At 54.2% G+C, this 69,538-nt stretch overlaps 2 protein-coding genes across 2 annotated transcripts in view; one reads left to right on the top strand and one right to left on the bottom strand.

Annotated features, from left to right (window-relative positions):
- Nucleotides 1-33,670: 33,670 nt before the first annotated feature.
- Nucleotides 33,671-63,812, top strand: LOC122548316 (ras-related protein Rab-11A-like). Its single transcript, XM_087985173.1, has 5 exons — nucleotides 33,671-33,823; nucleotides 54,136-54,331; nucleotides 58,674-58,867; nucleotides 59,839-59,919; nucleotides 62,624-63,812. Exons 1-5 carry the CDS (start codon nucleotides 33,784-33,786, stop codon nucleotides 62,758-62,760), a joined length of 648 nt encoding a protein of 215 aa, XP_087841299.1. The 5' UTR covers nucleotides 33,671-33,783; the 3' UTR covers nucleotides 62,761-63,812.
- Nucleotides 63,813-68,551: 4,739 nt separating this feature from the next.
- The window catches only part of LOC122548314 (uncharacterized), a 92,955-nt gene continuing 91,968 nt past the window's right edge, over nucleotides 68,552-69,538 (bottom strand). The window contains exon 21 of the mRNA XM_087985120.1: nucleotides 68,552-68,727. Within this exon, the coding sequence (XP_087841246.1) occupies nucleotides 68,552-68,727 (176 nt within the window). The remainder of the gene's footprint in view (nucleotides 68,728-69,538) is intronic.

Raw genomic sequence — 69,538 nt, 5'->3', positions numbered from 1 at the left:
TGAGCAGTGACCAGGCAAGGTGTGAAAAGGTGAGCAGTGTCCAGGCGAGGTGTGTCCAAGCGAGCAGTGTCCAGGTGAGGCGTGTACAGGTGAGCAGTGTCCAAGCGAGATGTGTCCAGGTGAGCAGTGCCCAGTACTGGGGAGTACAGGTGATCAGTGTCCAGGCAAGGTGTGAACAGATGAGCAGTGTCCAAGCGAGGTGTGTCCAGGTGAGCAGTGCCCAGTAGAGGGGTGTACAGGTGAGCAGTGTCCAGGTTAGCTGTGTCCAGGTGAGCAGTGTGCAGGTGGGTGGAGTACAGGTGAGTAGTGTCCACGCGAGGTGTGTCCAGGCGAGCAGTGTCCAGGTGAGGGGAGTACAGGTGAGGGGAGTACAGGTGAGCAGTGTCCAGGCAGGGGATGTACAGGTGAGCAGTGCCTAGGTGAGGGTGTACAGGTGAGCAGTGCCCAGGGGAGGGGAGTACAGGTGAGCAGTGTTGAGTTGAGGGGTGAAGAGGTGAACAGCACCCAGGCGAGGGGTGTACAGGTGAGCAGTGCCTGGGTGAGGGGAGTACAGGTGAGCAGTGTCTTGGAGAGGGACGAACAGGTGAGTTGTGTGCAGGTGAGGGGAGTACAGGTGAGCAGTGTCCAGCCGAGGTGTGTACAAGGGAGCAGAATTCAGGTGTGGGGTGTACATGTGAGCAGTGTCCAGGTGGGGGATGTACAGGTGAGCAGTGCCCAGACGAGGTGTGTACAGTGAGCAGGGCCCAGGCGAGGGAGGTACAGATGAGCAGTGTCCAGGTGAGGGGAGTACAGGTGAGCAGTGCACAAGCCGGGGGAGTATAGGTGAGGAGTGCCCAAGCGGGAGCCAGGCGAGGGGTGTACAGGTGAGCAGTGCCCGGGTGAGGGGAGTACAGGTGAGCAGTGTCTGGGTGAGGGGAGTACAGGTGAGCAGAGTCTTGGAGAGGGACGAACAGGTGAGTTGTGTCCAGGTGAGGGGAGTACAGGTGAGCAGTGTGCAGCCGAGGTGTGGACAAGGGAGCAGAATTCAGGTGAGGGGTGTACATGTGAGCAGTGACCAGGCAAGGGGTGTACAGGTGAGCTGTGTCTGGGTGAGAGGTTTATAGGTGAGCAGTGTCCAGGCGGGGGATGTACAGGTGAGCAGGGCCCAGGCGAGGGAGGTACAGGTGAGCAGTGTCCAGGTGAGGGGAGTACAGATGAGCAGTGCACAGGCCGGGGGAGTACAGGTGAGGAGTGCCCAGGTGAGGAGTGTACAGGTGTGCAGTGCCCAGGTGAGGGGAGTAAAGGTGAGCAGTGTCCAGGTAAGGGGAGCACAATTGAGCAGTGCCCAGGTGAGGTGTGTACAGGTGAGCAGTGCCCAGGTGAGGGGAGTACAGTGAGCAATGCCCAGGTTGGGTGAGTACAGGTGTGCAGTGTCCAGACAGGGGGGAGTACAGGAGAGCAGTTTCCAGGCGAGGTGTATACAAGCGAGCAGTGTCCAGGCAGGGGGTGTACAGGTGAGCAATGTCCAGGCGAGGTGTGTCCAGGCGAGCAGTGTCCAGGTGGGGGGAGTACAGATGAGCAGTGACCAGGCAAGGTGTGAAAAGGTGAGCAGTGTCCAGGCGAGGTGTGTCCAAGCGAGCAGTGTCCAGGTGAGGCGTGTACAGGTGAGCAGTGTCCAAGCGAGATGTGTCCAGGTGAGCAGTGCCCAGTACTGGGGAGTACAGGTGATCAGTGTCCAGGCAAGGTGTGAACAGATGAGCAGTGTCCAAGCGAGGTGTGTCCAGGTGAGCAGTGCCCAGTAGAGGGGTGTACAGGTGAGCAGTGTCCAGGTTAGCTGTGTCCAGGTGAGCAGTGTGCAGGTGGGTGGAGTACAGGTGAGCAGTGTCCAGGCGAGGTGTGTCCAGGCGAGCAGTGTCCAGGCGAGGTGTGTCCAGGCGAGCAGTGTCCAGGCGAGCAGTGTCCAAGCGAGGGGAGTACAGGTGAGCAGTGTCCAGGCGAGGGGAGTACAGGTGAGCAGTGTCCAGGCGAGGTGTGTCCAGGCGAGCAGTGTCCAGGCGAGGGGAGTACAGGTGAGGGGAGTACAGGTGAGCAGTGTCCAGGCAGGGGATGTACAGGTGAACAGTGCCTAGGTGAGGGTGTACAGGTGAGCAGTGCCCAGGTGAGGGGAGTACAGGTGAGGGGAGTACAGGTGAGCAGTGTCCAGGCAGGGGATGTACAGGTGAACAGTGCCTAGGTGAGGGTGTACAGGTGAGCAGTGCCCAGGGGATGGGAGTACAGGTGAGCAGTGTTGAGTTGAGGGGTGAAGAGGTGAACAGCACCCAGGCGAGGGGTGTACAGGTGAGCAGTGCCCGGGTGAGGGGAGTACAGGTGAGCAGTGTCCGGGTGAGGGGAGTACAGGTGAGCAGTGTCTTGGAGAGGGACGAACAGGTGAGTTGTGTCCAGGTGAGGGGAGTACAGGTGAGCAGTGTCCAGCCGAGGTGTGTACAAGGGAGCAGAATTCAGGTGAGGGGTGTACATGTGAGCAGTGACCAGGCAAGGGGTGTACAGGTGAGCTGTGTCTGGGTGAGAGGTTTTTAGGTGAGCAGTGTCCAGGCGGGGGATGTACAGGTGAGCAGTGCCCAGACGAGGTGTGTACAGTGAGCAGGGCCCAGGCGAGGGAGGTACAGGTGAGCAGTGTCCAGGTGAGGGGAGTACAGGTGAGCAGTGCACAGGCCGGGGGAGGACAGGTGAGGAGTGCCCAAGCGGGGAGTGTACAGGTGTGCAGTGCCCAGGTGAGGGGAGTAAAGGTGAACAGTGTCCAGGTAAGGGGAGCACAATTGAGCAGTGCCCAGGTGAGGTGTGTACAGGTGAGCAGTGCCCAGGTGAGGGGAGTACAGGTGAGCAATGCCCAGGTTGGGTGAGTACAGGTGTGCAGTGTCCAGACAGGGGGGAGTACAGGAGAGCAGTTTCCAGGCGAGGTGTATACAAGCGAGCAGTGTCCAGGCAGGGGGAGTACAGGTGAGCAATGTCCAGGCGAGGTGTGTCCAGGCGAGCAGTGTCCAGGTGGGGGGAGTACAGATGAGCAGTGACCAGGCAAGGTGTGAAAAGGTGAGCAGTGTCCAGGTGAGGTGTGTCCAAGCGAGCAGTGTCCAGGTGAGGCGTGTACAGGTGAGCAGTGTCTAAGCGAGGTGTGTCCAGGTGAGCAGTGCCCAGTAGTGGGGAGTACAGGTGATCAGTGTCCAGGCAAGGTGTGAACAGATGAGCAGTGTCCAAGCGAGGTGTGTCCAGGTGAGCAGTGCCCAGTAGAGGGGTGTACAGGTGAATAGTGCTCAGGTGAGCTGTGTCCAGGTGAGCAGTGTGCAGGTGGGTGGAGTACAGGTGAGCAGTGTCCAGGCAGGGGATGTACAGGTGAGCAGTGCCTAGGGGAGGGTGTACATGTGAGCAGTGCCCAGGGGAGGGGAGTACAGGTGAGCACTGTTGAGTTGAGGGGTGGAGAGGTGAACAGCACCCAGGCGAGGGGTGTACAGGTGAGCAGTGCACGGGTGAGGGGAGTACAGGTGAGCAGTGTCTGGGTGAGGGGAGTACAGGTGAGCAGTGTCCAGCCGAGGTGTGTACAAGGGAGCAGAATTCAGGTGAGGGGTGTACAGGTGAGCAGTGCCCAGGTGAGGGGAGTACAGGTGAGCAATGCCCAGGTTGGGTGAGTACAGGTGTGCAGTGTCCAGACAGGGGGGAGTACAGGAGAGCAGTTTCCAGGCGAGGTGTATACAAGCGAGCAGTGTCCAGGCAGGGGGTGTACAGGTGAGCAATGTCCAGGCAAGGTGTGAACAGATGAGCAGTGTCCAAGCGCGGTGTGTCCAGGTGAGCAGTGCCCAGTAGAGGGGTGTACAGGTGAACAGTGCCCAGGTGAGCTGTGTCCAGGTGAGCAGTGTGCAGGTGGGTGGAGTACAGGTGAGCAGTGTCCAGGCAGGGGATGTACAGGTGAGCAGTGCCTAGGGGAGGGTGTACATGTGAGCAGTGCACAGGGGAGGGGAGTACAGGTGAGCACTGTTGAGTTGAGGGGTGGAGAGGTGAACAGCACCCAGGCGAGGGGTGTACGGGTGAGCAGTGTCTGGGTGAGGGGTGTACAGGTGAACAGTGCCCAGGTAAGCTGTGTCCAGGTGAGCAGTGTGCAGGTGGGTGGAGTACAGGTGAGCAGTGTCCAGGCGAGGTGTGTCCAGGCGAGCAGTGTCCAGGTGAGGGGAGTACAGGTGAGCAGTGTCCAGGCAGGGGATGTACAGGTGAGCAGTGCCTAGGTGAGGGTGTACAGGTGAGCAGTGCCCAGGGGAGGGGACTACAGGTGAGCAGTGTTGAGTTGAGGGGTGGAGAGGTGAACAGCACCCAGGCGAGGGGTGTACAGGTGAGCAGTGCCCGGGTGAGGGGAGGACAGATGAGCAGTGTCTGGGTGAGGGGAGTACAGGTGAGCAGTGTCTTAGAGAGGGATGAACAGGTGAGTTGTGTCCAGGTGAGGGGAGTACAGGTGAGCAGTGTCCAGCCGAGGTGTGTACAAGGGAGCAGAATTCAGGTGAGGGGTGTACATGTGAGCAGTGACCAGGCAAGGGGTGTACAGGTGAGCTGTGTCTGGGTGAGAGGTTTATAGGTGAGCAGTGTCCAGGCGGGGGATGTACAGGTGAGCAGTGCCCAGACGAGGTGTGTACAGTGAGCAGGGCCCAGGCGAGGGAGGTACAGATGAGCAGTGTCCAGGTGAGGGGAGTACAGGTGAACAGTGTCCAGGTAAGGGGAGCATAATTGAGCAGTGCCCAGGTGAGGGGTGTACAGGTGAGCAGTGCCCAGGTGAGGGGAGTACAGGTGAGCAATGCCCAGGTTGGGTGAGTACAGGTGTGCAGTGTCCAGACAGGGGGGAGTACAGGAGAGCAGTTTCCAGGCGAGGTGTATACAAGCGAGCAGTGTCCAGGCAGGGGGAGTACAGGTGAGCAATGTCCAGGCGAGGTGTGTCCAGGCGAGCAGTGTCCAGGTGGGGGGAGTACAGATGAGCAGTGACCAGGCAAGGTGTGAAAAGGTGAGCAGTGTCCAGGCGAGGTGTGTCCAAGCGAGCAGTGTCCAGGTGAGGCGTGTACAGGTGAGCAGTGTCCAAGCGAGATGTGTCCAGGTGAGCAGTGCCCAGTACTGGGGAGTACAGGTGATCAGTGTCCAGGCAAGGTGTGAACAGATGAGCAGTGTCCAAGCGAGGTGTGTCCAGGTGAGCAGTGCCCAGTAGAGGGGTGTACAGGTGAGCAGTGTCCAGGTTAGCTGTGTCCAGGTGAGCAGTGTGCAGGTGGGTGGAGTACAGGTGAGCAGTGTCCAGGCGAGGTGTGTCCAGGCGAGCAGTGTCCAGGCGAGCAGTGTCCAAGCGAGGGGAGTACAGGTGAGGGGAGTACAGGTGAGCAGTGTCCAGGCAGGGGATGTACAGGTGAACAGTGCCTAGGTGAGGGTGTACAGGTGAGCAGTGCCCAGGTGAGGGGAGTACAGGTGAGGGGAGTACAGGTGAGCAGTGTCCAGGCAGGGGATGTACAGGTGAACAGTGCCTAGGTGAGGGTGTACAGGTGAGCAGTGCCCAGGGGATGGGAGTACAGGTGAGCAGTGTTGAGTTGAGGGGTGAAGAGGTGAACAGCACCCAGGCGAGGGGTGTACAGGTGAGCAGTGCCCGGGTGAGGGGAGTACAGGTGAGCAGTGTCCGGGTGAGGGGAGTACAGGTGAGCAGTGTCTTGGAGAGGGACGAACAGGTGAGTTGTGTCCAGGTGAGGGGAGTACAGGTGAGCAGTGTCCAGCCGAGGTGTGTACAAGGGAGCAGAATTCAGGTGTGGGGTGTACAAGTGAGCAGTGACCAGGCAAGGGGTGTACAGGTGAGCTGTGTCTGGGTGAGAGGTTTTTAGGTGAGCAATGTCCAGGCGGGGGATGTACAGGTGAGCAGTGCCCAGACGAGGTGTGTACAGTGAGCAGGGCCCAGGCGAGGGAGGTACAGGTGAGCAGTGCCCAGTAGTGGGGAGTACAGGTGATCAGTGTCCAGGCAAGGTGTGAACAGATGAGCAGTGTCCAAGTGAGGTGTGTCCAGGTGAGCAGTGCCCAGTAGAGGGGTGTACAGGTGAACAGTGCCCAGGTGAGCTGTGTCCAGGTGAGCAGTGTGCAGGTGGGTGGAGTACAGGTGAATAGTGCTCAGGTGAGCTGTGTCCAGGTGAGCAGTGTGCAGGTGTGTGGAGTACAGGTGAGCAGTGTCCAGGCAGGGGATGTACAGGTGAGCAGTGCCTAGGTGAGGGTGTACAGGTGAGCAGTGCCCAGGGGAGGGGACTACAGGTGAGCAGTGTTGAGTTGAGGGGTGGAGAGGTGAACAGCACCCAGGCGAGGGGTGTACAGGTGAGCAGTGCCCGGGTGAGGGGAGGACAGATGAGCAGTGTCTGGGTGAGGGGAGTACAGGTGAGCAGTGTCTTAGAGAGGGACGAACAGGTGAGTTGTGTCCAGGTGAGGGGAGTACAGGTGAGCAGTGTCCAGCCGAGGTGTGTACAAGGGAGCAGAATTCAGGTGAGGGGTGTACATGTGAGCAGTGACCAGGCAAGGGGTGTACAGGTGAGCTGTGTCTGGGTGAGAGGTTTATAGGTGAGCAGTGTCCAGGCGGGGAATGTACAGGTGAGCAGTGCCCAGACGAGGTGTGTACAGTGAGCAGGGCCCAGGCGAGGGAGGTACAGATGAGCAGTGTCCAGGTGAGGGGAGTACAAGTGAACAGTGTCCAGGTAAGGGGAGCATAATTGAGCAGTGCCCAGGTGAGGGGTGTACAGGTGAGCAGTGCCCAGGCAAGGGGAATACAGATGAGCAGTGTCCAAGTGAGGTGTGTCCAGGTGAGCAATGCCCAGGCGGAGAGAGTACAGGTGAGCAGTGTCCACACGGGGGACTACAGGTGAGCAGTGTCCAGGCAAGGGGAATACAGGTGAGCACTGTCCAGGTGGGGGGAGTACAGGTGAGCAGTGTCCAGGCAAGGGGAATACAGATGAGCAGTGTCCAAGTGAGGTGTGCCCAGGTGAGCAGTGCCCAGTAGAGGGGTGTACAGATGAGCAGTGTCCAGGTGAGGGGAGTACAGGTGAGCAGTGCCCAGGTGAGCTGTGTCCAGGTGAGCTGTGTGCAGGTGGGTGGAGTACAGGTCAGCAGTGTCCAGGCGAGATGTGTCCAGGCGAGCAGTGTACAGGTGAGGGGAGTACAGATGAGCAGTGTCCAGTCAGGGGGTGTACAGGCGAGCAGTGCCTGGGGAGGGGAGTACAGGTGAGCAGTGTTGAGTTGAGGGGTGTATAGGTGAACAGCGCCCAGGTGAGGGGTGTACAGTTTGCAGTGTCCAGGTGAGGGAAGTACAGGTGAGCAGTGTCGGGGTGAGGGGAGTACAGGTGAGCAGTGTCCAGGAGAGGGACGAACAGGTGAAGAGTGTCCAGGTGAGAGGAGTACAGGTGAGCAGTGTCCAGGCGAGGTGTGTACAAGGGAGCAGAATCCAGGTGAGGGGTGTACATTTGAGCAGTGACCAGGCGAGGGGTGTACAGGTGAGCAGTGTCTGGGTGCCCAGGTCAGGGTAGTACAGATGAGCAATGCCCAGGGGAGGAGAGCACAGGTGAACAGTGTCCAGGTGAGGGGAGTACATTTGAGCAGTGTCCAGGCGGGGGGAGTACAGGTGAGCAGTGTCCAGGTGAGGGGTGTACAGGTGAGCAATGCCCAGGGGAGGCGAGTACAGGTGAGCAGTGTCCAGGTGAGGGGAGTACATTTGAGCAGTGTCCAGGCAGGGGGAGTACAGGTGAGCAGTGTCCAGGTGAGGGTTGTACAGGCGAGCAGTGTCCAGGCGGAGGGGAATATAGGTGAGCAGTGTCCAGGTCAGGGGAGTACAGGTGAGGAATGCCCAGGCACGGGGAGTACAGGTGAGCAGTGTCCAGGTGAGGGGAGCATAGTTGAGCAGTGTCCATGCAGGGGGAGTACAAGTGAGCAGTGTCCAGGCGAGGGGAATACAGGTGAGCACTGTCCAGGCGGGGGAGTACAGGAGAGCAGTGTCCAGGCGAGCAGTGTCCAGGTGAGGGGAGGACAGGTGAGCAGTGTCCAGGCAGGGGATGTACAGGTGACCAGTGTCCAGTCAGGGGGTGTACAGGTGAGCAGTGCCCAGGGGAGGGGAGTACAGGTGAGCAGTGTCCAGGTGAGGGGAGCACAGTTGAGCAGTGTCCATGCAGGGGGAGTACAAGGGAGCAGTGTCCACATGGGGGGAGTACAGGTGAGCAGTGTCCAGGCGAGGGGAATACAGGTGAGCACTGTCCAGGCGGGGGAGTACAGGAGAGCAGTGTCCAGGCGAGGTGTGTCCAGGTGAGGGGAGTACAGGTGAGCAGTGTCCAGGCGGGAGAAGTACAGATGAGCAGTGTCCTGGTGAGGGAAGGAAAGGTGAGCAGTGTCCAGGTGAGCAGTGTGCAGGTGGGTGGAGTACAGGTGAGCAGTGTCCAGGCAGGGGATGTACAGGTGAGCAGTGCCTAGGGGAGGGTGTACATATGAGCAGTGCCCAGGGGAGGGGAGTACAGGTGAGCACTGTTGAGTTGAGGGGTGGAGAGGTGAACAGCACCCAGGCGAGGGGTGTACAGGTGAGCAGTGCACGGGTGAGGGGAGTACAGGTGAGCAGTGTCTGGGTGAGGGGAGTACAGGTGAGCAGTGTCCAGGCGAGGTGTGTACAAGGGAGCAGAATCCAGGTGAGGGGTGTACATTTGAGCAGTGACCAGGCGAGGGGTGTACAGGTGAGCAGTGTCTGGGTGCCCAGATCAAGGAAGTACAGGTGAGCAATGCCCAGGGGAGGCGAGTACAGGTGAGCAGTGTCCAGGTGAGGGGAGTACATTTGAGCAGTGTCCAGGTGGGGGGAGTACAGGTGAGCAGTGTCCAGGTGAGAGGTGTACAGGTGAGCAATGCCCAGGGGAGGCGAGTACAGGTGAGCAGTGTCCAGGTGAGGGGAGTACATTTGAGCAGTGTCCAGGCGGGGGGAGTACAGGTGAGCAGTGTCCAGGTGAGGGGTGTACAGGTGAGCAATGCCCAGGCATGGGGAGTACTGGTGGCAGTGTCCAGGTGAGGGTTGTACAGGCGAGCAGTGTCCAGGCGGGGGGGAATATAGGTGAGCAGTGTCCAGGTCAGGGGAGTACAGGTGAGGAATGCCCAGGCATGGGGAGTACAGGTGAGCAGTGTCCAGGTGAGGGAGCACAGTTGAGCAGTGTCCATGCAGGGGGAGTACAAGTGAGCAGTGTCCACATGGGGGGAGTACAGGTGAGCAGTGTCCAGGCGAGGGGAATACAGGTGAGCACTGTCCAGGTGGGGGAGTACAGGAGAGCAGTGTCCAGGCGAGGTGTGTCCAGGTGAGGGGAGTACAGGTGAGCAGTGTCCAGGCGGGGGAAGTACAGATGAGCAGTGTCCTGGTGAGGGAAGGAAAGGTGAGCAGTGTCCAGGTGAGGGGAGCACAGTTGAGCAGTGCCCAGGTGAGGGGTGTACAGGTGAGCAACGCCCAGACGTGCGGAGTACTGCAGCAGTGTCCAGGTGAGGGGTGTACAGGCGAGCAGTGTCCAGGCGGGGGGAGTACAGGTGAGCAATGCCCAGGCGGGGGGAGTACAGGTGAGCAGTGTCCAGGTGAGGGGTGTACAGTTGAGCAATGCCCAGACGTGGGGAGTACTGTAGCAGTGTCCAGGTGAGGGGTGTACAGGCGAGCAGTGTCCAGGCGGGGGGAGTACAGGTGAGCAGTGTAGATGTGAGGGGAGTACAGGTGAGCAGTGTCCAGGCGGGGGGGAGTACAGGTGAGCACCAGGCAAGGGGAGAACAGGTGACCAGTACCCAGGTGAGGGGTGTGCAGGTGATCAGTGTCCAGGCGGGGAGTGTACAGGTGAGCAGTGCCCAGGTGAGGGGAGTAAAGGTGAACAGTGTCCAGGTGAGCAGTGTCCAGGTGAGGGGAGTACAGGTGAGCAGTGTTCAGGTGAGGGGAGTACAGGTGAGTAATGCCCAGGTGAGTTGTGTCCAGGTGAGCAGTGTCCAGGTGGGTGGAGTACAGATGAGCAGTGTCCAGGCGAGGTGTGTCCAGATGAGCTGTGTCCAGGTGAGGAGAGTACAGGTGAGCAGTGTCCAGGAGGGGGAAGTACAGGTGAGCAGTGTCCAGGTGAGGAAAGGAAAGGTGAGCAGTGTCCAGGTGAGGGGAGCACAGTTGAGCAGTGCCCAGGTGAGGGGTGTACAGGTGAGCAATGCCCAGGCGTAGGGAGTACTGGTAGCAGTGTCCAGGTGAAGAGTGTACAGGCGAGCAGTGTCCACGTGTGGGGAGTACAGGTGAGCAGTGTCCAGGTGTGGGAATTACAGGTGAGCAGTGTCCAAGTGAGGGGTGTACAGTTGAGCAATGCCCAGACGTGGGGAGTACTGGTAGCAGTGTCCAGGTGAGGGTTGTACAGGCGAGCAGTGTCCAGGCGGGGGGAGTATAGGTGAGCATTTCCCAGTACAGGGGAGTACAGGTGAGCAATGCACAGGCGGGGGGAGTACAGGTGAGCAGTGTCCAGACTCGGAGGAATACAGGTGAGCAGTGGAGAGGTGAGGGGAGTACAGGTGAGCAGTGTCCAGGCAGGGGGTGTACAGGTGAGCACCAGGCAAGGGGAGAACAGGTGACCAGTACCCAGGTGAGGGGTGTGCAGGTGATCAGTGTCCAGGCGGGAGGTGTACAGGTGAGCAGTGTCCAGGTGAGGGGAGTAAAGGTGAATAGTGTCCAGGTGAGGGGTGTACAGGTGAGCAGTGTCCAGGTGAGGGGAGTACAGGTGAGCAGTGTTCAGGTGAGGGGAGTACAGGTGAGCAGTGTTCAGGTGAGGGGAGTACAGGTGAGTAATGCCCAGGTGAGTTGTGTCCAGGTGAGCATTGTCCAGGTGAGGGGAGTACAGGTGAGCAGTGTCCAGGCGGGGGAAGTACAGTCGAGCAGTGTCCAGGTGAGGGGAGGAAAGGTGAGCAGTGTCCAGGTGAGGGGAGTACAGGTGAGCAGTGCCCAGGTGAGGGGAGTACAGGTGAGCAGTGTCCAGGTGGGGGGTGTACAGGTGAGCACCAGGCAAGGGGAGAACAGGTGAGCAGTACCCAGGTAAGAGGTGTGCAGGTGATCAGTGTCCAGGTGGGGGGTGTACAGGTGAGCAGTGCCCAGGTGAGGGGAGTAAAGCTGAACAGTGTCCAGGTGAGGGGTGTACAGGTGACCAGTGTCCAGGTGAGGGGAGTACAGGTTAGCATTGTTCAGGTGAGGGGAGTACAGGTGAGTAATGCCCAGGTGAGTTGTGTCCAGATGAGCAGTGTCCAGGTGAGGGGAGTACAGGTGAGCAGTGTCCAGGCGAGCAGTGTCCAGGCGAGCAGTGTCCAGGCAGGGGGTGTACAGGTGAGCAGCAGGCAAGGGGAGAACAGGTGAGCAGTACCCAGGTGAGGGGTGTGCAGGTGATCAGTGTCCAGGCGGGGGATGTACAGGCGAGCAGTGACCAGGTGAGGGGTGTACAGGTGAGCAGTGTCCAGGTGAGGGGAGCACAGGTGAGTAATGCCCAGGTGAGCAGTGTCCAGGTGAGGGGAGTACAGGTGAGCAGTGTGCAGGTGGGGGAAGTACAGGCGAGCAGTGTCCAGGCGGGGGGAGTACAGGTGAGCAGTGACCAGGTGCAGGAAGTACAGGTGAGCAGTGTCCAGGTGAGGGGTGTACAGGTGAGCAATGCCCAGACATGGGGAGTACTGGTAGCAGTGTCCAGGTGAGGGGTGTCCAGGTGAGGGGTGTCCAGGTGAGGGGTGTCCAGGCGGGGGGAGTACAGGTGAGCATTGCCCAGGTCAGGGGAGTACAGGTGAGCAATGCCCAGGCGGGGGGAGTACAGGTGAGCAATGTCCAGACTGGGTGGAATACAGGTGAGAAGTGTAGAGGTGAGGGGAGTACAGGTGAGCAGTGTCTAGGCGGGGGGTGTACAGGTGAGCACAAGGCAAGGGCAGAACAAGTGAGCAGTACCCAGGTGAGGGGTGTGCAGGTGATCAGTGTCTAGACGGGAGGAGTACAGGTGAGCAGTGTCCAGGTGAGGGGAGTACAGGTGAGCAGTGCCCAGGTGAGCTGTGTCGAGGTGAGCAGTGTGCAGGTGGGTGGACTACTGTTGAGCAGTGTCCAGGCGAGGTGTGTCCAGGCGAGCAGTGTCCAGGAGAGCAGTGTCCAGGCGAGGGGAGTACAGGTGAGCAGTACCCAGGTGAGGGGTGTGCAGGTGATCAGTGTCCAGGCGGGGAATGTACAGGTGAGCAGTGTCCAGGTGAGGGGAGTACAGGTGAACAGTGTCCAGGTGAGGGGTGTACACGTGAGCAGTGTCCAGGTGAGGGGAGTACAGGTGAATAATGCCCAGGTGAGTTGTGTCCAGGTGAGCAGTGTCCAGGTGAGGGGAGTACAGGTGAGCACTGTGCAGGCGGGGGAAGTACAGGTGAGCAGTGTCCAGGTGAGGGAGGAAAGGTGAACAGTGTCCAGGTGAGGGGAGCACAGTTGAGCAGTGCCCAGGTGAGGGGTGTACAGGTGAGCAATGCCCAGGCGTGGGGAGTACTGGTAACAGTGTTCAGGTGAGGGGTGTACAGGCGAGCAGTGTCCAGGCGGGGGGTACAGGTGGGCAGTGTCCAGGTGGGGGGAGTACAGGTGAGCAGTGTCTAGGTGAGTGGTGTACAGGTGAGCAATGCCCAGGCGGGGGGAGTACAGGTGAGCAGTGTCCAGACTGGGTGGAATACAGGTGAGCAGTGTAGAGGTGAGGGGAGTACAGGTGAGCAGTGTCCATGCAGGGGGAGTACAAGTGAGCAGTGTCCACACGGGGGGAGTACAGGTGAGCAGTGTTCAGGCGTGGGGAATACAGGTGAGCAGTGTCCAGGCGGTGGGAGTACAGGAGAGCAGTGTCCGGTCGAGCAGTGTCCAGGTGAGGGGAGAACAGGTGATCAGTGTCCAGGCGAGGTGTGTCCAGGTGAGCAGTGTCCAGGTGAGGGGTGTACAGGGGAGCAGTGTCCAAGCGAGGTGTGTCCAGGTGAGCAGTGCTCAGTAGAGGGGTGTACAGGTGAGCAGTGTCCAGATGAGGGGAGTACAGGTGAGCAGTTTAGAGGTGAGCTGTGTCCAGGTGAGCAGTGTCCAGGTGAGGGGAGTACAGGAAAGCTGTGTCCAGGCAAGCAGTGTCCAGGTGAGAGAGTTCAGGGCAGCAGTGTCCAGGTGGGGGGGTACATGTGAGCAGTGTCCAGGCGAGGGGAGTATAGGTGAGCAGTGTCCAGGTGAGGTGAGTACAGGTGAGCTTTGTCCAGTCAAGCAGTGTCCAGGTGAGGGGAGTACAGGTGAGCAGAGTCCAGGGGAGGGGAGTACAGGCGAGCAGTGTCCAGGCGGGGGGAGTACAGGTGAGCAGTGTCCAGGTGAGGGGAGTACAGGTGAGCAGTGTCCAGGCGGCGGGAGTACAGGTGATCAGTGTCCAGGTGAGGGAAGCACAGGTGATCAGTGTCCAGGTGAGGGGAGTACAGGTGAGCAGTGTTCTGGAGAGGGGAGTACAGGTGAGCTGTGTCCAGGCGAGCAGTGTCCAGGCGGGGGGAGTACAGGGGAGCAGTGTCCAGGCGAGGGGAGTACAGGTGAGCAGTGTCCAGGCGCTGGGGAGTACAGGTGAGCAGTGTTCTGGAGAGGGGAGTACAGGTGAGCTGTGTCCAGGCGAGCAGTGTCCAGGCGGGGGGAGTACAGGGGAGCAGTGTCCAAGCGAGAGGAGTACAGGTGAGCAGTGTCCAGGCGAGGGGAGTACAGGTGAGAAGTGTCCAGGTGGGGGGGTACAGGTGAGAAGTGTCCAGGCGAGGTGTGTCCAGGCGAGCAGTGCCCAGGCGAGGTGGGTACAGGTGAGCAGTGTCCAGGAGAGGGGAGTACAGGTGAGCTTTGTCCAGACAAGCAGTGTCCAGGCGGGGGGAGTACAGGTGAGCAGTGTCCAGGTGAGGGGAGTACAGGTGAGCAGTGTCCAGGGGAGGGGAGTAAAGGTGAACAGTGTCCAGGTGAGGGGTGTACAGGTGAGCAGTGTCCAGGTGAGGCGAGTACAGGTGAGCAGTGTTCGGGTGAGGGGAGTACAGGTGGGTAATGCCCAGGTGAGTTGTGTCCAGGTGAGCAGTGTCCAGGTGGCTGGAGTACAGGTGAGCAGTGTCCAGGTGGCTGGAGTACAGGTGAGCAGTGCCCAGGTGAGGAGTGTCCAGATGAGAAGTGTCCAGGTGAGGGGAGTACAGGTGAGCAGTGTTCAGGTGAGGGGAGTACAGGTGAGTAATGCCCAGGTAAGTTGTGTCCAGATGAGCAGTGTCCAGGTGAGGGGAGCACAGGTGAGCAGGGTCCAGGCCGGGGAAGTACAGGAGAGCAGTGTCCAGGTGAGGGGAGGAAAGGCGAACAGTGTCCAGGCGGGGGGTGTACAGGTGAGCAATGCCCAGGCATGGGGAGTACTGGTAGCAGTGTCCAGGTGAAGGGTGTACTGGTGAGCAGTGTCCAGGCAGGGGGAGTACAGGTGAGCAGTGTCCAGGTGAGGGTTGTACAGGCGAGCAGTGTCCAGGCGGGGGGGGAATATAGGTGAGCAGTGTCCAGGTCAGGGGAGTACAGGTGAGGAATGCCCAGGCATGGGGAGTACAGGTGAGCAGTGTCCAGGTGAGGGGAGCACAGTTGAGCAGTGTCCATGCAGGGGGAGTACAAGTGAGCAGTGTCCAGGCGAGGGGAATACAGGTGAGCACTGTCCAGGCGGGGGAGTACAGGAGAGCAGTGTCCAGGCAAGGTGTGTCCAGGTGAGGGGAGTACAGGTGAGCAGTGTCCAGGCGGGGGAAGTACAGATGAGCAGTGTCCTGGTGAGGGAAGGAAAGGTGAGCAGTGTCCAGGTGAGGGGAGCACAGTTGAGCAGTGCCCAGGTGAGGGGTGTACAGGTGAGCAACGCCCAGACGTGGGGAGTACTGTAGCAGTGTCCAGGTGAGGGGTGTACAGGCGAGCAGTGTCCAGGCGGGGGGAGTACAGGTGAGCAATGCCCAGGCGGGGGGAGTACAGGTGAGCAGTGTCCAGGTGAGGGGTGTACAGTTGAGCAATGCCCAGACGTGGGGAGTACTGTAGCAGTGTCCAGGTGAGGGGTGTACAGGCGAGCAGTGTCCAGGCGGGGGGAGTACAGGTGAGCAGTGTAGATGTGAGGGGAGTACAGGTGAGCAGTGTCCAGGCGGGGGGGAGTACAGGTGAGCACCAGGCAAGGGGAGAACAGGTGACCAGTACCCAGGTGAGGGGTGTGCAGGTGATCAGTGTCCAGGCGGGGAGTGTACAGGTGAGCAGTGCCCAGGTGAGGGGAGTAAAGGTGAACAGTGTCCAGGTGAGCAGTGTCCAGGTGAGGGGAGTACAGGTGAGCAGTGTTCAGGTGAGGGGAGTACAGGTGAGTAATGCCCAGGTGAGTTGTGTCCAGGTGAGCAGTGTCCAGGTGGGTGGAGTACAGGTGAGCAGTGTCCAGGCGAGGTGTGTCCAGATGAGCTGTGTCCAGGTGAGGAGAGTACAGGTGAGCAGTGTCCAGGAGGGGGAAGTACAGGTGAGCAGTGTCCAGGTGAGGAAAGGAAAGGTGAGCAGTGTCCAGGTGAGGGGAGCACAGTTGAGCAGTGCCCAGGTGAGGGGTGTACAGGTGAGCAATGCCCAGGCGTAGGGAGTACTGGTAGCAGTGTCCAGGTGAAGGGTGTACAGGCGAGCAGTGTCCACGTGTGGGGAGTACAGGTGAGCAGTGTCCAGGTGTGGGAATTACAGGTGAGCAGTGTCCAAGTGAGGGGTGTACAGTTGAGCAATGCCCAGACGTGGGGAGTACTGGTAGCAGTGTCCAGGTGAGGGTTGTACAGGCGAGCAGTGTCCAGGCGGGGGGAGTACAGGTGAGCATTTCCCAGTACAGGGGAGTACAGGTGAGCAATGCACAGGCGGGGGGAGTACAGGTGAGCAGTGTCCAGACTCGGAGGAATACAGGTGAGCAGTGGAGAGGTGAGGGGAGTACAGGTGAGCAGTGTCCAGGCAGGGGGTGTACAGGTGAGCACCAGGCAAGGGGAGAACAGGTGACCAGTACCCAGGTGAGGGGTGTGCAGGTGATCAGTGTCCAGGCGGGAGGTGTACAGGTGAGCAGTGTCCAGGTGAGGGGAGTAAAGGTGAATAGTGTCCAGGTGAGGGGTGTACAGGTGAGCAGTGTCCAGGTGAGGGGAGTACAGGTGAGCAGTGTTCAGGTGAGGGGAGTACAGGTGAGCAGTGTTCAGGTGAGGGGAGTACAGGTGAGTAATGCCCTGGTGAGTTGTGTCCAGGTGAGCATTGTCCAGGTGAGGGGAGTACAGGTGAGCAGTGTCCAGGCGGGGGAAGTACAGTCGAGCAGTGTCCAGGTGAGGGGAGGAAAGGTGAGCAGTGTCCAGGTGAGGGGAGTACAGGTGAGCAGTGCCCAGGTGAGGGGAGTACAGGTGAGCAGTGTCCAGGTGGGGGGTGTACAGGTGAGCACCAGGCAAGGGGAGAACAGGTGAGTAGTACCCAGGTAAGAGGTGTGCAGGTGATCAGTGTCCAGGTGGGGGGTGTACAGGTGAGCAGTGCCCAGGTGAGGGGAGTAAAGCTGAACAGTGTCCAGGTGAGGGGTGTACAGGTGACCAGTGTCCAGGTGAGGGGAGTACAGGTTAGCATTGTTCAGGTGAGGGGAGTACAGGTGAGTAATGCCCAGGTGAGTTGTGTCCAGATGAGCAGTGTCCAGGTGAGGGGAGTACAGGTGAGCAGTATCCAGGCGAGCAGTGTCCAGGCGAGCAGTGTCCAGGCGAGGGGAGTACAGGTGAGCAGTGTCCAGGCAGGGGGTGTACAGGTGAGCAGCAGGCAAGGGGAGAACAGGTGAGCAGTACCCAGGTGAGGGGTGTGCAGGTGATCAGTGTCCAGGCGGGGGATGTACAGGCGAGCAGTGACCAGGTGAGGGGTGTACAGGTGAGCAGTGTCCAGGTGAGGGGAGCACAGGTGAGTAATGCCCAGGTGAGCAGTGTCCAGGTGAGGGGAGTACAGGTGAGCAGTGTGCAGGTGGGGGAAGTACAGGCGAGCAGTGTCCAGGCGGGGGGAGTACAGGTGAGCAGTGACCAGGTGCAGGAAGTACAGGTGAGCAGTGTCCAGGTGAGGGGTGTACAGGTGAGCAATGCCCAGACATGGGGAGTACTGGTAGCAGTGTCCAGGTGAGGGGTGTCCAGGTGAGGGGTGTCCAGGCGGGGGGAGTACAGGTGAGCATTGCCCAGGTCAGGGGAGTACAGGTGAGCAATGCCCAGGCGGGGGGAATACAGGTGAGCAGTGTCCAGACTGGGTGGAATACAGGTGAGAAGTGTAGAGGGGAGGGGAGTACAGGTGAGCAGTGTCTAGGCGGGGGGTGTACAGGTGTGCACAAGGCAAGGGCAGAACAAGTGAGCAGTACCCAGGTGAGGGGTGTGCAGGTGATCAGTGTCTAGACGGGAGGTGCACAGGTGAGCAGTGCCCAGGTGAGCTGTGTCGAGGTGAGCAGTGTGCAGGTGGGTGGACTACAGTTGAGCAGTGTCCAGGCGAGGTGTGTCCAGGCGAGCAGTGTCCAGGAGAGCAGTGTCCAGGCGAGGGGAGTACAGGTGAGCAGTGTCCAGGCGGGGGGTGTACAGGTGAGCAGTGTCCAGGTGAGGGGAGTACAGGTGAGCAGTGCCCAGGTGAGCTGTGTCGAGGTGAGCAGTGTGCAGGTGGGTGGACTACAGTTGAGCAGTGTCCAGGCGAGGTGTGTCCAGGCGAGCAGTGTCCAGGAGAGCAGTGTCCAGGCGAGGGGAGTACAGGTGAGCAGTGTCCAGGCGGGGGGTGTACAGGTGAGCAGTGTCCAGGCGGGGGGTGTACAGGTGAGCAGTGCCCAGGCGGGGGGTGTACAGGTGAGCACCAGGCAAGGGGAGAACAGGTGAGCAGTACCCAGGTGAGGGGTGTGCAGGTGATCAGTGTCCAGGCGGGGAATGTACAGGTGAGCAGTGTCCAGGTGAGGGGAGTACAGGTGAACAGTGTCCAGGTGAGGGGTGTACACGTGAGCAGTGTCCAGGTGAAGGGAGTACAGGTGAATAATGCCCAGGTGAGTTGTGTCCAGGTGAGCAGTGTCCAGGTGAGAGGAGTACAGGTGAGCACTGTGCAGGCGGGGGAAGTACAGGTGAGCAGTGTCCAGGTGAGGGGAGGAAAGGTGAACAGTGTCCAGGTGAGGGGAGCACAGTTGAGCAGTGCCCAGGTGAGGGGTGTACAGGTGAGCAATGCCCAGGCGTGGGGAGCACTGGTAACAGTGTTCAGGTGAGGGGTGTACAGGCGAGCAGTGTCCAGGCGGGGGGTACAGGTGGGCAGTGTCCAGGTGGGGGGAGTACAGGTGAGCAGTGTCCATGCAGGGGGAGTACAAGTGAGCAGTGTCCACACGGGGGGAGTACAGGTGAGCAGTGTTCAGGCGTGGGGAATACAGGTGAGCAGTGTCCAGGCGGTGGGAGTACAGGAGAGCAGTGTCCGGTCGAGCAGTGTCCAGGTGAGGGGAGAACAGGTGATCAGTGTCCAGGCGAGGTGTGTCCAGGTGAGCAGTGTCCAGGTGAGCAGTGTCCAGGTGAGCAGTGTCCAGGTGAGGGGTGTACAGGTGAGCAGTGTCCAAGCGAGGTGTGTCCAGGTGAGCAGTGCTCAGTAGAGGGGTGTACAGGTGAGCAGTGTCCAGATGAGGGGAGTACAGGTGAGCAGTTTAGAGGTGAGCTATGTCCAGGTGAGCAGTGTCCAGATGAGGGGAGTACAGGAAAGCTGTGTCCAGGCAAGCAGTGTCCAGGTGAGAGAGTACAGTGCAGCAGTGTCCAGGTGGGGGGGTACATGTGAGCAGTGTCCAGGCGAGGGGAGTATAGGTGAGCAGTGTCCAGGTGAGGTGAGTACAGGTGAGCTTTGTCCAGTCAAGCAGTGTCCAGGTGGGGGGAGTACAGGTGAGCAGTGTCCAGGTGTGGGGAGTACAGGTGAGCAGTGTCCAGGTGTGGGGAGTACAGGTGAGCAGTGTCCAGGTGAGGGGAGTACAGGTGAGCAGTGTCCAGGCGGTGGGAGTACAGGTGATCAGTGTCCAGGTGAGGGAAGCACAGGTGATCAGTGTCCAGGTGGCGGGAGTACAGGTGAGCAGTGTTCTGGAGAGGGGAGTACAGGTGAGCTGTGTCCAGGCGAGCAGTGTCCAGGCAGGGGGAGTACAGGGGAGCAGTGTCCAGGCGAGGGGAGTACAGGAGAGCAGTATCCAGGCGCGGGGGAGTACAGGTGAGCAGTGTTCTGGAGAGGGGAGTACAGGTGAGCTGTGTCCAGGCGAGCAGTGTCCAGGCGGGGGGAGTACAGGGGAGCAGTGTCCAAGCGAGAGGAGTACAGGTGAGCAGTGTCCAGGCGAGGGGAGTACAGGTGAGAAGTGTCCAGGCGAGGTGGGTACAGGTGAGCAGTGTCCAGGAGAGGGGAGTACAGGTGAACTTTGTCCAGACAAGCAGTGTCCAGGCGGGGGGAGTACAGGTGAGCAGTGTCCAGGTGAGGGGAGTACAGGTGAGCAGTGTCCAGGGGAGGGGAATAAAGGTGAACAGTGTCCAGGTGAGGGGTGTACAGGTGAGCAGTGTCCAGGTGAGGCGAGTACAGGTGAGCAGTGTTCGGGTGAGGGGAGTACAGGTGTGTAATGCCCAGGTGAGTTGTGTCCAGGTGAGCAGTGTCCAGGTGGCTGGAGTACAGGTGAGCAGTGTCCAGGTGGCTGGAGTACAGGTGAGCAGTGCCCAGGTGAGCAGTGTCCAGGTGAGGGGAGTACAGGTGAGCAGTGTTCAGGTGAGGGGAGTACAGGTGAGTAATGCCCAGGTGAGTTGTGTCCAGATGAGCAGTGTCCAGGTGAGGGGAGCACAGGTGAGCAGGGTCCAGGCCGGGGAAGTACAGGAGAGCAGTGTCCAGGTGAGGGGAGGAAAGGCGAACAGTGTCCAGGCGGGGGGTGTACAGGTGAGCAATGCCCAGGCATGGGGAGTACTGGTAGCAGTGTCCAGGTGAAGGGTGTACAGGTGAGCAGTGTCCAGGCAGGGGGAGTACAGGTGAGCAGTGTCCAGGTGAGGGTTGTACAGGCGAGCAGTGTCCAGGCGGGGGGGAATATAGGTGAGCAGTGTCCAGGTCAGGGGAGTACAGGTGAGGAATGCCCAGGCATGGGGAGTACAGGTGAGCAGTGTCCAGGTGAGGGGAGCACAGTTGAGCAGTGTCCATGCAGGGGGAGTACAAGTGAGCAGTGTCCACATGGGGGGAGTACAGGTGAGCAGTGTCCAGGCGAGGGGAATACAGGTGAGCACTGTCCAGGCGGGGGAGTACAGGAGAGCAGTGTCCAGGCGAGGTGTGTCCAGGTGAGGGGAGTACAGGTGAGCAGTGTCCAGGCGGGGGAAGTACAGATGAGCAGTGTCCTGGTGAGGGAAGGAAAGGTGAGCAGTGTCCAGGTGAGGGGAGCACAGTTGAGCAGTGCCCAGGTGAGGGGAGCACAGTTGAGCAGTGCCCAGGTGAGGGGTGTACAGGTGAGCAACGCCCAGACGTGGGGAGTACTGTAGCAGTGTCCAGGTGAGGGGTGTACAGGCGAGCAGTATCCAGGCGGGGGGAGTACAGGTGAGCAATGCCCAGGCGGGGGGAGTACAGGTGAGCAATGCCCAGGCGGGGTGAGTACAGGTGAGCAGTGTCCAGGTGAGGGGTGTACAGTTGAGCAATGCACAGACGTGGGGAGTACTGTAGCAGTGTCCAGGTGAGGGGTGTACAGGCGAGCAGTGTCCAGGCGGGGGGAGTACAGGTGAGCAGTGTAGATGTGAGGGGAGTACAGGTGAGCAGTGTCCAGGCGGGGGGGAGTACAGGTGAGCACCAGGCAAGGGGAGAACAGGTGACCAGTACCCAGGTGAGGGGTGTGCAGGTGATCAGTGTCCAGGCGGGGAGTGTACAGGTGAGCAGTGCCCAGGTGAGGGGAGTAAAGGTGAACAGTGTCCAGGTGAGCAGTGTCCAGGTGAGGGGAGTACAGGTGAGCAGTGTTCAGGTGAGGGGAGTACAGGTGAGTAATGCCCAGGTGAGTTGTGTCCAGGTGAGCAGTGTCCAGGTGGGTGGAGTACAGGTGAGCAGTGTCCAGGCGAGGTGTGTCCAGATGAGCTGTGCCCAGGTGAGGAGAGTACAGGTGAGCAGTGTCCAGGAGGGGGAAGTACAGGTGAGCAGTGCCCAGGTGAGGAAAGGAAAGGTGAGCAGTGTCCAGGTGAGGGGAGCACAGTTGAGCAGTGCCCAGGTGAGGGGTGTACAGGTGAGCAATGCCCAGGCGTGGGGAGTACTGGTAGCAGTGTCCAGGTGAAGGGTGTACAGGCGAGCAGTGTCCACGTGTGGGGAGTACAGGTGAGCAGTGTCCAGGTGTGGGAATTACGGGTGAGCAGTGTCCAAGTGAGGGGTGTACAGTTGAGCAATGCCCAGACGTGGGGAGTACTGGTAGCAGTGTCCAGGTGAGGGTTGTACAGGCGAGCAGTGTCCAGGCGGGGGGAGTATAGGTGAGCATTTCCCAGTACAGGGGAGTACAGGTGAGCAATGCACAGGCGGGGGGAGTACAGGTGAGCAGTGTCCAGACTCGGAGGAATACAGGTGAGCAGTGGAGAGGTGAGGGGAGTACAGGTGAGCAGTGTCCAGGCAGGGGGTGTACAGGTGAGCACCAGGCAAGGGGAGAACAGGTGACCAGTACCCAGGTGAGGGGTGTGCAGGTGATCAGTGTCCAGGCGGGAGGTGTACAGGTGAGCAGTGTCCAGGTGAGGGGAGTAAAGGTGAATAGTGTCCAGGTGAGGGGTGTACAGGTGAGCAGTGCCCAGGTGAGGGGAGTACAGGTGAGCAGTGTTCAGGTGAGGGGAGTACAGGTGAGCAGTGTCCAGGTGAGGGGAGTACAGGTGAGCAGTGTCCAGGCGGGGGAAGTACAGTCGAGCAGTGTCCAGGTGAGGGGAGGAAAGGTGAGCAGTGTCCAGGTGAAGGGAGTACAGGTGAGCAGTGCCCAGGTGAGGGGAGTACAGGTGAGCAGTGTCCAGGTGGGGGGTGTACAGGTGAGCACCAGGCAAGGGGAAAACAGGTGAGCAGTACCCAGGTGAGGGGTGTGCAGGTGATCAGTGTCCAGGTGGGGGGTGTACAGGTGAGCAGTGCCCAGGTGAGGGGAGTAAAGCTGAACAGTGTCCAGGTGAGGGGTGTACAGGTGACCAGTGTCCAGGTGAGGGGAGTACAGGTTAGCATTGTTCAGGTGAGGGGAGTACAGGTGAGTAATGCCCAGGTGAGTTGTGTCCAGATGAGCAGTGTCCAGGTGAGGGGAGTACAGGTGAGCAGTGTCCAGGCGAGCAGTGTCCAGGCGAGCAGTGTCCAGATGAGCAGTGTCCAGGTGAGGGGAGTACAGGTGAGGGGAGTACAGGTGAGCAGTGTCCAGGCGAGCAGTGTCCAGGCGAGCAGTGTCCAGGCGAGGGGAGTACAGGTGAGCAGTGTCCAGGCAGGGGGTGTACAGGTGAGCAGCAGGCAAGGGGAGAACAGGTGAGCAGTACCCAGGTGAGGGGTGTGCAGGTGATCAGTGTCCAGGCGGGGGATGTACAGGCGAGCAGTGACCAGGTGAGGGGTGTACAGGTGAGCAGTGTCCAGGTGAGGGGAGCACAGGTGAGTAATGCCCAGGTGAGCAGTGTCCAGGTGAGGGGAGTACAGGTGAGCAGTGACCAGGTGCAGGAAGTACAGGTGAGCAGTGTCCAGGTGAGGGGTGTACAGGTGAGCAATGCCCAAACATGGGGAGTACTGGTAGCAGTGTCCAGGTGAGGGGTGTCCAGGTGAGGGGTGTCCAGGCGGGGGGAGTACAGGTGAGCATTGCCCAGGTCAGGGGAGTACAGGTGAGCAATGCCCAGGCGGGGGGAGTACAGGTGAGCAGTGTCCAGACTGGGTGGAATACAGGTGAGAAGTGTAGAGGTGAGGGGAGTACAGGTGAGCAGTGTCTAGGCGGGGGGTGTACAGGTGAGCACAAGGCAAGGGCAGAACAAGTGAGCAGTACCCAGGTGAGGGGTGTGCAGGTGATCAGTGTCTAGGTGAGGGGAGTACAGGTGAGCAGTGTCCAGGTGAGGGGAGTACAGGTGAGCAGTGCCCAGGTGAGCTGTGTCGAGGTGAGCAGTGTGCAGGTGGGTGGACTACAGTTGAGCAGTGTCCAGGCGAGGTGTGTCCAGGCGAGCAGTGTCCAGGAGAGCAGTGTCCAGGCGAGGGGAGTACAGGTGAGCAATGTCCAGGCGGGGGGTGTACAGGTGAGCAGTGTCCAGGCGGGGGGTGTACAGGTGAGCACCAGGCAAGGGGAGAACAGGTGAGCAGTACCCAGGTGAGGGGTGTGCAGGTGATCAGTGTCCAGGCGGGGAATGTACAGGTGAGCAGTGTCCAGGTGAGGGGAGTACAGGTGAACAGTGTCCAGGTGAGGGGTGTACACGTGAGCAGTGTCCAGGTGAGGGGAGTACAGGTGAATAATGCCCAGGTGAGTTGTGTCCAGGTGAGCAGTGTCCAGGTGAGGGGAGTACAGGTGAGCACTGTGCAGGCGGGGGAAGTACAGGTGAGCAGTGTCCAGGTGAGGGGAGGAAAGGTGAACAGTGTCCAGGTGAGGGGAGCACAGTTGAGCAGTGCCCAGGTGAGGGGTATACAGGTGAGCAATGCCCAGGCGTGGGGAGTACTGGTAACAGTGTTCAGGTGAGGGGTGTACAGGCGAGCAGTGTCCAGGCGGGGGGTACAGGTGGGCAGTGTCCAGGTGGGGGGAGTACAGGTGAGCAGTGTCTAGGTGAGTGGTGTACAGGTGAGCAATGCCCAGGCAGGGGAGTACAGGTGAGCAGTGTCCAGACTGGGTGGAATACAGGTGAGCAGTGTAGAGGTGAGGGGAGTACAGGTGAGCAATGTCCATGCAGGGGGAGTACAAGTGAGCAGTGTCCACACGGGGGGAGTACAGGTGAGCAGTGTTCAGGCGTGGGGAATACAGGTGAGCAGTGTCCAGGCGGTGGGAGGACAGGAGAGCAGTGTCCGGTCGAGCAGTGTCCAGGTGAGGGGAGAACAGGTGATCAGTGTCCAGGCGAGGTGTGTCCAGGTGAGCAGTGTCCAGGTGAGCAGTGTCCAGGTGAGGGGAGAACAGGTGATCAGTGTCCAGGCGAGGTGTGTCCAGGTGAGCAGTGTCCAGGTGAGCAGTGTCCAGGTGAGGGGTGTACAGGTGAGCAGTGTCCAAGCGAGGTGTGTCCAGGTGAGCAGTGCTCAGTAGAGGGGTGTACAGGTGAGCAGTGTCCAGTTGAGGGGAGTACAGGTGAGCAGTTTAGAGGTGAGCTGTGTCCAGGTGAGCAGTGTCCAGGTGAGGGGAGTACAGGAAAGCTGTGTCCAGGCAAGCAGTGTCCAGGTGAGAGAGTACAGGGCAGCAGTGTCCAGGTGGGGGGGTACATGTGAGCAGTGTCCAGGCGAGGGGAGTACAGGTGAGCAGTGTCCAGGTGAGGTGAGTACAGGTGAGCTTTGTCCAGTCAAGCAGTGTCCAGGTGGGGGGAGTACAGGTGAGCAGTGTCCAGGTGAGGGGAGTACAGGTGAGCAGTGTCCAGGTGAGGGGAGTACAGGTGAGCAGTGCCCAGGTGAGCTGTGTCGAGGTGAGCAGTGTGCAGGTGGGTGGACTACAGTTGAGCAGTGTCCAGGCGAGGTGTGTCCAGGTGAGCAGTGTCCAGGAGAGCAGTGTCCAGGCGAGGGGAGTACAGGTGAGCAGTGTCCAGGCGGGGGGTGTACAGGTGAGCACAAGGCAAGGGGAGAACAGGTGAGCAGTACCCAGGTGAGGGGCGTGCAGGTGATCAGTGTCCAGGCGGGGAATGTACAGGTGAGCAGTGTCCAGGTGAGGGGAGTACAGGTGAACAGTGTCCAGGTGAGGGATGTACATGTGAGCAGTGTCCAGGTGAGGGGAGTACAGGTGAATAATGCCCAGGTGAGTTGTGTCCAGGTGAGCAGTGTCCAGGTGAGGGGAGTACAGGTGAGCACTGTGCAGGCGGGGGAAGTACAGGTGAGCAGTGTCCAGGTGAGGGGAGGAAAGGTGAACAGTGTCCAGGTGAGGGGAGCACAGTTGAGCAGTGCCCAGGTGAGGGGTATACAGGTGAGCAATGCCCAGGCGTGGGGAGTACTGGTAACAGTGTTCAGGTGAGGGGTGTACAGGCGAGCAGTGTCCAGGCGGGGGGTACAGGTGGGCAGTGTCCAGGTGGGGGGAGTACAGGTGAGCAGTGTCTAGGTGAGTGGTGTACAGGTGAGCAATGCCCAAGCGGGGGGAGTACAGGTGAGCAGTGTCCAGACTGGGTGGAATACAGGTGTGCAGTGTAGAGGTGAGGGGAGTACAGGTGAGCAATGTCCATGCAGGGGGAGTACAAGTGAGCAGTGTCCACACGGGGGGAGTACAGGTGAGCAGTGTTCAGGCGTGGGGAATACAGGTGAGCAGTGTCCAGGCGGTGGGAGTACAGGAGAGCAGTGTCCAGGCGAGCAGTGTCCAGGTGAGGGGAGAACAGGTGATCAGTGTCCAGGCGAGGTGTGTCCAGGTGAGCAGTGTCCAGGTGAGCAGTGTCCAGGTGAGGGGTGTACAGGTGAGCAGTGTCCAAGCGAGGTGTGTCCAGGTGAGCAGTGCTCAGTAGAGGGGTGTACAGGTGAGCAGTGTCCAGTTGAGGGGAGTACAGGTGAGCAGTTTAGAGGTGAGCTGTGTCCAGGTGAGCAGTGTCCAGGTGAGGGGAGTACAGGAAAGCTGTGTCCAGGCAAGCAGTGTCCAGGTGAGAGAGTACAGGGCAGCAGTGTCCAGGTGGGGGGGTACATGTGAGCAGTGTCCAGGCGAGGGGAGTACAGGTGAGCAGTGTCCAGGTGAGGTGAGTACAGGTGAGCTTTGTCCAGTCAAGCAGTGTCCAGGTGGGGGGAGTACAGGTGAGCAGTGTCCAGGTGAGGGGAGTACAGGCGAGCAGTGTCCAGGCGGGGGGAGTACAGGTGAGCAGTGTCCAGGTGAGGGGAGTACAGGTGAGCAGTGTCCAGGCGGCGGGAGTACAGGTGATCAGTGTCCAGGTGAGGGAAGCACAGGTGATCAGTGTCCAGGTGAGGGGAGTACAGGTGAGCAGTGTTCTGGAGAGGGGAGTACAGGTGAGCTGTGTCCAGGCGAGCAGTGTCCAGGCGGGGGGAGTACAGGGGAGCAGTGTCCAGGCGAGGGGAGTACAGGTGAGCAGTGTCCAGGCGCGGGGGAGTACAGGTGAGCAGTGTTCTGGAGAGGGGAGTACAGGTGAGCTGTGTCCAGGCGAGCAGTGTCCAGGCGGGGGGAGTACAGGGGAGCAGTGTCCAGGTGAGGGGAGTACAGGTGAGCAGTGTCCAGGCGAGGTGTGTCCAAGCGAGAGGAGTACAGGTGAGCAGTGTCCAGGCGAGGGGAGGACAGGTGAGAAGTGTCCAGGTGGGAGGGTACAGGTGAGCAGTGTCCAGGTGAGGGGAGTACAGGTGAGAAGTGTCCAGGCGAGGTGTGTCCAAGCGAGCAGTGCCCAGGCGAGGTGGGTACAGGTGAGCAGTGTCCAGGAGAGGGGAGTACAGGTGAGCTTTGTCCAGACAAGCAGTGTCCAGGCGGGGGGAGTACAGGTGAGCAGTGTCCAGGTGAGGGGAGTACAGGTGAGCAGTGTCCAGGTGAGGGGTGTACAGGTGAGCAGTGTCCAGGTGAGGCAAGTACAGGTGAGCAGTGTTCGGGTGAGGGGAGTACAGGTGTGTAATGCCCAGGTGAGTTGTGTCCAGGTGAGCAGTGTCCAGGTGGCTGGAGTACAGGTGAGCAGTGCCCAGGTGAGGAGTGTCCAGATGAGCAGTGTCCAGGTGAGGGGAGTACAGGTGAGCAGTGTTCAGGTGAGGGGAGTACAGGTGAGTAATGCCCAGGTGAGTTGTGTCCAGATGAGCAGTGTCCAGGTGAGGGGAGCACAGGTGAGCAGGGTCCAGGCCGGGGAAGTACAGGAGAGCAGTGTCCAGGTGAGGGGAGGAAAGGCGAACAGTGTCCAGGCGGGGGGTGTACAGGTGAGCAATGCCCAGGCATGGGGAGTACTGGTAGCAGTGTCCAGGTGAAGGGTGTACAGGTGAGCAGTGTCCAGGCAGGGGGAGTACAGGTGAGCAGTGACCAGGTGTGGGAAGTACAGGTGAGCAGTGGCCAGACTGGGTGGAATACAGGTGAGCAGTGTAGAGGTGAGGGGAGTACAGGTGAGCAGTGTCCAGGCGGGGGGTGTACAGTGAGCACTAGGTAAGGGGAGAACAGGTGACCACTACCCAGGTGAGGGGTGTGCAGGTGATCAGTGTCCAGACAGGAGGTGTACAGGTGAGCAGTGTCCAGGTGAGGGGAGTAAAGGTGAGCAGTGTCCAGGTGAGGGGAGTACAGGTGAGCAGTGTCCAGGGGAGGGGAGTAATGGTGAACAGTGTCCAGGTGAGGGGTGTACAGGTGAGCAGTGTCCAGGTGAGGCGAGTACAGGTGAGCAGTGTTCGGGTGAGGGGAGTACAGGTGTGTAATGCCCAGGTGAGTTGTGTCCAGGTGAGCAGTGTCCAGGTGGCTGGAGTACAGGTGAGCAGTGTCCAGGTGGCTGGAGTACAGGTGAGCAGTGTCCAGGTGAGGAGTGTCCAGATGAGCAGTGTCCAGGTGAGGGGAGTACAGGTGAGCAGTGTTCAGGTGAGGGGAGTACAGGTGAGTAATGCCCAGGTGAGTTGTGTCCAGGTGAGCAGTGTCCAGGCAGAGGGAGTACAGGTGAGCAGTGACCAGGTGTGGGAAGTACAGGTGAGCAGTGGCCAGACTGGGTGGAATACAGGTGAGCAGTGTAGAGGTGAGTGGAGTACAGGTGAGCAGTGTCCAGGCGGGGGGTGTACAGGTGAGCACTAGGCAAGGGGACAACAGGTGACCACTACCCAGGTGAGGGGTGTGCAGGTGATCAGTGTCCAGACAGGAGGTGTACAGGTGAGCAGTGTCCAGGTGAGGGGAGTAAAGGTGAACAGTGTCCAGGTGAGGGGAGTACAGGTGAGCAGTGCCCAGGTGAGGGGAGTACAGGTGAATAATGCCCAGGTGAGTTGTGTCCAGGTGAGCAGTGTCCAGGCAGGGGGAGTACAGGTGAGCAGTGACCAGGTGTGGGAAGTACAGGTGAGCAGTGGCCAGACTGGTTGGAATACAGGTGAGCAGTGTAGAGGTGAGTGGAGTACAGGTGAGCAGTGTCCAGGCGGGGGGTGTACAGGTGAGCACTAGGCAAGGGGACAACAGGTGACCACTACCCAGGTGAGGGGTGTGCAGGTGATCAGTGTCCAGACAGGAGGTGTACAGGTGAGCAGTGTCCAGGTGAGGGGAGTAAAGGTGAACAGTGTCCAGGTGAGGGGAGTACAGGTGAGCAGTGCCCAGGTGAGCTGTGTCGAGGTGAGCAGTGTGCAGGTGGGTGGACTACAGATGAGCAGTGTCCAGGCGAGGTGTGTCCAGGCGAGCAGTGTCCAGGTGAGCAGTGTCCAGGTGAGGGGAGTACAGGTGAGCAGTGTCCAGGGGAGGGGAGTAAAGGTGAACAGTGTCCAGGTGAGGGGTGTACAGGTGAGCAGTGTCCAGGTGAGGCGAGTACAGGTGAGCAGTGTTCGGGTGAGGGGAGTACAGGTGTGTAATGCCCAGGTGAGTTGTGTCCAGGTGAGCAGTGTCCAGGTGGCTGGAGTACAGGTGAGCAGTGTCCAGGTGAGGGGAGGAAAGGCGAACAATGTCCAGGTGAAGGGTGTACAGGTGAGCAGTGTCCAGGCAGGGGGAGTACAGGTGAGCAGTGACCAGGTGTGGGAAGTACAGGTGAGCAGTGGCCAGACTGGGTGGAATACAGGTGAGCAGTGTAGAGGTGAGGGGAGTACAGGTGAGCAGTGTCCAGGCGGGGGGTGTACAGGTGAGCACTAGGCAAGGGGACAACAGGTGACCACTACCCAGGTGAGGGGTGTGCAGGTGATCAGTGTCCAGACAGGAGGTGTACAGGTGAGCAGTGTCCAGGTGAGGGGAGTAAAGGTGAACAGTGTCCAGGTGAGGGGAGTACAGGTGAGCAGTGCCCAGGTGAGCTGTGTCGAGGTGAGCAGTGTGCAGGTGGGTGGACTACAGATGAGCAGTGTCCAGGCGAGGTGTGTCCAGGCGAGCAGTGACCAGGTGAGCAGTCTCCAAGCGACGGGCGTACAGGTGAGCAGTGCCCAGGTGAGCTGTGTCGAGGTGAGCAGTGTGCAGGTGGGTGGACGACAGATGAGCAGTGTCCAGGCGAGGTGTGTCCGGGCGAGCAGTGTCCAGGCGAGGGGAGTACAGGTGAGTAATGCCCAGGTGAGTTGTGTCCAGGTGAGGGGAGTACAGGTGAGCAGTGTGCAGATGGGGGAAGTACAGGTGAGCAGTGTCCAGGTGAGGGGAGGTAAGGGGAGCAGTGTCCAGGTGAGGGGAGCACAGTTGAGCAGTGCCCAGGTGAGGGGTGTACAGGTGAGCAATGCCCAGGCATGGGGAGTACTGGTAACAGTGTCCAGGCGAGGGGTGTACAGGTGAGCAGTGTCCAGGTGAGGGGTGTACAGGTGGGCAATGCCCAGGCGGGAGGAGTACAGGTGAGCAGTGTCCAGACTGGGTGGAATACAGGTGAGCAGTGTAGAGGTGAGGGGAGTACAGGTGAGCAGTGTCCATGCAGGGGGAGTACAAGTGAGTAGTGTCCACACAGGGGGAGTACAGGTGAGCAGTGTCCAGGCGAGCAGTGTCCAGGTGAGGGGAGAACAGGTGATCAGTGTCCAGGCGAGGTGTGTCCAGGTGAGAGGTGTACAGGTGAGCAGTGTCCAAGCGAGGTGTGTCCAGGTGAGAAGTGCTCAATAGAGGGGTGTACAGGTGAGCAGTATCCAGTTGAGGGGAGTAAAGGTGATCAGTGTCTAGGTGAGGGGTGTACAGGTGAGCAGTGTCCAGCTAAGGGGAGTACAGGTGAGCAGTGCCCAGGTGAGCTGTGTCGAGGTGAGCAGTGTGCAGGTGGGTGGAATACAGATGAGCAGTGTCTAGGCGAGGTGTGTCCAGGCGAGCAGTGTCCAGGCGAGGGGAGTACAGGTGAGCAGTGTCCAGGCGGGGGGTGTACAGGTGAGCACCAAGCAAGGGGAGAACAGGTGAGCAGTACCCAGGCGAGGGGAGTACAGGTGAGCAATGCCCAGGCGGGGGGAGTACAGGTGAGCAGTGTCCAGACTGGGTGGAATACAGGTGAGCAGTGTAGAGGTGAGGGGAGTACAGGTGAGCAATGTCCAGGCTGGGGGTGTACAGGTGAGCACTAGGCAAGGGGAGAACAGGTCACCACTACCCAGGTGAGGGGTGTGCAGGTGATCAGTGTCTAGACGGGAGGTGTACAGGTGAGCAGTGTCCAGGTGAGGGGTGTACAGGTGAGCAGTGTCCAGGTGAGGGGAGTACAGGTGAGCAGTGCCCAGGTGAGCTGTGTCAAGGTGAGCAGTGTGCAGGTGGGTGGACTACAGATGAGCAGTGTCCAGGCGAGGTGTGTCCAGGCGAGCAGGGTCCAGGCGAGGGGAGTACAGATGAGCAGTGTCCAGGCGGGGGGTGTACAGGTGAGCACCAGGCAAGGGACGAACAGGTGAGCAGTACCCAGGTGAGGGGTGTGCAGGTGATCAGTGTCCAGGCGGGGAATGTACAGGTGAGCAGTGTCCAGGTGAGGGGAGTACAGGTGAACAGTGTCCAGGTGAGGTGAGTACAGGTGAGCAGTGTTCAGATGAGGGGAGTACAGGTGATCAGTGTCCAGGTGAGGGGTGTACAGGTGAGCAGTGTCCAGGTGAGGTGAGTACCGGTGAGCAGTGTCCAGGCAGGGGGAGTACAGGTGATCAGTGTCCAGGTGAGAGGTGTACAGGTGAGCAGTGTCCAGGTGAGGGGAGTACAGGTGAATAATGCCCAGGTGAGTTGAGTCCAGGTGAGCAGTGTCCAGGTGAGGGGAGTACAGGTGAGAAGTGTCCAGGCGAGGTGTGTCCAAGCGAGAGGAGTACAGTTGAGCAGTGTCCAGGTGAGGGGTGTACAGGCGAGCAGTGTCCAGGTGAGGGGTGTACAGGTGAGCAGTGTGCAAGCGAGGTGTGTCCAGGGGAGCAGTGCTCAGTAGAGGGGTGTACAGGTGAGCAGTGTCCAGATGAGGGGAGCACAGGTGAGCAGTTTAGAGGTGAGCTGTGTCCAGGTGAGCAGTGTCGGGGGAAGTACAGGTGAGCAGTGTCCAGGTGAGGGGAGGAAAGGTGAGCAGTGTCCAGCTGAGGAGAGCACAGTTGAGCAGTGCCCAGGTGAGGGGTGTACAGGTGAGCAATGCCCAGGCATGGGGAGTACAGGTGGGCAGTGTCCAGGCAGGGGGATTACAGGTGAGCAGTGTCTAGGTGAGTGGTGTACAGGTGAGCAATGCCCAGGCGGGGGGAGTACTGGTAACAGTGTTCAGGTGAGGGGTGTACAGGCGAGCAGTGTCCAGGCGGGGGGTACAGGTGGGCAGTGTCCAGGTGGGGGGAGTACAGGTGAGCAGTGTCTAGGTGAGTGGTGTACAGGTGAGCAATGCCCAGGCGGGGGGAGTACAGGTGAGCAGTGTCCAGACTGGGTGGAATACAGGTGTGCAGTGTAGAGGTGAGGGGAGTACAGGTGAGCAATGTCCATGCAGGGGGAGTACAAGTGAGCAGTGTCCACACGGGGGGAGTACAGGTGAGCAGTGTTCAGGCGTGGGGAATACAGGTGAGCAGTGTCCAGGCGGTGGGAGTACAGGGGAGCAGTGTCCGGTCGAGCAGTGTCCAGGTGAGGGGAGAACAGGTGATCAGTGTCCAGGCGAGGTGTGTCCAGGTGAGCAGTGTCCAGGTGAGCAGTGTCCAGGTGAGGGGTGTACAGGTGAGCAGTGTCCAAGCGAGGTGTGTCCAGGTGAGCAGTGCTCAGTAGAGGGGTGTACAGGTGAGCAGTGTCCAGTTGAGGGGAGTACAGGTGAGCAGTTTAGAGGTGAGCTGTGTCCAGGTGAGCAGTGTCCAGGTGAGGGGAGTACAGGAAAGCTGTGTCCAGGCAAGCAGTGTCCAGGTGAGAGAGTACAGGGCAGCAGTGTCCAGGTGGGGGGGTACATGTGAGCAGTGTCCAGGCGAGGGGAGTACAGGTGAGCAGTGTCCAGGTGAGGGGAGTACAGGTGAGCAGAGTCCAGGGGAGGGGAGTACAGGCGAGCAGTGTCCAGGCGGGGGGAGTACAGGTGAGCAGTGTCCAGGTGAGGGGAGTACAGGTGAGCAGTGTCCAGGCGGCGGGAGTACAGGTGATCAGTGTCCAGGTGAGGGAAGCACAGGTGATCAGTGTCCAGGTGAGGGGAGTACAGGTGAGCAGTGTTCTGGAGAGGGGAGTACAGGTGAGCTGTGTCCAGGCGAGCAGTGTCCAGGCGGGGGGAGTACAGGGGAGCAGTGTCCAGGCGAGGGGAGTACAGGTGAGCAGTGTCCAGGCGGGGGGAGTACAGGGGAGCAGTGTCCAGGTGAGGGGAGTACAGGTGAGCAGTGTCCAGGCGAGGTGTGTCCAAGCGAGAGGAGTACAGGTGAGCAGTGTCCAGGCGAGGGGAGGACAGGTGAGAAGTGTCCAGGTGGGAGGGTACAGGTGAGCAGTGTCCAGGTGAGGGGAGTACAGGTGAGAAGTGTCCAGGCGAGGTGTGTCCAAGCGAGCAGTGCCCAGGCGAGGTGGGTACAGGTGAGCAGTGTCCAGGAGAGGGGAGTACAGGTGAGCTGTGTCCAGGCGAGCAGTGTCCCGGCGGGGGGAGTACAGGTGAGCAGTGTCCAGGTGAGGGGAGTACAGGTGAGCAGTGTCCAGGCGGGGGAAGTACAGGTGAGCATCTTACGAGCGAGCTGTGCTCAGTAGATGCATGTACAGGCGAGCAGTGTCCAGATGAGGGGTGGACAGGTGAACAGTGTCCAGGCGAGGGGTGTACAGGTGAGTAGTGTCCAGGCAAGGGGTGTACAGGTGAGCAGTGTCCAGGCAGGGGGAGTACAGGTGAGCAGTGCCCAGGTGGGGGGAGTACAGGTGAGCAGTGTCCAGGGAGGGGGAGTCCAGGCGAGCTGGGTGTGTTCACAGTGTCCAGACGGGGGGAGTACAGGTGAGCAGTGCGCAGGCGGGGGGAGTACAGGTGAGCAGTGCCCAGGCGGGGGGAGTACAGTTGAGCAGTGCCCAAGCGGGGGGAGTACTGGCGAGCAATGTCCAGGCGGGGGGAGTACAGGTGAGCAGTGCCCAGGCGGGGGGAGTACAGGCGAGCAGTGTCCAGGCAGGGGGAGTATAGGTGAGCAGTGCCCAGGCAGGGGGGGGGGGGGGGGTAGTACAGGTGAGCAGTGCCCCGGCCGTGGGAGTACAGGTGAGCAGTGTCCAGGTGGGGGGAGTACAGGCAAGCAGTGTCCAGGCGGGGGGAGTACAGGCGAGCAGTGTCCAGACGGGGGGAGTATAGGTGAGCAGTGCCCAGGCAGGGGGAGTACAGGTGAGCAGTGCCCAGGCGGGGGGAGTCCAGGCGAGCAGTGCCCAGACTGAGGGAGTACAGGTGAGCAGTGTCCAGGCGGGGGGGAGTACAGGCGAGCTGGGTGTGTTCACTGTCACTAGCTCGCCGTGTACGAAGGAAACCGGTCTGACCTGTGGTTTCAGTCCAACACACACCCACAAACCCCGCCCTGAAACCAGGAAGATCAGGTGCCAAGCAGAGACAGAGGGGGAGAGAGAGAGAGAGAGAGAGAGAGAGAGAGAGAGAGGTAAACAGCTCCCCGAGGAAGCAGCGTGGACGGCCTGGGGAAGACAGTCAGTACCAGGGCACAGCCGCTTCCCTTACCACACAATGACCTCCTCCGATGATGATTACAGCTTCGTGTTTAAAGGTGGGTGACTGGGAAAGAGAGAAACTGAGCAAGAGAGAGACTGGTAACGTGTAGCTACTCTAGGATTAACCCCTGATTAACCCAAACCCCCCTCAATCTTCACCCTCTCCTTGCCTGCTCCCTGACCCTGGATCCCTACAGTACTGCCCATGTGGGAGAGAGGCCTGATTTCCGTGCTCTGGGCTCTGCTGTCTACCTGAGACCCTGATCCCTCCCATTACCCCACCCCCCACTAACATCTGAATCCTGGCCTCCAAAAGCAGACCCTATCAACCTCCTACCAACTAGAGAGAGACAGAGCCTCTCGACCACAACTCCCAATCCCAAAGGAAACTCGATAAGCTCAAAATGTAAATGGTGGCCTAGCAGGAATGTTTCTGCATTACATGTCCAGAGGCTAATGCTCTGAGAGAGGGGGAGGGCATCCCAGCGTAGCACCCCCCTTCCGCTCCCACGTGGAATTTAAATCCGATGGATCGAATCTGGAATTGTCTCAGGTGACTGTCATTGATGGCAGTCTTCATAAAAGACCCCTGTCGGGTTAACTCGCGAGGGAAGGAAATCGGCTATCTTTACCCCAGTTTAGATCTACATGTGACTCCAGACATCAACACAGGAGTGGCATTAACTCTTAAACACCCTCTGAAATGGCCCTGAGCGGAGACAGTCAGTTTAAGGGGCAATTAGGAGCTGGGAGGATTGGTGTCAACAAATGCCAATCTTGCCCCCAGACCCATATAGGGTCGACATTGGTCACAGCCAACATCTGCCAACGACGATGAGCTCAAAAGGATTGAGGGCACGGTATGCGCACTGCGGGCCCAGTCTCCAAGGGAACCTTGCGATCAAGGTGGGAACAAGACCAAGGATGGCCTATGGGCACCTAGCTCCTCTTCCCACTTTACCCAAGCGAGGGGCCAAGCCTGCAGTCAAGACAAGATGGCTGACCACTCACTGGAGCTCAGGAGGCAGGATGGAAACATGCCAGAGGAGTCTCACCCACAGCAAAAACACAAAGTAACAAGGAGATCCAGGGCCAGAGACCTGTCCCAAATTGTGCACGCTTTGAGAATCTATTTTTGCAACAGCGCCATTGACCTCTGACAGGGGACCCCATCAAACACTGCAGGGATGAGCACATTCATCATTTAACCCTGACCTCTTGTCTTGTCTGAATCTTGACCCCATCCATGAACCTCTGTTGACTTTTAACCCTAGCCACCATCGCTTGATCTTAACCCTGACAATTGCCCACCTTCCTGACCCCCAACGACAATCCTAATCTAACTTAAGCACTCAAGCCTTGAATTCTACCCCTTTAGCCATAAACCTGTAACATTTGCATCCACGTATTTAATCCCGAATACCCCAACACCAAGTCCCAACACAAATCCCAAATAACCTTTATCCCATTCTCAAACAATTGGATCCCTTCCTAAACCCTGTATTGGTCTTATGGTTAGTTCCCTGCTTGCTCCACACCCCTCCCCCACCAATTGCAGAAGGAGAGAATGACAACTCCTTCCTCAAACTGCCCATTCAATAAAGAAATAAATCAGAACTAGACAGACCCCAAATCTCCAGATGGAGAAGAATAGAGGCCTGAAGTAGACTTTGAATGTCTCCTACAGGTGTAACAGAGCCATGGCCTGGAGTAGGCCTCAAGCATCTCCTGTAGGAGGAGCAGTGTGAAGGCCTGGAGCAAGTCTCAGGCCTCTCCTGCAAGAGGAGCAGAACAGAAGCCTAGAGTAGGCCCGAAGCTTCTCCTGCAAGTGGAACATAGCTGAGGCCTGGAGTAAGGCTGAATATTCTCCTGCAGAAGACTGAACTTTCTCCTGCGGGTAGAGCACAGTTGAGGCGTGGAGTAGGCCTCGGACATCTCCTGCGGGTAGAGCAGAGTCGAGGCCTGGAGTAGGCCTCAGGCTTCTCCTGCGGGAAGAGCAGAGTTGAGGCCTGGAGTAGGCCTTGGATGTCTCCTGTGGTTAGAGCGGAGTTGAGGCCTGGTGGAGGCTACAGGTTTCCTTGAGAGGTGGAAAAGGATGGAGAGGGAGCTTAATTCTCGAACAAGGAGAACCACACGGTGAGACAGACCTGCAGAAGCAGGCTTTCAACACTGTGACAGGGCGGAGTGAGGAGGCGATAGAACGGGGGGATGATTCATGTCTGGAAAAGGAGGGTTTCAATCAGGTGAGGCCTTTTGCAATGTATCTGCCGAGTCGGGCAACTCGCTGGATGAACGATTTGTTGTAATTATAAATCAGCAGCAGTGGGTGTAACCGAGCATTCAGCAGCAGCCTGAGTCATTGGGGAGTGTCGATTAACCAACTCGGCTCCATACCGATAGACTTAAAGAGATAAAGACTGAGACAGGGAAACTCATGGATTGATTCCATGGGAATGTCCAGAACACACACTGAGGCCTCTACAAAGCAGCAAAGGCAAACATCATTCTCTCAGCCACATGACAACAGGACAGGAGCACAGCAGTAAAACAAAACCTGATACTATCAATTAGATTCCAGTCTGTAACTCCCTCCCGGGTATCTGTTATTCTGTATATAAACCCACCCCGAACCCCTCGATTAGATTCCAGTCTGTACCTCCCTCCCAGGGTATCTGTTATTCTGTATATAAACCCACCCCGAACCCCTCGATTAGATTCCAGTCTGTAACTCCCTCCCGGGTATCTGTTATTCTGTATATAAACCCACCCCGAACCCCTCGATTAGATTCCAGTCTGTACCTCCCTCCCGGGTATCTGTTATTCTGTATATAGCCCACCCCAAACCCCACAATTAGATTCCAGTCTGTAACTCCCACCCAGGTCTCTGTTATTCTGTAAATAAACCCGCCCAAACACATCAATTAGATGCCAGTCGGTAACTCCCTCCCGGGTGTCTGTTATTCTGTATGTACACCAAACCGAACCCCTCGATTAGATTCCAGTCTGTAACTCACTCCCGGGTATCTGTTATTCAGTATATAAACCATCCCGAATCCTTGATTAGATTCCAGTCTGTAACTCACTCCCAGGAATCTGTTATTCTGTATATAAATCATACCGAACCCCTCAATTAGATTCCAATCTGCACCTCACTCCTGGGTATCTGTTATTCTACATTATAAACCCCCCCCGAACCCCTTGATTAGATTCCAGTCTGCACCTCACTCCTGGGTATCTGTTATTCTACATTATAAACCCCCCACGAACCCCTCGATTAGATTCCAGTCTATAACTCCCTCCCGGGTATCTGTTATTCCATACATAAAGCATCGGACCCCTAAATTAGATTCCAGTCTGTAACTCCCTCTCAGGTATCTGTTATTCTGTATATAAGCCACTCCGAACCCCTCGATTAGGTTTCACTCTGTAACTCACTCCCAGGTATCTCGATATAACCCACCCCAAACATCAATTAGATTCTAGTCTATAACTCACTCCCAGGTGTCTGTTATTGTGTATATAACCCACCCCAAACCCCTCGTGTAGATGCCAGTTTGTAACTCCCTCTCGGGTATCTATTATTCTGTATATAAACCACTCCGAACCCCTCGATTAGATTCCAGTTTGTAACTGCCTCCGGGGTATCTGTTATTCTGTATATACCACCACCCTGAACTCCTCGATTAGATTCCAGTCTGTAACTCCCACCCAACTATCTGTTACACTGTACAAAAACCATCCCCCAACATCTCGGTTAGATTCCAGTCTTAACTCCCTCCTGGGTATCTGTTACTCTGTATATAAACCACCCCGAACCCCTCGATTAGATTCCCGTCTGTAACTCCCTCCCAGGTATCTGTTACTCTGTATATAAACCATCCCGAACCCCTCGATTAGATTCCAGTCTGTAACTCCCTCCCGGGTATCTGTTACTCTGTATATAAACCATCCCGAACCCCTCGATTAGATTCCAGTCTGTAACTCCCTCCCGGGTATCTGTTATTCAGTATATAACCCACCCCGAACCCCTCAATTAGGTTTCACTCTGTAACTCACTAACAGGAATCTGTTATTCTGTACATAACTCTCCCTGAACTCCTCAATTAGATTCTGCACTTTTACTCACTCCCAGGTATCTATTGTCCTAGATATAACCCACCCCAAACACCTCGATTAGATTCCAGTCTGTAATTCACTCCCGGGTGTCTGTTATTCTGTATATAAATCATACCGAACCCCTCAATTAGATTCCAGTCTGCACCTCACTCCTGGGTTTCTGTTATTCTACATTATAAACCCCCCACGAACCCCTCGATTAGATTCCAGTCGATAACTCCCTCTCGGGTATCTGTTATTCTATTCATAAACCACCGAATCCCTAAATTAGATTCCAGTCTGTAACTCCCTCCCGTGTATCTGTTATTCTGTATATAAGCCACTCCGAACCCCTCAATTAGGTTTCACTCTGTAACTCACTCCCAGGTATCTATTGATCTAGATATAACCCACCCCAAACACCTCGATTAGATTCCAGTCTGTAACTCACTCCCAGGTGTCTGTTATTCTGTATATATAACCCACCCCAAACCCCTCGTGTAGATTCCAGTTTGTAACTCCCTCCCGGGTATCTGTCATTCTGTATATACACCACCCTGAACCCCTCGATTAGATTCCAGTCTGTAACTCACTCCCGGGTATCTGTTATTCTGTATATAAACCACCACAAACCCCTCAATTAGATTCCAGTCTGTAACTCCCTCCCAAGTATCTGTTATTCTGTAAATAAACCACCCCCAAACATCTCGATTAGATTCCATCTGTAACTCCCTCCCGGGTATCTGTTATTGTATATATAAACCACCAAACCCCTCAATTAGATTCCAGTCTATAACTCCCACCTGGGTATCTGTTATTCTGTATATAAACCCCCCCATGAACCCTTCGATTAGATTCCAGTCTATAACTCCCTCCCGGGTTCTGTTATTCTATACGTAAACCACCAAACCTCTCGATTAGATTCCAGTCTGTAACTCCCTCCCGGGTATCTGCTTTTCTGTATATAACCCACCCCGAACCCCTCAATTAGGTTTCACTCTGTAACTCACTAACAGGAATCTGTTATTCTGTACATAACCCTCCCTGAACTCCTCAATTAGATTCTGTACTTTTACTCACTCCCAGGTATCTATTGTTCTAGATATAACCCACCCCAAACACCTCGATTAGATTCCAGTCTGTAACTCACTCCCGGGTGTCTGTTATTCTGTATATACACCACCTTGAACCACTCAATTAGATTCCAGTCTGTAACTCCCACCCGAGTATCTGTTATTCTCTTCATAAACCACCGAACCGCTCAATTACATTCCGGTCTGTAACTCCCACCTGGGTATCAGTTATTCGGTGAATAAACCCGCCCAAACACCTCAATTAGATGCCAGTCGGTAACTCACCCCCAGGTGTCTGTTATTCTGTACGTACACCATCCCGAATCCCTCGATTAGATTCCAGTCTGTAACTCCCTCCCGGGTATCTGTTATTCAGTATATAAACCATCCCGAATCCTCAATTAGATTCCAGTCTGTAACTCAGTCCCAGGAATCTGTTATTCTGTACATAACCCACCCTGAACCCCTCAATTAGATTCTACACTTATACTCACTCCCGGAGATCTGTTATTCTGTATATAAATCATACCGAACCCCTCAATTAGATTCCAGTCTGCACCTCACTCCTGGGTATCTGTTATTCTACATTATAAACCCCCCACGAACCCCTCGATTAGATTCCAGTCGATAACTCCCTCTCGGGTATCTGTTATTCTATTCATAAACCACCGAACCCCTAAATTAGATTCCAGTCTGTAACTCCCTCCCGGGTATCTGTTATTCTGTATATAAGCCACTCCGAACCCCTCAATTAGGTTTCACTCTGTAACTCACTCCCAGGTATCTATTGATCTAGATATAACCCACCCCAAACCCCTCGTGTAGATTCCAGTTTGTAACTCCCTCCCGGGTATCTGTTATTCTGTATATACACCACCCTGAACCCCTCGATTAGATTCCAGTCTGTAACTCACTCCCGGGTATCTGTTATTCTGTATATAAACCACCCCAAATCCCTCAATTAGATTCCAGTCTGTAACTCCCTCCCAAGTATCTGTTATTCTGTATATAAACCCCCCCATGAACCCCTCGATTAGATTCCAGTCTATAACTCCCTCCCGGGTATCTGTTATTCTATACGTAAACCACCAAACCCCTCAATTAGATTTCAGTCTGTAACTCCTACCTGGGTATCTGTTATTCTGTACATAACCCTCCCTGAACTCCTCAATTAGATTCTGCACTTTTACTCACTCCCAGGTATCTATTGTTCTAGATATAACCCACCCCAAACACCTCGATTAGATTCCAGTCTGTAACTCACTCCCGGGTGTCTGTTATTCTGTATATACACCACCTTGAACCCCTCAATTAGATTCCAGTCTGTAACTCCCACCCGAGTATCTGTTATTCTCTTCATAAACCACCGAACCGCTCAATTAGATTCCAGTCTGTAACTCCCACCTGGGTATCAGTTATTCGGTGAATAAACCCGCCCAAACACCTCAATTAGATGCCAGTCGGTAACTCACCCTCAGGTGTCTGTTATTCTGTACGTACACCAACCCGAATCCCTCGATTAGATTCCAGTCTGTAACTCCCTCCCGGGTATCTGTTATTCTGTATATAAACCATTCCAAATCCTCAATTAGATTCCAGTCTGCAATTCACTCCCAGTATCTGTTATTCTGCATATAAACCACCACGAACCCCTCGATTAGATTCTCGTCCATAACTCCCTCCGGATATCTGATACTCGATGTACAGACCACTCGATTAGATTCCACTCTATAACTCACTGCTCGGTATCTGGTAGTATGTGTACAAACAACTCTGAACCCCTCGATTAGATTCCAGTCTGTAACTCACTCCCAGTATCTGTTATTCTGTATATAACCCACCCCAAACCCATCGATTAGATTCCAGTCTGTAACTCGCCATCGGGTATCTGTTACTCTGTATGTAAACCGCTCCGAAGCCCTCGATTAGATTCCAGTCTGTAACCCCCTCCAGGATATCTGTTATTCTGTAAATAAACCCGCATAAACACCTCAATTAGATGCCGATTGGTAATTCACTCCCGAGTATCTGTTATTCTGTATGTACACCAACCCGAACCCCTTGATTAGATTCCAGTCTGTAACTCCCTCCCGGGTATCTGTTACTCTGTATATAAACCACCCCGAACCACTCGATTAGATTCCAGTCTGTAACTCCCTCCCAGGTATCTGTTACTCTGTATATAAACCATCCCGAACCCCTCGATTAGATTCCAGTCTGTAACTCCCTCCCGGGTATCTGTTACTCTGTATATAAACCATCCTGAACCCCTCGATTAGATTCCAGTCTGTAACTCCCTCCCGGGTATCTGCTTTTCTGAATATAACCCATCCCGAACCCCTCAATTAGGTTTCACTCTGTAACTCACTAACAGGAATCTGTTATTCTGTACATAACCCTCCCTGAACTCCTCAATTAGATTCTGCACTTTTACTCACTCCCAGGTATCTATTGTTCTAGATATAACCCAACCCACACACCTCGATTAGATTCCAGTCTGTAACTCACTCCCGGGTGTCTGTTATTCTGTATATACACCACCCTGAACCCCTCGATTAGATTCCAGTCTGCAACTCCCACCCGGGTATCTGTTATTCTCTTCATAAACCACCGAACCGCTCAATTAGATTCCAGTCTGTAACTCCCAACTGGGTATCAGTTATTCGGTAAATAAACCCGCCCAAACACCTCAATTAGATGCCAGTCGGTAACTCACCCCCAGGTGTCTGTTATTCTGTACATACACCAACCTGAATGCCTCGATTAGATTTCAGTCTGTAACTCCCTCCCGGGTATCTGTTATTCTGTATATAAACCATTCTGAATCCTCAATTAGATTCCAGTCTGTAATTCACTCCCAGTATCTGTTATTCTGCATATAAACCACCACGAACCCCTCGATTAGATTCTCGTCCATAACTCCCTCCGGATATCTGATACTCGATATACAAACCACTCCAAACCCCTCGATTAGATTCCAGTCTATAACTCACTGCTCGGTATCTGGTAGTATGTGTACAAACCACTCCGAACCCCTCGATTAGATTCCAGTCTGTAACTCCCTCCCGGGTATCTGTTATTCTGTATATCAACCATCCCAAACCCCTCGATTAGATTCCATTGTGTAACTCCCTCCCAGATATCTGATACTCTGTATACAAACTACCCCGAACCCCTCGGTTAGATTCCAGTCTGTATCTCACTGCTCCGTATCTGTTGGTATGTATATAAACCACCTCAAACCCCTCGTTTAGATTCGAGTCTGTAACTACATCCCGGGAATCTGTTATTCTGCATATAAACCACCACGAACCCCTCGATTAGATTCTCGTCCATAACTCCCTCCCGGGTATCTATTATTCTGTATATAAACCACTCCGAACCCCTCGATTAGATTCCAGTCTGTAACTCCCTCCCGGGTATCTGTTATTCAGTATATAAACCATCCCGAATCCTCAATTAGATTCCAGTCTGTAACTCAGTCCCAGGAATCTGTTATTCTGTACATAACCCACCCTGAACCCCTCAATTAGATTCTACACTTTTACTCACTCCCGGAGATCAGTTATTCTGTATATAAATCATACCGAACCCCTCAATTAGATTCCAGTCTGCACCTCACTCCTGGGTATCTGTTATTCTACATTGTAAACCCCCCATGAACCCCTCAATTAGATTCCAGTCAATAACTCCCTCCCAGGTATCTGTTATTCTATTCATAAACCACCGAACCCCTAAATTAGATTCCAGTATGTAACTCCCTCCCGGGAATCTGTTATTCTGTATATAAGCCATCACAAACCCCTCGATTAGATTCCACTGTGTAACTCCCTCCCAGATATCTGATACTCTGTATATAAACCACCCCGAAGCCCTCGATTAAATTCCATTGTGTAACTCCCTCCCGGATATCTGATACTCTGCATATAAACCACCTCAAACCCCTCGATTAGATTGCAGTCTATAACTCCCTCCCGGGAATCTCTTATTCTGTATCTAACCCACTCCGAACCCCTCGATTAGGTTTCACTCTGTAACTCACTCCCAGGTATCTATTGTTCTAGATATAACCCACCCCAAACACCTCGATTAGATTCCAGTCTGTAACTCATTCCCAGGTGTCTGTTATTGTGTATATAACCCACCCCAAACCCCTCAATTAGATTCCAGTTTGTAACTCCCTCCCAGGTATCTGTTATTCTGTATATACACCACCCTGAACCCCTCGATTAGATTCCAGTCTGTAACTCACTCCCAGGTATCTGTTATTCTGTATATAAACCACCCCAAACCCCTCAATTAGATTCCAGTCTGTAACTCCCTCCCGGGTATCTGTTATTCTGTAAATAAACCCACCCAAACCCCTCAATTAGATTCCAGTCTGTAACTCCCAACTGGGTATCAGTTATTCGGTAAATAAACCCGCCCAAACACCTCAATTAGATGCCAGTCGGTAACTCACCCCCAGGTGTCTGTTATTCTGTACATACACCAACCTGAATGCCTCGATTAGATTTCAGTCTGTAACTCCCTCCCGGGTATCTGTTATTCTGTATATAAACCATTCTGAATCCTCAATTAGATTCCAGTCTGTAATTCACTCCCAGTATCTGTTATTCTGCATATAAACCACCACGAACCCCTCGATTAGATTCTCGTCCATAACTCCCTCCGGATATCTGATACTCGATATACAAACCACTCCAAACCCCTCGATTAGATTCCAGTCTATAACTCACTGCTCGGTATCTGGTAGTATGTGTACAAACCACTCCGAACCCCTCGATTAGATTCCAGTCTGTAACTCCCTCCCGGGTATCTGTTATTCTGTATATCAACCATCCCAAACCCCTCGATTAGATTCCATTGTGTAACTCCCTCCCAGATATCTGATACTCTGTATACAAACTACCCCGAACCCCTCGGTTAGATTCCAGTCTGTATCTCACTGCTCCGTATCTGTTGGTATGTATATAAACCACCTCAAACCCCTCGTTTAGATTCGAGTCTGTAACTACATCCCGGGAATCTGTTATTCTGCATATAAACCACCACGAACCCCTCGATTAGATTCTCGTCCATAACTCCCTCCCGGGTATCTATTATTCTGTATATAAACCACTCCGAACCCCTCGATTAGATTCCAGTCTGTAACTCCCTCCCGGGTATCTGTTATTCAGTATATAAACCATCCCGAATCCTCAATTAGATTCCAGTCTGTAACTCAGTCCCAGGAATCTGTTATTCTGTACATAACCCACCCTGAACCCCTCAATTAGATTCTACACTTTTACTCACTCCCGGAGATCAGTTATTCTGTATATAAATCATACCGAACCCCTCAATTAGATTCCAGTCTGCACCTCACTCCTGGGTATCTGTTATTCTACATTGTAAACCCCCCATGAACCCCTCAATTAGATTTCAGTCAATAACTCCCTCCCAGGTATCTGTTATTCTATTCATAAACCACCGAACCCCTAAATTAGATTCCAGTATGTAACTCCCTCCCGGGAATCTGTTATTCTGTATATAAGCCATCACAAACCCCTCGATTAGATTCCACTGTGTAACTCCCTCCCAGATATCTGATACTCTGTATATAAACCACCCCGAAGCCCTCGATTAAATTCCATTGTGTAACTCCCTCCCGGATATCTGATACTCTGCATATAAACCACCTCAAACCCCTCGATTAGATTGCAGTCTATAACTCCCTCCCGGGAATCTCTTATTCTGTATCTAACCCACTCCGAACCCCTCGATTAGGTTTCACTCTGTAACTCACTCCCAGGTATCTATTGTTCTAGATATAACCCACCCCAAACACCTCGATTAGATTCCAGTCTGTAACTCATTCCCAGGTGTCTGTTATTGTGTATATAACCCACCCCAAACCCCTCAATTAGATTCCAGTTTGTAACTCCCTCCCGGGTATCTGTTATTCTGTATATACACCACCCTGAACCCCTCGATTAGATTCCAGTCTGTAACTCACTCCCAGGTATCTGTTATTCTGTATATAAACCACCCCAAACCCCTCAATTAGATTCCAGTCTGTAACTCCCTCCCGGGTATCTGTTATTCTGTAAATAAACCCACCCAAACCCCTCAATTAGATTCCAGTCTGTAACTCCCACCTGGGTATCTGTTATTCTGTAAATAAACCACCCCGAACCCCTCGATTAGATTCCAGTCTGTAACTCGCTCCTGGGTATCTGTTATTCTGTATCTTAACCACCCCGAACCCCTCGATTAGATTCCAGTCTGTAACTCCCTCCCGGGTAACTGTTATTCTGTATATAAACCATCCCGAACCCCTCGATTAGATTCCAGTCTGTAACTCCCTCCCGGGTATCTGTTATTCTGTAAATAAACCCACCCAAACCCCTCAATTAGATTCCAGTCTGTAACTCCCACCTGGGTATCTGTTATTCTGTAAATAAACCACCCCGAACCCCTCGATTAGATTCCAGTCTGTAACTCGCTCCTGGGTATCTGTTATTCTGTATCTTAACCACCCCGAACCCCTCGATTAGATTCCAGTCTGTAACTCCCTCCCGGGTAACTGTTATTCTGTATATAAACCACCCCGAACCCCTCGATTGGATTCCACTGTGTAACTCCCTCCCAGATATCTGATACTCTGTATATAAACCACCCCGAAGCCCTCGATTAGATTCCATTGTGTAACTCCCTCCCGGATATCTGATACTCTGTATATAAACCACCCCGAACCCCTCGATTAGATTCCAGTCTATAACTCCCTCCCGGGAATCTCTTATTCTGTATCTAACCCACTCCGTACCCCTCGATTAGATTCCAGTCTGTAACTCACTCCCAGTATTTGTTATTCTGTATATAATCCATCCCAAATCCCTCGATTAGATTCCGGTCTGTAATTCCCTGCCGGGTATCTGTTATTCTGCATATAAACCACCACGAACCCCTCGATTAGATTCTCGTCCGTAACTCCCTCCCGGGTATCTGTTATTCTGTATATAAACCACTCCAAACCCCTCGATTTGATTCCAGTCTGTAACTCGCTCCTGGGTATCTGTTACTCTGTATGTAAACCACTCCGAAGCCCTCGATTAGATTCCAGTCTGTAACTCACTGCTCGGTATCTGGTAGTATGTATATAAACCACCTCAAACCCCTCAATTAGATTCCAGTCTGTAACTCCCTCCCGGGAATCTATTATTCCGTATCTAAGCCACTCTGAACCCCTCGATTAGATTCCAGTCTGTAAGTCACGCCCGGGTATCAGTTATTCTGTATATAAACCACCCCGAACACCTCAATTAGATTCCAGTCTGTAACTCCCTCCCAAGTATCTGTTATTCTGTACATAAACCACCCCCAAACATCTCGATTAGATTCCAGTCTGTAACTTACTCCTGGGCATCTGTTATTCTGTATATAAACCCCCCATGAACCCCTCGATTAGATTCCAGTCTATAACTCCCTCCCGGGTATCTGTTATTCTATACATAAACCACCTCAATTAGATTCCAGTCTGTAACTCCCACCTGGGTATCTGTTATTCTGTAAATAAACCCGCCCAAACATCTCAATTAGATGCCAGTCTGTAACTCCCTCCCGGGTATCTGTTATTCTGTACATAAACCACGCCAAACCCTTCGGGTATCTGTTATTCTGTAAATAAACCCGCCCAAACACCTCAGTTAGATTCCAGTCTGTAACTCCCTCCCTGGTGTCTGTTATTCTGTATATACACCAACCTGAACCCCTCGAGTAGATTCCAGTCTGTAACTCCCAACCGGGTATCTTTATAAAAACTTTATTAAAGACTTTATAAAAAATCTTAAAGTAAGGGAACACTTAGGAAGCAGCAATCATAATATGGTAGAGTTCAGTCTGCAGTTTGAAAGAGAGAAGGCAAAATCGGATGTAATGGTGTTACAGTTAAATAAAGGTAATTATGAGGGCATGAGAGAGGAACTGACGAAAATAGACTGGAAGCAGAGCCTAGCGGGGAAGACAGTAGAGCAAAAATGGCAGGAGTTTGTGGGTAAAATTGAGGACACTGTACAGAGGTTCATACCCAAGAAACGAAAGATTATCCGGGGAGGGATTAGAAAGCCATGGCTGACAAAGGAAGTCAGGAAATGTATCAAAGAAAAAGAGAGATCCTATAAAGTGGCCAAGAGCACTGGGAAATCAGAAGATTGGGAAGGCTACAAAAACAAACAGAGGATAACAAAGAGAGAAATAAGGAAGGAGAGGATCAAATATGAAGGTAGGCTAGCCAGTAATATTAGAAATGATAGTAAAAGTTTCTTTCAATACATAAGAAGCAAACGACAGGCAAAAGTAGACATTGGGCCACTTCAAACTGATGCTGGAAGCCTAGTGATGGGAGATAAGGAAATAGCTGGAGAACTTAGAAAGTACTTTGCGTCTGTCTTCACAGTGGAAGACATGAGTAATATCCCAACAATTAAAGGGAGTCATGGGGCTGAGTTGAGTATGGTTGCCATTACAAATGAGAAAGTGCTAGAAAAGCTAACAGGTCTTAAGATTGATAAATCTCCTGGCCCCGATGGGCTACGTCCTAGAGTTCTGAGGGAGGTGGCTGAGGAAATAGCAGAGGCGTTGGTTGAGATCTTTCAAAAGTCACTGGAGTCAGGGAAAGTCCCGGATGATTGGAAGATCACTGTTGTAACCCCCTTGTTCAAGAAAGGATCAAGACAAAAGATGGAAAATTATAGGCCAATTAGCCTAACCTCGGTTGTTGGTAAAATTCTAGAATTCATCATTAGGGATGAGGTTTCTAAATTCTTGGAAGAGCAGGGTCGGATTAGAACAAGTCAACATGGATTTAGTAAGGGAAGGTCGTGCCTGACAAACCTGTTGGAATTCTTTGAAGAGGTGACAAGTAGGTTAGACCAGGGAAACCCAGTCGATGTGGTCTATCTAGACTTCCAAAAGGCCTTTGATAAGGTGCCACACGGGAGGTTGTTGAGTGAGGTTGCTGAGGGCCCATGGTGTTCGAGGTGAGCTACTGGTATGGATTGAGGATTGGCTGTCTGACAGAAGGCAGAGAGTTGGGATAAAAGGTTCTTTTTCGGAATGGCAGCCGGTGACAAGCGATGTCCCGCAGGGTTCAGTGTTGGGGCCGCAGCTGTTCACGTTATATATTAATGATCTGGATGAAGGGATTGGGGGCATTCTAGCGAAGTTTGCCGATGATACGAAGTTAGGTGGACAGGCAGGTAGTACTGAGGAAGTGGGGAGGCTGCAGAAGGATCTAGACAGTTTGGGAGAGTGGTCCAGGAAATGGCTGATGGAATTCAATGTGAGCAAATGCAAGGTCTTGCACTTTGGAAAAAAGAATACAAGCATGGGCTACTTTCTAAACGGTGAGAAAATTCATAAAGCCAAAGTACAAAGGGATCTGGGAGTGCTAGTTGAGGATTCTCTAAAGATAAACATGCAGGTTGAGTCCGTGATTAAGAAAGCGAATGCAATGTTGTCAATTATCTCAAGAGGGTTGGTATATAAAAGCACTGATGTGCTACTGAGACTTTATAAAGCTCTGGTTAGGCCCCATTTGGAGTACAGTGTCCAGTTTTGGTCCCCTCACCTCAGGAAAGACATACTGGCACTGGAGCGTGTCCAGCGGAGATTCACATGAATGATCCCTGGAATGGTAGGTCTAACATACGAGGAACGGCTGAGGATCCTGGGATTGTATTCATTGGAGTTTAGAAGATTAAGGGGAGATCTGATAGAAACTTACAAGATAATACATGGCTTGGAAAGGGTGGACACTAGGAAATTGTTTCCGTTAGGCGAGGAGACTAGGACCCGTGGACACAGCCTTAGAATTAGAGGGGGTAAATTCAGAACAGAAATGCGGAGAAATTTCTTCAGCCAGAGAGTGGTAGGCCTGTGGAAATCATTGCCGCGGAGTGCAGTGGAGGCCGGGACGCTAAATGTCTTCAAGGCAGAGATTGATAAATTCTTGATGTCACAAGGAATTAAGGGCTACGGGGAGAATGCGGGTAAGTGGAGTTGAAATGCCCATCAGCAATGATTGAATGGCAGAGTGAACTCGATGGGCCGAGTTCTTATGGTCTCCTATGTCTTATGGTCTTAGCCCTTAGCCACGTGTTTACTTCCCTAATTTTCTTATCTCTATGCCAATTGGCACGTGGTTCGGGCAGTAATCCGGAGATTATGACCCTTGAGGACCTGTACTTCAATTTCCTTCCTAGTGCTCGATAATCCCCAAACAGGTCCTCCACCCTAGCTTTGCCTATGTTGTTAGTCCCAACGTGGACCACAACGACTGGATCCTCCCCCTCCCGCTCCAATATCCTTTCAAGCCGGTCAGAGATGTCCCGCACCCTGGCACCGACCGGGTAGGCAACACACCATGCGAGACTCCCGATCCGACTTGCAAAGGATACTATCTGTCCCCCTAATTATAGAATCCCTTATAACAACTACTTGTCTTTTTGCTCCCCCTTCTGCAACATGGTGCCGTGGTCAGTTGGCTCATCCTGTCCAGAGCCCTTTTCCTCATCCGTACAGGGAGCAAGAATCTCATAACTGTTGGACAAGGTCAAGGGCTGAGGCTCCTGCACTCCTAAACTCAGGTTCCCCCTACCTGCCTCACTTACAGTCACATTCTGATGTCCCTGATCACTAACTGAATGTGAATTACTTAATCTCTCAGGTGTGACTGCCTCCTGAAACAAAGTGTCCAGGTAACTCTCCCCCTCCCGGCTGTGCCGCAGTGTTTGAAGCTCAGATACGAGATCATCAACTCTGATCCGGAGTTCTTCCAGCAACCAACACTTGCTGCAGATGTGGTCACTGCCATTCACAATGGGATCAGCCAGCTCCCACATCATACAGCTACAACACATCACCTGCCCAGCCATCTCTGCTTAGTTAATTACTTTATTACTTTGTACAGGTTTGAGATAAAATACTTTCTGATACCTCTGTGCTATAGTCTTTTTCTAAAAACCAATTACTAGATAAACATTCCCTCCCAGGTATGTTATTCTGTATATAAACCACCACGAACCCCTAGATTAGATTCTCATCTGTAACTCCCTTCCGGGTATCTGTTATTCTGTATATAAACCACTCCGAACCCCTCGATTAGATTCCAGTCTGTAACTCGCTCCCGGGTATCTGTTACTCTGTATATAAACCACTCCGAACGCCTTGATTAGATTCCAGTCTGTAACTCGCTCCCGGGTATCTGTTATTCTGTATATAACCCACCCCAAATTCCTCGAGTAGATTCTAGTCTGTAACTCACTCCCGGGTATCTGTTATTCTGTACATAAACCACACCGAACCCCTCAATTAGATTCCAGTCTGCACTTCACTCCGGGTATCTGTTATTCTACATTATAAACCCCCCACAAACCCCTTGATTAGATTCCAATCTATAACTCCCTCCCGGATATATGTTATTCTATACATAAACCACCGAACCCCTAAATTCGATTTCAGTCTGTAACTCTCTACAGGTATCTGTTATTCTGTATATAACCCACCCCGAACCCCTCGATTAAATTCCAGTCTGTAACTAACTGCTCGGCATCTGTAAGTATGTATATAAACCACCTCAAACCCCTCGATAAGATTCCAGTCTGTAACTCACTCCCAGGAATCTGTTATTCCGTATATAACCCACCCTGAACCCCTCGATTAGATTCCAGTCTGTAACTCGCTCCCAGGTATCTGTTATTCTGCATATAAACCACTCCGAACACCTCGATTAGATTCCAGTCTGTAACTCGCTCCCGGGTATCTGTTACTCTGTATATAAACCACTCCGAACCCCTCGATTAGATTCCAGTCTGTAACTCCCTCCCAGGTATCTGTTATTCTGTATATAAACCACTGGGAACCCCTTGATTAGATTCCAGTCTGTCACTCACTCCTGGGTATCTGTTATTCTACATTATAAACACCCCACAAACCCCTCGATTAGATTCCAGGCTGTAACTCCCTCCCGGGTATTTGTTATTCTATACATAACCACCGAACCCCAAAATTAGATTTCAGTCTGTAACTCCCTCCTGGGTATCTGTTATTCTGTATATAACCCACCCCAAACCCCTCGAGTAGATTCTAGTCTGTAACTCCCTCCTGGGTATCTGTTATTCTGTATATAACCCACCCCAAACCCCTCGAGTAGATTCTAGTCTGTAACTCACTCCCGGGTATCTGTTATTCTGTACATAAACCACATTGAACCCCTAAATTCGATTTCAGTCTGTAACTCTCTACAGGCATCTGTTATTCTGTATATAACCCATCCCGAACCCTTCGAGTAGATTCCAGTCTGTAACTCCCTCCTGGGTATCTGTTATTCTGTATGTAAACTATCCCAAATCCTCGATTAGATTCCAGTCTGTAACACACTCCCATTATCTGTTATTCTGTATATAACCCACCCCGAAACCACTCGAGTAGATTCTCGTCTGTAACTCACTCCCGGGTATCTGTTATTCTGTGGAGAAACCACCCCGAACCTCTTGATTAGATTCCAGTCTGTAACTCCCTCCCGGGGTATCTGTTATTCTGTGTATAACCCACCCCGACCCCCTCGATTAGATTCCAGTCTGTAACTCCCTCCCGGGTATCTGTTATTCTGTATATAACCCACCCCGAAGCCCTCGATTAGATTCCAGTCTGTAACTCCCTCCCGGGTATCTGTTATTCTGTGTATAACCCACCCCGAACCCCTCGATTAGATTCCAGTCTGTAACTCCCTCCCGGGTATCTGTTATTCTGTATATAACCCACCCCGAACCCCTCGATTAGATTCCAGTCTGTAACTCCCTCCCGGGTACCTGTTATTCTGTATATAACCCACCCCGAACCCCTCGATTAGATTCTAATCTGTAACTCTCTCCCGGGTATCTGGTTTTCTGTACATAAACCACCCCAAACCCCTCGATTAGATTCCAGTCTGGAACTCCCTCCCGGGTATCTGTTATTCTGTATATAACCCACCCCGAACCCCTCGATTAGATTCCAGTCTGTAACTCCCTCCCGGGTATCTGTCATTCTGTATATAACCCACCCTGAACCCCTCGATTAGATTCCAGTCTGTAACTCCCTCCCGGGTATCTGTCATTCTGTATATAACCCACCCCGAACCCCTCGATTAGATTCCAGTATGTAACTCCCTCCCGGATATATGTTATTCTCAATATAACCCACCTCGAACCCCTCGATTAGATTCCAGTATGTAACTCCCTCCCGGATATATGTTATTCTCAATATAACCCACCTCGAACCCCTCGATTAGATTCCAGTATGTAACTCCCTCCCGGATATATGTTATTCTCAATATAACCCACCTCGAACCCCTCGATTAGATTCCAGTCTGTAACTCCATCCCGGGTATCTGTTATTCAGTATATAACCCACCCCGAACCCTTCGATTAGATTCCAGTCTGTAACTCCCTCCCGGGTATCTGTATTCTGTGTATAAACCACCCCGAACCTCTTGATTAGATTCCAGTCTGTAACCCCCTCCGGGTATCTTTTACTCTGTATATAAACCACTCCGAACCCCTCGATTAGATTCTAGTCTGTAACTCCCTCCCGGGTATCTGTTATTCTGTATATAACCCACCCCGAACCCTTCGATTAGATTCCAGTCTGTAACACCCTCCCGGGTATCTGTATTCTGTGTATAAACCACCCCGAACCTCTTGATTAGATTCCAGTCTGTAACCCCCTCCGGGTATCTTTTACTCTGTATATAAACCACCCCGAACCTCTTGATTAGATTCCAGTCTGTAACTCCCTCCCGGGGTATCTGTTATTCTGTGTATAACCCACCTCGAACCCCTCGATTAGATTCCAGTCTGTATCTCCCTCCCGGGTATCTGTTATTCTGTATATAACCCATCCCGAACCTCTCGATTAGCTTCCAGAATGTAACTCTCTCCCGGATATCTGTTATTCTGAATATAACCAACCCCAAACGCCTCAATTAGATTCCAGTCTTTAACTCCCACCCGGGTATCTGTTATTCTGTAAATAAACCACCCTGAACCCCTCGATTAGATTCTCGTCTGTAACTCCCTCCCGGGTATCTGTTATCCTGAATATAAGCCACTCCAAACCCCTCGATTAGGTTTCAGTCCGTAATTCACTCCCTGGTATCTATTTTTCTAGATATAACCCACTCCAAACACCTCGATTAGATTCCAGTCTGTAACTCACTCCTGGGTGTCTGTTATTCTGCATGTAACCCACCCCACACCTCTCGATTAGATTCCAGTCTGTAACTCCCTCCCGGGTAACTGTTATTCTGTATATCCCACCCCAAACGCCTCGATTAGATTCCAGTCTGTAACTCCCTCCCAGTAACTGTTATTCTGTATATAACCCACCCAAAACCCTTCGAGTAGATTCTAATCTGTAACTCACTTCTGGGTATCTGTTATTCTGTATATAAACCATCCTGAATGCCACGATTAGATTCCAGTCTGCACCTCACTCCCAGGTATCTGTTTTTCTACATTATAAACCCCCCATGAATCCCTCAATTAAATTCCAGTCTGTAACCCCCTCCCGGGTATCTGTTCTCCTGTATATAAGCCACTCCGAACCTCTCGATTAGGTTTCAGTCCGTAATTCACTGCCAGGTATCTATTGTTCTAGTTATAACCCACCCCAAACACCTCAATTCGATTCCAGTCTGTAACTCACTCCCGGGTGTCTGTTATTCTGTATATAACCCACCCCATACCCCTCGATTAGATTCCAGTCTGTCACTCCCTCCCGGATATCTGTTATTCTGTATATACACCACCCTGAACCCCTCAATTAGATTCCAGTCTGTAACTCCCTCCCGGGTATCTGTTATTCTGTATATAACCCACCCCATACCCCTTGATTAGATTCCAGTCTGTAACTCCCTCCCGGATATCTGTTATTCTGTATATACACCACCCTGAACCCCTCAATTAGATTCCAGTCTGTAACACCCTCCCAAGTATCTGTTATTCTGTACATAAACCACCCCCGAACATCTCGGTTAGATTCCAGTCTGTAACTCCCTCCTGGGTATCTGTTACTCTGTATATAAACCACCCTCAACCGCTCAATTACATTCCAGCCTGTAACTCACCCCTGTGGGATTCTGTTTTGATCTGTCTGTCTCTCTCTGTTTCCATTCGCAGTGGTCCTAATCGGGGAGTCCGGGGTCGGAAAGAGCAATCTCCTTTCCCGCTTCACCCGCAATGAATTTAATCACGACAGCCGCACCACCATCGGGGTAGAGTTCTCCACACGGAGCGTGCTGGTCAATGGCGTGACGGTGAAGACACAGATTTGGGACACGGCTGGTCTGGAACGTTATCGAGCAATCACTTCGGCGTATGTACTTCCCCATCCACACTGCGCTGCGCGGGGAGTGAGGGAAAAGCACATGATTGGAATGAGGGTGTCAATCTCAAGGCGATAGGTCGGCCATCTTGGAATGTTACATACCGGGCCTACTTTCAGAACTCCCACGTCACCTGTGAATCCCCGATGGAGACAGAGGGATTTCTGGAGATTACAGTTCCCGGGGGGTTGACAGGGAACCGGGAGGAAATGTACCTTTGGGAGAAAATCCAGGCCACGGAGGGATAGCAGGCCTGAAGGGTACCTGAGTAGCTTCATGTTTTCCTCAGGAGTGGATTAGTCGCCACCAAAGTGGGGGCTGAATGGCCCTCCTCCTGACCTTTGACCCCATGGGGGTAATTGGTCGGGAATGGATGAACCGTCAGTTGGGATTGGGTTGCTGTACAATCCCAAAGTCCAGGGTCGCTGCATTGACAAGGCTGTGTCAGGCAAAATGTTCAAAACTTAGGGGCAGGGAGTAGGCCATTTGGCCCATTCCACTGTTCTATCAGACCCTGCATGCCGCATTGCCGCTCTCTTTCCCCTTATTCTCCTCAATGCGTTCAAAATTGAAGTCAATCTGGTTCTCAACTCCCCCTAACCCAGCGGGAAACACTCCCTGAATCTAATCTGTCCAGTCCTGTCAGACGTCGCAATCAGATCTTCTCCTCCAGTGAACGCAGGCCCCATTCAAACCGATTTCTCCTCATACGGCATCCCTAATCCCAACCAAGTGAACCTCCACTGCGTTCCCTCTGTGGCAAATGATTCCTCCCTCAGGTAAGAGGACTAAGACAGCACACTATCTTCCAGACAGGCAGGATTTATACAGTGAATGGGGATCGTTATCAATAAGAGAGACTGAGACATGCAGGTAAATAGTTCCTTGAAAGTAGAGTCGTAGGTAGACAGGGCATTTTGCAAGCTTGTTTTCATTGGTCAGAACATTGAGCACAATGGATGCCATGTTGTACAGGACATTGGTTAGGCCACTGTTGGAATATTGTGTGCAATTCTGGTCTCCCTGCTATAGGAAGGATGTTGTGAAACCTGAAAGGGTTCAGAAAAGATTTACAAGGATGTTGGAGGGTTTGAGCTACAGGGAGAGGCTGAACAGGCTGGGGCTGTTTTCTCTGGCTGAGGGGTGACCTTATAGAGGTTTATAAAATCAGGAGGGGCATGGATAGGATAAATAGGCAAGGTCTTTTCCCTGGGGTGGGGGAGTCCAGAACTAGAGGGTAAAGGTTGAGGGTGAGAGGGGAAAGATATAAAAGAGACCTAAGGGGCAACTTTTTCACACAGAGGGTGGTGTGTTTATGGAATGAGCTGCCAGAGGAAATGATGGAGGCGGGTACAATTACAATATTTAAGAGGCATTTGGATGGGTATATGAATAGGAAGGGTCGAGAGGGAATATAGACCAAGTGCTGGCAAGTGGGGCCAGTTCAGTTTAGGATATCTGTTTGGCTTGGACGGGTTGGCCATAAGGGTGTATTTCTGTGCTGTATGACTGCACAGTGGCAACTGGTTAGCACTGCTGCCTTACGGCGCCTGGGACCCGGGTTCAATCCCATTCTCCCCCATGTCTGCGTGGGTTTCCTCCGGGTGCTCCGGTTTCCTCCCACAGTCCAAGAATGTGCAGGTTAGGGTGGATTGGCCATTGGAAATTGTTCCGTAGTGTCCAGGAATGTGCAGGTTAGGGTGGATTGGCCATGCGAAATTGTCCCGTAGTGTCCAGGGATGTGCAGGTTAGGGTGGATTGGCCATGCGAAATTGTCCCGTAGTGTCCAGGGATGTGCAGGTTAGGGTAGATTGGCCATGCTAAATTGTTGCTGAAAATGTGTTGCTGGAAAAGCGCAGCAGGTCAGGCAGCATCCAGAGAACAGGAGAATCGACGTTTTGGGCATAAGCCCTTCTTCAGGCTTATGCCCGAAACGTCGATTCTCCTGTTCCCTGGATGCTGCCTGACCTGCTGCGCTTTTCCAGCAACACATTTTCAGCACTGATCTCCAGCATCTGCAGTCCTCACTTTCTCCTCCATGCTAAATTGTCCCATAGTGCCCAGGGATGTGCAGGTTAGGGTGGATTGGCCATGCTAAATTGTCCCGTAGTGCCCAGGGATGTGTAGGTTAGGGTGGATTGGCCATGCTAATTTGTCCCGTAGTGCCCAGGGATGTGCAGGTTAGGGTGGATTGGCCATGCTAAATTGTCCCATAATGTCCAGGGATGTGCAGGTTAGGGTAGATTGGCGATGCTAAATTGTCCCATAGTATCCAGGGATGTGTAGATTAACATGGATTGGCCATGCTAAATTGTCCCATAGTGCCCTGGGATGTGTAGGTTAGGGTAGATTGGCCATGCTAAATTGTCCCATAGTGCCCAGGGATGTGCAGGTTAGGGTGGACTGGCCATGCTAAATTGTCCCGAAGTGTCCAAGAATGTGCAGGTTAGGGTGAATTGGCCATTGGAAATTGTCCCATAGTGCCCTGGGATGTATAGATTAGGGTGGATTGGCCATGGGAAATACAGGGCTACCGGGATAGGATGGGGAAGGGTAGGTCTGGGTCGGACGCTCTTTGGAGGGTCAGTGTTGACTTGCTGGCCAACTGGCCTGATCCCATATGCTGGGGGGAATTCTGTGACATTAAGGCTTGGTGTACCTAAAGAGAGGGACATTATCACATGATGCATATTAAATGGAAAACTCAGTCACGTTTCACCATGTGGGCCATGCGTTTGTCCATCCACTCAGCCTGACCTTTCCTTACAATCCTGTCAGCAAACTTGGAAATGTTGCGTCAGATTCCCTCGCCCTGACCATAGATTGCAGCTCGCTCCCAGTCTGGAAGCTGAAGGGTCAGATCTGCCCCACCCCGAGGCCTCTCATGGTTGGTGCTATGAGAGAGCAGGAGCGAGAGCGGGCGCCTTTAAGAGCCCTGGTCCATAAAGGGGGTGACACTACCCCTGAGAGGGCAAACCGATGGCTCCTGTCACATGGTGATGACTTACTCATACAGTCATGCTGCTTGGAAACCGACCCTTCAGCCCAACACATCTGTGCTGGCCAGATATCCTAAATTAATCTAGGCCCATTTGCCAGCCTTTGGCCCATATCCCTCCAAACCCTTCCTATTCATATACCCATCCAGATGCCTTTTAAATGTTGTCATTGTACCAGCCTCCATCACTTCCTCTGGCAGCTCATTCCATTCACGTACTACCCTCTGAAAGAATTGCCCCTTAGGTCCCTTTCCCCCCTCACTCTAAACCTATGCCCCTCTAGTTCTGGACTCCCCCCACCCCAGGGAAAAGACTTTGCCTATTTACCCTATCCATGCCCCTCATGATTTTATAAACCTCTATAAGGTCACCCCTCAGCCTCTGACGCTCCAGGGAAAACAACCCCAGCCTGTTCAGCCTCTCCCTGTAGCTCAAACCCTCCAACATCCTTGTAAATCTTTTCTGAACCCTTTCAAGTTTCACAGCATCCTTCCTGTAAGAGGGAGACCAGAATTGGATGCAATATTCCAAATTTGGCCAAACCTATGTCCTGTATAGCTGCAACATGACCTCCCAACTCCTGTACTCAATACTCTGACCAATAAAGGGTGGCAGCTTTGACCTTTGCCCTCCCACCCTACCTAATCCAGCACACCAACACAGTCTAAAGGGGATGGGGTGGGACTGAGATGGGGAGAAATGTCTTCACCCAGAGAGTGGGGGAGCCTGTGGATCTCTCTAGCACAGAAAGCATTCAGGGCCAGAACTTGAATGTTCAGTTGGGGGGGATGGAATTCAGTGATGGTAACACCATTGAATATCAAGGGGGCAATGGTTAGATTCTCTCTCAATGGTTATCCCCAGGATGTTCATAGTTGGGTGGGATTCAGTGACAGTAACACCATTGAATGTCAAGAGGGCGATGGTTAGAGTTTCTCTCAATGGTAGCCCCCAGGATGTTGATAGTGGTCGGGGGGGGGATGGATTCAGTGATGGTAACACCATTGAATGTGAAGGGGGTGATGGTTAGATTCTCTCTCAAGGGTAATCCCCAGGATGTTGATAGTGGGGGGATACAGTGATGGTAACACCATTGAACGTCAAGGGGGTGATGGTTAGATTCTCTCTCAAGGGTAACCCCCAGGATGTTGATAGTAGGGGATTCAGTGATGTTAACACCATTGAACATCAAGGAGGGGGGCGATGGTTTGAATCTCTCTTGGTGGAGGCGGAATATAATTCAGGGAATCGCCAATTCGGCGATGGCAGTTGAGGAGGGCGTGGCTGGGCTGAGGTGATTGGATTTGGCATGACCGATCTTCGCTTGCCGCAGGTATTACCGAGGGGCAGTCGGAGCCCTCCTAGTCTACGATATCTCCAAGCATTTGACCTACGAGAAGGTGGAGTGCTGGCTGAAGGAGCTCCTGGATCACGCCGACAACAACCTGGTGGTCATGTTGGTCGGCAACAAGTCTGACCTCGCTGACATCCGAGCTGTTCCCGTTGAGGAGGCCAAGTCATTCGCAGGTTCCGTTCTCGGTGGCGGGGTGAAAGAGGGGTCACAGGAGGGCCTGAGAGTGCACAGGGACAGAACTGACCCCTCGCCTCTGAGCGGTATTGGGCTGGGGGCGTAGTCTAGGGGAGCGCTGGAGGTGAAAGGTCACTGGGACCATGGATGTCAACCCTCACGTCCCGATCCCTAGATATGGTGGGTGTAATGTTGGGGGTGTCATGAGGGGCAGAGACAGAGCGGGAGGAGGTGGGCCTAGAGGTTTCAGAGGGAGTTGGGAGTGGGTGGGAGTATCGGACAGAGTGGCCTGATCGTCCCCTCCCCGCGCACTTAGCGGCAATATTCGACCATCCCCCAACCCCATTCCCCACCACCCCGTATCGCCGAGGTCCCTTGGCCTCCCCTCCCAAACCTGAGGCCTGAGGCCTTCCTTCCATCATTAACCGAGGTGGAGGTAAGGGAAGGGGCGGTGGGGGAGGTCAGAGACTGGAAACGAGGCCCATGGGGTGTGGGCAAATCCCCTCCCTAATTGCCCCCTTGCACCGAACATGTTGCTCGGAGTCATTTCAGAGGGCGAACATGAACCAATCCCATTGCTGTGTGGACGGGCATGGGGTTACGTGTAGGCCCAGGCTCTGTGGGGGGTGAGGTACAGATGGCAGGTTCCTTTCCCTCATTAGTGACACCCCCCGATGTGGGTTTTTTTTAACCACAATCGATGACCCGTCCCAGTGACTTAGCTCCAGATTCTAGATTCGATTTGTGGAAATTTATTCCACCCGGGGTGGAGGGGGAGCGGCAGTGGGATTCAATTATGGCCAAGTGTCTCCGTGGGTGTGTGTGTGTGTTGGGCTGACAGGGGGGTCAGAGGTTGGAGGTTACAGTTCAGTGAGAGAGGAGCAGTGGGGATAGTAGAGGCTCCCAATGGGGGCCGAACGGCCTGCCTTGTTCCTGAGAGACAGTGGCCACCTTTCTTTTCTGCCGACAGAGAAACACGCCATGCTTTTCATGGAGACGTCCGCTCTTGACTCGACCAATGTGGAACCAGCGTTCCAGGAGGTGATCTCAGGTCAGTACCGCCCCGCACCAACCTGAGAGACGGCCCTTTCGGGACTCCCTGCTGCTCCCTACTGCCCTTGCAGGCAACACTTCCCGGATCCCAACGATTATGGGAAGGATGTTGTGAAACTTGAAATGGTTCAGAAGGATTTACAAGGATGTTGGAGGGTTTGATCTACAGGGAGAGGCTGAAGAGGCTGGGGCTGTTTTCCTGGAGCGTCGAGGGCTGAGGGATGACCTTATAGAGGTTTACAAAATCATGAGGGGGCATGGAAAGGGTAAATAGACAAGGTCTTTTCCCTGGGGTAGTGAAGTCCAGAACGAGAGGGGTATAGGTTTAGGGTGAGAGGGGAAAGGGACCTGAGGGGCAACTTTTTCACACAGAGGGTGGTATGTGTATGGAATGAGCTGCCAGAGGAAGTGGTGGAGGCTGGTACAATGACAGCATTTAAAATGCATCTAGATGGGTATATGAATAGGAAGGGTTTGGAGGGATATGGACCAAGTGCTGGCAAATGGGACTAGATTAGGTTGGGATATCTGGTCGGCACGGATGAGTTGGACCGAAGGCTGTGCATCTCTATGACTCTATGACATGTGGAATCCACAAACAAATTCCCTTCCCTCTCCACCTACACTCCAATAGGTTTCCCGATTCTCTTCAATCTATGATTCCCCCCACCACCCCTCTCCCAAGTGGGTGGACATCCTTCCTAAAGAGCCAAAATTGGAGGGGAGATGGTGGGAGAGCCCAGAATTGGACAGGATCTTTCAACTGAAGCCTAACCAAGGATCAAAGTTGATTGTCAGTTGTCAGACAAATCCATCTTGTCTGGGGGAAGACATCTGCCACCTTTTTTTTTTTGCCCGGGCAGACATCCAGGAGGTGGGGGTGGGGGTGTTAGTGCCAAAACTGGGAGAGCTGGTCGTTGGACAGTCTGACTCACAATGTCCCAGAGACCACCCTCACCATCCCTGGATATGTCCTGTCTCACCGTCAGGACAGAACCCAGTAGAGGTGGCGACACAGTGTCAGTCAGGATGGAGTTGGCCCCCGGCACTCCTCAATATTGACTCCGGACCCCATGAAGTCTCATGGCTTCAGGTTAAATATGGGCAGGGAAACCTCCCGTGGGTCACCAAGTACTGTCCTCCCTCGGCCAATGAATCAGTGCTCCTCTGTTGAATAACACCATCTCTGAAGCCCCCATTATCATCATCCTGGGGGCTGCCATTGAGAGAGAATCTAACCATCACCCCCTTGATGATCACTGGCATTGCCATCACTGAATCCACCCCCCCACCCCACCCCCCTCCCCACCATTATCAACATCCTGGGGGTTCCTATTGAGAGAGAATCTAACCATTGCCCCCTTGACGACCAATGGCGTTACCATCACCGAATCCCCCCACTATCAACATTCTAGGGGTCACCATTGACTGAGAGAATCTAACCATCACCCCTTGACGTTCAATGGTGTTACAATCTTTGAATTCCACCCCTCCACACCCCCCAAACCCAGCTCCGAAAGCAGGTCAGAGGCTGGGAATCCTGCAGCGAGTAACTCCCCTCCTGACTCCGACACCCCACACCCAAGCCTGTCCCACCATCAACAAGGCACAAGTCAGGAGGGTGAGGGAATACTCCCCACTCGCCCTGGACCGGGGTGGGAACAGCTCCAACAACACTTGAGAAACTCTACACTGTCTAGGGACAAAGCAGCCCCCTCCTGCTTGATTGGCCCCACACCTACAAATACCCCCTCCCTCCATCCTTACACCCTGCTGCGACTGAGGGTCGATCATCTATAAGACCCACTGCAACGAGGCTCCTGAGACAGCACCTTCCCAAACCAGTCACCTCTGAAGTGTTGGGAGGGGTGAGGGGCAGCAGATACATGGGGAACACCAGCCCCCTGCAAGTTCCCCTCCAAGATCTTCCCCATCCCAACTTCCACCTACGTCCCTGAATATATCGGCAATTCCTTCGGGGTCAGAATCCTGGGACTCCCTCCTTAACGGGGGCACTGTGTCCCTACACCACACTGAGGGGTGGGGGAGACTGCAGTAGTTCAAGATGGCGGCTCATGCCACAGCTTCTCAAGGGGGGCAGGTAATTAATGATGGTTGAGTAAATAAATATTGGTCCAGCCAACCACGATGCCCATGACTCATGAATGAGTAAACGCCCCCCCCCCCCCCCCCCCCGAGGGAGTACACCTCTCAGCCAGCACCCTGCCAAAGGGATCCTATCTGTTCCAATTAGATCACTTCTCGCTCTCTAAGCTCCAATGGGTCAACCTCTCCTTATACGACATGTGCCCCTTCACCCCAGGAATCAGCCAAGTGATCCTTCTCTGACCTGGCTTCCCATTGACCCACTTACTGCCAATGATTGGCTCTTGACGTCATCAGGTGACCTTCCAGTCCGTTGGGTTCCTTTGCCAAAACCCAGTCTTTGATCAAGGAGGACATCTTCTGCCATAGAGATGTACAACATGGAAACAGACCCTTTGGTCCAACTTGTTTATGCCGACCAGATATCCTAACCAACCATTTGCCAGCACTTGGCCCATATATTTGATCTGACAGTGCAGGGCAGCTGAGTGTGGGGTGGGGAGGGCGTGGTAGGTGAGTACATGGTGAGTCTTTGATGGAGGGGGTTAGTGATCTAGAGGGGATTCACTCTGACCTGTCTCTGATTCTATCCCCAGAGATCTTTCACCGACGCTCCCAGAACCGCAGCAACAAGCAGGTGATCAACAGCGTCGCCCTCAGTGCCACTAGCGTCACCAATGAGGGAGCTTTGGTGGATGGCACGGCCAAGAAACCGTGCTGTCAAAACATCTGACCCGTGCGCGGGTTGAGGCACGGGACGGGGAGAGAGCACGCCGCCCCCTGTCTGGATCCCCCGCCAAACCCACACCCCACCCCCCTGAAAATCCCATCCTTACTCGCCCCGACACCCACTTTCACATACATTCTTCCCCCAACCCTTCCCTCCGCGGTCATGGTCAAAGCCGGAGGAAACTTGGTGCCGACCCCTCACCCGCCAGTGAGTGAAACAAAATATCCGCCTAATGGCCTCACCATCAGATAGTATTAGGATTCTCCCAGCAGAGCGAGGTGTGTCTCAGGGCTGGTAGGGATGGGAGGGTTCCGGGATGAAGGGTTGCCTGGGAACTGTAGTGCGGCAAAGGCAATTCTAAGGGGTCCAGCGCTAGTATCGGCAAAAAGGGGTGAAGGGTCTCCCTCATGGGTGGCCATGAGGAAAACCCTCAATCAGTTCTTCATCCAGACCCTCGTCCCGGGTGTGTTTGATTGGGACAGTGCATAGGGAACTTTACCCTGTATCTAACCTTGTGCTGTCCCTGTCCTTGAAGTGTTTGATGAGGATAGTGTAGAGGGAGATTTACCCTATATCTAACCCAGTGCTGTCCCTGTCCTGGGAGCATTGATTGGGATAGTGTGGAGGAAGCTTTACTCTGGATCTAACCCCATGCTGTCCCTGTCCTGGAATGGGGGGGGGGGGGGGATCAGTATAGAGAGAGCTTTACTCTGTATCTAATCTTCGTGCTGTCCCTGTGCTGGGAGTGTTTGAGGGTAGGGAGACAGTGTACAGCATGTTTTACTCTGTATCTTGTGCTGTCCCTGTCCTGAGAGTGTTTGATTGGGATGGTGTAGAGGGAACTTTACACTGGCTCTAACCCGTGCTGTCCCTATCCTGGGTTGGTGGGTGAGACAGTGTAGAGCGTGCTTTACTCTGTATCTAGTGCTGTCCCTGTCCTGGGAGTGTTTGATTGGGATGGTGTAGAGAGAGCTTTACTCTAGACCTAATCTCGTGCTGTCCCTGTCCTGGGAGTGTTTGATGAGGAACAGTGCAGAGAAAGCAGCGGGAGGGGGGGGGGGGGGGGGGAGGAGTGTGGAGGAGGAGAGGGGTGAAGGTCAAACTGAGTATTGGGATTCAGAGTGGTGGGGATGGAATTTGGGTAAATGCGGTGAAATAGTGAGGGATGTTGATGGGCAGGAGATGGGGATGGGCCCAGAGGACAGTTAATGCTCACAAATGCTATGTGGGAGGTTGTGCCTTTGGCCGCTGTTACTTTCCTGAGCGTTCCTTCTGTCCTTGGAGTGACCAGTTTGTCCCTGTGTGCCATCGCCCAGGAACAGCCTGCTCTTGGATAGGTGTGCTTCTCTTTCTCTCTTTCCCTTTCAGCTGAAAACGCATGGAATTCTACCCCAACATTTCAGAAAAAAAAGTCCCCCCACCCCATCCCTAAAACTCAGGCAGCAATGACGGTAGCTAAACAACGCGACTTACATTATTGAGCTCGGAGCTGACCAGATGAGAGATTCGAACGTGTACTTATATATTTGGAGTTATAATTTAACTTGTTTCTTAAATAATAAAGATTTACTCCGTTTGTAACATTGTCTCTCTTTCTCTCTCCCCTTCTGGTGTCTTGTCTACCCTCAGTCAGTTAATCCTAAAAAATGGCCTCCATTTCCCAGCATCCTCAGGTAGGCCTCAGGGATCAGTCCTGAGCCTGCACTAAATATATCAACTGGCTGATCCGCCAACACCGCTCTGTCTATAAATGGCTGCAGGTCCCCCTCATGGAGCGGGGACGTTGGCCAGGGAGATTGAATGTGACTGGGAGGAAGGGTCAGTGTCCAGGAGGTAGGGTCTGTGTCTCATGGACAGAGGGCCACCTCCATTGGGAGGTGGTGTCGATTACATGGGGGACCTCAGAGAGAGGATCAGTGATTGGGATGGAGTGTCTGTACTTGAGTGAGGGTCCGAAATCGGCAGATTGACAGTGACAGGAAGATTCTGGATTAGTGGTGCTGGAAGAGCACAGCAGTTCAGGCAGCATCCAAGGAGCTTCGAAATCGACGTTTCGGGCAAAAGCCCTTCATCAGGAATAAAGGCAGTGAGCCTGGAGAGTGGAGAGATAAGCTAGAGGAGGGTGGGGGTGGGGGTGGGGGTGGGGGTGGGGGTGGGGAGAAAGTAGCATAGAGTACAATGGGTGAGTGGATGAAGGTGATAGGTCAGGGAGGAGAGGGTGGAGTGGATAGGTGGAAAAGGAGATAGGCAGGTAGGACAAGTCCAGACAAGTCATGGGGACAGTGCTGAGCTGGAAGTTTAGAACTAGGGTGAGGTGGGGGAAGGGGAAATGAGGAAACTGTTGAAGTCCACATTGATGCCCTGGGGTTGAAGTGTTCCGAGGCGGAAGATGAGGCATTCTTCCTCCAGGCGTCTGGTGGTGAGGGAGCAGCGGTGAAGGAGGCCCAGGACCTCCATGTCCTCGGCAGAGTGGGAGGGGGAGTTGAAATGTTGGGCCACGGGGCGGTGTGGTTGATTGGTGCGGGTGTCCCGGAGATGTTCCCTAAAGCGCTCTGCTAGGAGGCGCCCAGTCTCCCCAATGTAGAGGAGACCGCATCGGGAGCAACGGATACAATAAATGATATTAGTGGATGTGCAAGTAAAACTTTGATGGATGTGGAAGGCTCCTTTAGGGCCTTGGATGGAGGTGAGGGAGGAGGTGGCAGTTCCTGCGGTGGCAGGGGAAGGTGGGATGGGAGGGTGGGTTGTAGGGGGGCGTGGACCTGACCAGGTAGTCACGGAGGGAACGGTCTTTGCGGAAGGCGGAAAGGGGTGGGGAGGGAAATATATCCCTGGTGGTGGGGTCTGTTTGGAGGTGGCGGAAATGTCAGCGGATGATTTGATTTAGATGAAGGTTGGTAGGGTGGAAGGTGAGCACCAGGGGCGTTCTGTCCTTGTTACGGTTGGAGGGGTGGGGTCTGAGGGTAGAGGTGCGGGATGTGGACGAGATGCGTTGGAGCGCATCTTTAACCATGTGGGAAGGGAAATTGTGGTCTCTAAAGAAGGAGGCCATCTGGTGTGTTCTGCGGTGGAACTGGCCCTCCTGTGAGCAGATCCGGCGGAGGCGGAGGAATTGGGAATACGGGATAGCATTTTTGTAAGAGGTATGGTGGGAAGAGGTGTAATCCAGGTAGCTGTGGGAGTCGGTGGGTTTGTAAAAAATGTCAGTGTCAAGTCGGTCGTCATTAATGGAGATGGAGAGGTCCAGGAAGGGGAGGGAGGTGTCAGAGATGGTCCAGGTAAATTTAAGGTCAGGGTGGAATGTGTTGGTGAATTTGATGAATTGCTCAACCTCCTCGCGGGAGCACGAGGTGGCGCCAATGCAGTCATCAATGTAGCGGAGGAAGAGGTGGGGAGTGGTGCCGGTGTAACAATGGAAGATCAACTGCTCTACGTAGCCAACAAAGAGACAGGCATAGCTGGGGCCCATAACAGGAAGACATGACAGAGATAGGGAGAGGGTGTGGGGGAGCTGTAGGGGGTGACCAGGATAGGGAGGGGGTTAGGGGGCTGGAGGGGGTGACAGAGATAGGGAGGGGGTGTAGTGGGCTGGGGGAGGTGACAGAGATAGGGAGGGGGTGTACGAGGCTGGAAGGGGTGACAGAGATAGGGAGGGGGTGTAGGGGGCTGGAGGGGGTGACAGAGATAGGCAGGGAGTGTCGGGGGCTGGAGGGGGTGACAGAGATAGGGAGGGGGTGTGGGGGAGCTGGAGGGGATGACAAGGATAGGGAAGGAGTGTAGGGGGTGGAGGAGGTGACAGAGATAGGGAGGGGGTGTCGGGGGTTGAAGGGGATGACATAGGGAAGGGGTATAGGGGGCAGAGGAGGTGACAGAGATAGAGAGGGGTGTCGGGGGCTGGAGGAGGTGACAGATAGGGAGGGGTTGTAGGGGCTGGAGGGGGTGACAAAGATAGGGAAGAAGTGTAGGGGGCGGAGGAGGTGACAGAGATATGGAGGGGATGTAGGGGCTGGAGAAGGTGACAGAGATAGGGAGGGGGTGTATGGGGCTGGAGGGGGTGACAGAGATAGGGAAGGGGTTGTAGGGGCTGGAGGAGGTGACAGAGATAGGGAGGGGGTGTAGGGGCTGGAGGGGGTGACAGAGATAGGGAGAGGGTGTAGGGGCTGGAGGGGGTGACAGAGATAGGGAGGGGGTGTATGGGGCTGGAGGGGGTGACAGAGATAGGGAAGGGGTTGTAGGGGCTGGAGGAGGTGACAGAGATAGGGAGGGGGTGTAGGGGCTGGAGAAGGTGACAGAGATAGGGAGGGGGTGTATGGGGCTGGAGGGGGTGACAGAGATAGGGAAGGGGTTGTAGGGGCTGGAGGAGGTGAAAGAGATAGGGAGGGTGTGTAGGGGCTGGAGGGAGTGACGGAGATGGGGAGGGGGTGTAGAGGCCGGAGGGGGTGACAGGAGATACGAGAGAGGGTGTAAGGGAGTGTGTAAGGTGGCGGGAGAGTCATACACACATGGAGGTAGACAGAGTGAGGCAGGGTCAAGTCAGGAATGGGTTCCTCTCCTGCCTCAGGGCTGCTTCCCTCAAACTGAATGGGTTCACTTCCACCCTCCCTCTCTCTCTCTCTGCCTCTCTCTCCACTTCACTCTCACACACTCTCTCCACTTCACTCTCACACACTCTCTCTACTTCACTCACACATTCTCTCTCTCCACTCTCTCTTTCTCCCTCTCTCTCCACTTCACTTTCACAGTCTCTCTCTCTCTCCACTTCACTCTCACATTCTCTCTCTCCACTTCACTCTCTCATTCTCTCTCCACTTCACTCTCACATTCTCTCTCTCCACTTCACTCTCACTCTCCCCACTTCACTCTCACACATTCTCTCTCCACTTCACTCTCACACTCTCCCTCTCTCCACTTCACTCTCACATTCTCTCCATTTCACTCTTACACTCTCTCTCCACTTCACTCTCACACATTCTCTCCACTTCACTCTCACACATTCTCTCTCTCTCCACTTCACTCTCATCCTCCCTCTCTCTCCACTTCACTCTCTCAGATTCTCTCTCTCTCTCCACCTCACTCACACATTCTCTCTCTCTCTCCACTTCCCTCTCACCCACCCTCTCTCTCTCTCCACTTCACACTCTCTCCACTTCGCTCACACATTCTCTCTCCCCACTTCACTCTCACACATTCTCTCTCCACTTCACTCTCACACTCTCCCTCTCTCCACTTCACTCTCACATTCTCTCCATTTCACTCTTACACTCTCTCTCCACTTCACTCTCACACATTCTCTCCACTTCACTCTCACACATTCTCTCTCTCTCCACTTCACTCTCTCAGATTCTCTCTCTCTCTCTCCACCTCACTCACACATTCTCTCTCTCTCTCCACTTCCCTCTCACCCACCCTCTCTCTCTCTCTCCACTTCACACTCTCTCCACTTCGCTCACACATTCTCTCTCTCCACTTCACTCTCACACGTGCTCTCTCTCCACTTCACTCTCACACTCTCCCTCTCTCCACTTCACTCTCACACTCTCCCTCTCTCCACTTCACTCTCACATTCTCTCCATTTCATTCTTACACTCTGTCCACTTCACTCTCACATTCTCTCCCTCTCTTTCCACTTCACTCTCTCAGATTCTCTCTCTCTCTCTCCACCTCTCACACATTCTCTCTCTCTTTTTCCACTTCCCTCTCACCCTCCCTCTCTCTCTCTCCACTTCGCTCACACATTCTCTCTCTCTCTCTTCCACTTCGCTCTCACACTTTCTCTCTCTCTCTCCACTTCATTTCAGGCAGTATTACCCACTTCTCGTAGCCTCCTCGTCTCTGGCCTCATTCCCAATGCTGCGAGGCCAACCCGTCCCTCAGGCTCTTCCGGGGAGGGAATGCTGGCGTCCTTACATGGTCTGGGCCTATACGTGATTCCAGACTGACTCCTGACTGCCCTTTGAGGGAGCGCCTTGGCTGCAGCAGTCAACACAGTGCAGAGTGTACCAATCGAATGCTGTTGGGGGAGGGGGGAGAGGAGGACAGCAATGGTTCAAGATGGCAGCTCACCACAGCTTCCATCAACCTCCCCTCACCCCACACTTTCCCGAGGAGCAGTTAGGGGATGGGAAATCAGTTCTGGGCCCAGCCAGCAATGGCCATGCCCCATTAAAGAACCTTGAGAGAAATTATGGCACCGAGGGAGCAGGCGCCATCACAGCTGGGTCAGTGCTGAGGGAGCGGAAGCTGGCCAAGGGTCAGTGCTGAGGGAGTGGGCGCTGTCGGAGGGTCAGTGCTGAGGGAGTGGGCGCTGTCGGAGGGTCAGTGCTGAGGGAGTGGGTGCCGTGACAGGGTCAGTGCTGAGGGAGCGAGCGCTGTCGGAGGGTCAGTGCTGAGGGGGCGGGCACTGTTGGAGGGTCAGTGCTGAGGGAGCGGGCACTGTCGGAGGGTCAGCGCTGAGGGAGCGGGCTCTGTCGGAGGGTCAGCGCTGAGGGAGTAGGCACTGTCGGAGGGTCAGCATTGAGGGAGCGGGCACTGTCGGAGGTTCAACGCTAAGGGAGCGGGCACTATGGGAGTGGTCAGCGCTGAGGGAGGGGTCACTGTTGGAGGGTCAGCGCTGAGGAAGCGGGCATTGTGGGAGGGTCAGTGCTGAGGGAGAGGTCACTGTCAGAGGGTCAGCACTGTGGGAGGGGTCACTATCAGAGGGTCAGTGCTGAGAGAGCGGGCACTATGGGAGATGTTATGGACTAGACCAGATCACTCAAAACATTCTTAAGCAGGCAGCTCA

The sequence above is a fragment of the Chiloscyllium plagiosum genome, unplaced genomic scaffold, assembly GCF_037043375.1.
Source record: "Chiloscyllium plagiosum isolate Xiang-an unplaced genomic scaffold, Cpla_swu_hap1 HiC_scaffold_50, whole genome shotgun sequence".
Taxonomy (NCBI): Eukaryota; Metazoa; Chordata; class Chondrichthyes; order Orectolobiformes; family Hemiscylliidae; genus Chiloscyllium; species Chiloscyllium plagiosum.
This window is presented reverse-complemented; position numbering and strand designations above follow the sequence as displayed.

What these genes read in the sequence shown, in the direction of transcription:
- LOC122548316 (XM_087985173.1), top strand. Translation starts at nt 33,784, where the DNA reads ATGACCTCCTCCGATGATGATTACAGCTTCGTGTTTAAAG. An exon ending in TATCGAGCAATCACTTCGGC is followed by an intron (nt 54,332 to 58,673) that starts GTATGTACTTCC and finishes CGCTTGCCGCAG; the next exon opens with GTATTACCGAGGGGCAGTCG. An exon ending in GTTCCAGGAGGTGATCTCAG is followed by an intron (nt 59,920 to 62,623) that starts GTCAGTACCGCC and finishes TTCTATCCCCAG; the next exon opens with AGATCTTTCACCGACGCTCC.